The sequence below is a fragment of the Scyliorhinus torazame genome, chromosome 23, assembly GCF_047496885.1.
Source record: "Scyliorhinus torazame isolate Kashiwa2021f chromosome 23, sScyTor2.1, whole genome shotgun sequence".
In the NCBI taxonomy this organism is placed as follows: domain Eukaryota; kingdom Metazoa; phylum Chordata; class Chondrichthyes; order Carcharhiniformes; family Scyliorhinidae; genus Scyliorhinus; species Scyliorhinus torazame.
In genome coordinates this window covers 31,220,222-31,288,975 of record NC_092729.1, presented here as the reverse complement: position 1 = coordinate 31,288,975, position 68,754 = coordinate 31,220,222, and the positions used below count along the sequence as shown (strand labels likewise).

General features: G+C 55.2%; 1 long non-coding RNA gene across 3 annotated transcripts; it reads left to right on the top strand.

Moving 5' to 3' along the window:
- The first annotated feature begins 21,183 nt into the window (after positions 1 to 21,183).
- Positions 21,184 to 55,726, top strand: LOC140399727 (uncharacterized). Of its 3 annotated transcripts, none has more exons than XR_011937822.1 (5): positions 21,184 to 21,280; positions 21,824 to 21,957; positions 22,293 to 22,399; positions 24,401 to 24,506; positions 55,662 to 55,726. It is a non-coding gene; the product is annotated as an uncharacterized lncRNA (long non-coding RNA). The 3 variants fall into 3 exon arrangements; XR_011937821.1 differs by lacking the exon at positions 21,184 to 21,280 and adding an exon at positions 21,576 to 21,659; XR_011937820.1 differs by lacking the exon at positions 21,184 to 21,280 and having other exon boundaries at positions 21,746 to 21,957; positions 55,662 to 55,722.
- The last annotated feature ends 13,028 nt before the right edge of the window (positions 55,727 to 68,754 follow it).

The window sequence follows — 68,754 nt, the reverse complement described above, 5'->3', positions numbered from 1 at the left end:
CAGAGAGCGAGGTACACACACAGAGAGCGAGGGACACACAGAGAGCGAGGGACACACAGAGAGCTGGGACACACAGAGAGCGAGGGTCACACATAGAGAGCGAGGGACACACACAGAGCGAGGGACACACACAGAGTGAGGGACACACACAGAGAGCGAGGGACACAGAGAGCGAGGGACACACAGAGAGCGAGGAACACACACAGAGAGCGAGGGACACACAGAGAGTGAGGGACACACAGAGAGCGAGGGGCACACAGAGAGCGAGGGACACACAGAGAGCTGGGACACACAGAGAGCGAGGGACACACAGAGAGTGAGGGACACACAGAGAGCGAGGTACACACAGAGAGCGAGGGACACACAGAGAGCGAGGGACACACAGAGAGCGAGGGACACAAAGAGAGCGAGGAACACACAGAGAGCGAGGGACACACAGAGAGCGAGGGCCACGCAAAGAGAGCGAGGGACACACAGAGAGCAAGGGCACAGAAAACGAGGGGTGCACAGAGAGCGAGGGACACACAGAGAGCGAGGGACACACAGAGGGCGAGGGACACACAGAGAGCGAGGGACACACAGAGCGAGGGGCACCCAGAGAGCGAGGGACACAGAGAGCGAGGGACACACAGAGAGCGAGGGACACACAGAGAGCGAGGAACACACACAGAGAGCGAGGGACACACAGAGAGCGAGGGACACACAGAGAGCTGGGACACACAGAGAGCGAGGGACACACAGAGAGCGAGGGACACACAGAGAGCGAGGGACACACAGAGAGCGAGGGACACACACAGAAAGCGAGGGACACACACAGAGAACGAGGAACACACAGAGAGCGAGGGACACACACACAGAGCGAGGGACACACACACAGAGCGAGGGACACACACAGAGAGCAAGGAACACACACAGAGAGCGAGGGACACACACAGAGAGCGAGGGACACACACAGAGAGCGAGAGACACACACAGAGAGCGAGAGACACACACAGAGAGCGAGGGACACACAGAGAGCGAGGGACACACAGAGATCGAGGGACACACAGAGAGCGAGGGACACAGACAGCGAGGGACACAGACAGTGAGGGACACAGAGAGCGAGGAACACAGAGAGCGAGGGACACACAGAGAGCGAGGGACGCACAGAGAGCGAGGGACGCACAGAGAGCGAGGGACACACAGAGCGAGGGACACACAGAGAGCGAGGGACACACAGAGATCGAGGGACACACAGACAGCGGCGGACGCACAGAGAGCGATCACAGTTTACCATAGCATTTAAAGTGCAGAAGGAGGCGATTCGGCCCGTCGAGTCTGCACCTGCTCTTGGAAAGAGCACCCTATCCAAGCCTGGGACGCAGCGAGAGCGAGGGACGCAGCGAGAGCGAGGGGCGCAGCGAGAGCGAGGGGCGCAGCGAGAGCGAGGGACGCAGCGAGAGAGAGGGATGCAGCGAGAGCGAGGGGCGCAGCGAGAGCGAGGGGCGCAGCGAGAGCGAGGGACGCCCAGAGCGAGGGACACACACAGAGAGCGAGGGGCGCAGCGAGAGCGAGGGGCGCAGCGAGAGCGAGGGATGCAGCGAGAGCGAGGGACGCAGCGAGAGCGAGGGACGCAGCGAGAGAGAGAGATGCAGCGAGAGCGAGGGGCGCAGCGAGAGCGAGGGGCGCAGCGAGAGCGAGGGACGCCCAGAGCGAGGGACACACACAGAGAGCGAGGGGCGCAGCGAGAGCGAGGGGCGCAGCGAGAGCGAGAGATGCAGCGAGAGCAAGGGACGCAGCGAGAGCGAGGGACGCAGCGAGAGAGAGAGATGCAGCGAGAGCGAGGGGCGCAGCGAGAGCGAGGGGCGCAGCGAGAGCGAGGGACGCCCAGAGCGAGGGACACACACAGAGAGCGAGGGGCGCAGCGAGAGCGAGGGGCGCAGCGAGAGCGAGGGATGCAGCGAGGGAGAGGGACGCAGCGAGAGCGAGGGACGCAGCGAGAGAGAGGGACGCAGCGAGGGAGAGGGACGCAGCGAGGGACGCAGCGAGAGAGAGGGACGCAGCGAGAGAGGGGCACAGCGAGGGAGAGGGACGCAGCGAGAGCGAGGGACATAGCGAGAGAGAGGGATGCAGCGAGGGCGAGGGGCGCAGCGAGGGCGAGGGGCGCAGCGAGAGCGAAGGGCGCAGCGAGAGCGAGGGATGCAGCGAGGGAGAGGGACGCAGCGAGGGACGCAGCGAGAGAGAGGGACGCAGCGAGAGCGAGGGATGCAGCGAGAGCGAGGGGCGCAGCGAGAGCGAGGGATGCAGCGAGGGAGAGGGACGCAGCGAGGGACGCAGCGAGAGAGAGGGACGCAGCGAGAGAGGGGCACAGCGAGGGAGAGGGACGCAGCGAGAGCGAGGGACATAGCGAGAGAGAGGGATGCAGCGAGGGCGAGGGGCGCAGCGAGGGCGAGGGGCGCAGCGAGAGCGAAGGGCGCAGCGAGAGCGAGGGGCGCAGCGAGAGAGAGGGACGCAGCGAGGGCGAGGGTCGCCGCGAGCGTGAGGGGCGCAGTGAGAGCGAGGGGCGCAGCGAGAGCGAGGGACGCAGCGAGGCAGAGGGACGCAGCGAGGGCGAGGTTCGCAGCGTGGGCGAGGGGCGCAGTGAGAGCGAGGGACGCAGCGAGGCAGAGGGACGCAGCGAGAGCGAGGGGCGCAGCGAGGGCGAGGGGCGCAGCGAGAGAGAGGGACGCAGCGAGAGCGAGGGGCGCAGCGAGAGCGAGGGGCGCAGCGAGGGAGAGGGGCGCAGCGAGGGAGAGGGACGCAGCGAGGGCGAGTGGCGCAGCGAGAGCGAGGGGCGCAGCGAGAGAGAGGGACGCAGCGAGAGCGAGGGACGCAGTGAGAGAGAGGGGCGCAGCGAGAGCGAGTGGCGCAGCGAGAGCGAGGGGCGCAGCGAGAGCGAGGGGCGCAGCGAGAGAGAGGGACGCAGCGAGGGCGAGGGTCGCAGCGTGGGCGAGGGGCGCAGCGAGAGCGAGGGACGCAGCGAGGCAGAGGGACGCAGCGAGGGCGAGGGTCGCAGCGTGGGCGAGGGGCGCAGTGAGAGCGAGGGACGCAGCGAGGCAGAGGGACGCAGCGAGGGCGAGGGGCGCAGCGAGGGCGAGGGGCGCAGCGAGAGCGAGGTGCGCAGCGAGGGCGAGGGTCGCCGCGAGGGCGAGGGGCGCAGTGAGAGCGTGGGGCGCAGCGAGGCAGAGGGACGCAGCGAGAGCGAGGGGCGCAGCGAGAGCGAGGGACACAGCGAGAGCGAGTGGCGCAGCGAGAGCGAGGGACGCAGCGAGAGCGAGGGGCGCAGCGAGAGCGAGGGGCGCAGCGAGAGCGAGGGACACAGCGAGAGCGTGGGACGCAGCGAGAGAGAGGGACACAGCGAGGGCGAGGGTCGCCGCGAGCGTGAGGGGCGCAGCGAGGGCGAGGGACAGGGCGAGGGACGCAGCGAGGGACGCAGCGAGGGAGAGGGACGCAGCGAGGGCGAGGGACGCAGTGAGGGCGAGGAGTGCAGTGAGAGCGTGGGGCACAGCGAGGGAGAGGGACGCAGCGAGAGCGAGTGGCGCAGCGAGAGCGAGGGACACAGCGAGAGCGAGGGTCGCAGCGAGGGCGAGGTACGCAGCGAGGGCGAGGGTCGCAGCGAGGGCGAGGTACGCAGCGAGGGCGAGGGACAGGGCGAGGGACGCAGCGAGGGACGCAGCGAGAGCGAGGAGTGCAGTGAGAGCGAGGGGCGCAGCGAGGGAGAGGGACGCAGCGAGAGCGAGTGGCGCAGCGAGAGCGAGGGGCGCAGCGAGAGCGAGGGGCGCAGTGAGAGCGAGGGACGCTGTGAGAGAGAGGGACGCAGTGAGAGAGAGGGGCGCAGCGAGAGCGAGGGACGCAGCGAGGGAGAGGGACGCAGTGAGAGAGAGGGACGCAGTGAGAGAGAGGGACGCAGCGAGGGAGAGGGACGCAGTGAGAGAGAGGGACGCAGTGAGAGAGAGGGACACAGCGAGGGCGAGGGTCGCAGCGAGGGCGAGGTACGCAGCGAGGGCGAGGGACTGGGCGAGGGACGCAGCGAGGGACGCAGCAAGGGAGAGGGACGCAGCGAGAGCGAGGGACGCAGTGAGAGAGAGGGACGCAGTGAGAGAGAGGGACGCAGCGAGAGCGAGGGACACTGCGAGGGCGAGGGTCGCAGCGAGGGCGAGGTACGCAGCAAGGGCGAGGGACAGGGCGAGGGACGCAGCGAGGGACGCAGCAAGGGAGAGGGACGCAGCGAGAGCGAGGGACGCAGTGAGAGAGAGGGACGCAGCGAGAGAGAGGGACGCAGCGAGAGAGAGGGACGCAGCAAGAGAGAGGGACGCAGCGAGAGAGAGGGACGCAGCGAGAGCGAGTGGCGCAGCGAGAGCGAGGGACGCAGCGAGAGAGAGGGGCGCAGCGAGAGCGAGGGGCGCAGTGAGAGCGAGGGACGCAGTGAGAGAGAGGGACGCAGCGAGAGAGAGGGACGCAGTGAGAGAGAGGGGCGCAGCGAGAGCGAGGGACGCAGCGAGGGAGAGGGACGCAGTGAGAGTGAGGGACGCAGTGAGAGAGAGGGACGCAGCGAGGGAGAGGGACGCAGTGAGAGAGAGGGACGCAGCGAGAGCGAGGGACACAGCGAGGGCGAGGGTCGCAGCGAGGGCGAGGTACGCAGCGAGGGCGAGGGACTGGGCGAGGGACGCAGCGAGGGACGCAGCAAGGGAGAGGGACGCAGCGAGAGCGAGGGACGCAGTGAGAGAGAGGGACGCAGTGAGAGAGAGGGACGCAGCGAGAGCGAGGGACACAGCGAGGGCGAGGGTCGCAGCGAGGGCGAGGTACGCAGCGAGGGCGAGGGACTGGGCGAGGGACGCAGCGAGGGACGCAGCAAGGGAGAGGGACGCAGCGAGAGCGAGGGACGCAGTGAGAGAGAGGGACGCAGCGAGAGAGAGGGACGCAGCGAGAGAGAGGGACGCAGTGAGAGAGAGGGGCGCAGCGAGAGCGAGGGACGCAGCGAGGGAGAGGGACGCAGTGAGAGAGAGGGACGCAGCGAGAGCGAGGGACACAGCGAGGGCGAGGGTCGCAGCGAGGGCGAGGTACGCAGCGAGGGCGAGGGACAGGGCGAGGGACGCAGCGAGGGACGCAGCAAGGGAGAGGGACGCAGCGAGAGCGAGGGACGCAGTGAGAGAGAGGGACGCAGCGAGAGAGAGGGACGCAGCGAGAGAGAGGGACGCAGCGAGAGAGAGGGACGCAGCGAGAGAGAGGGACGCAGCGAGGGAGAGGGACGCAGCGAGGGCGAGGGACAGGGCGAGGGACGCAGCGAGGGACGCAGCAAGGGAGAGGGACGCAGCGAGAGAGAGGGACGCAGCGAGAGAGAGGGACGCAGCGAGAGAGAGGGACGCAGCGAGGGCGAGGGACGCAGCTAGGGCGAGGGTCGCAGTGAGAGAGAGGGACGCAGCGAGAGCGAGGGGCGCAGCGAGAGAGAGGGACGCAGCGAGAGAGAGGGACGCAGCGAGGGCGAGGGACGCAGCTAGGGCGAGGGTCGCAGCGAGGGAGAGGGACGCAGCGAGGGCGAGGGTCGCGTCCACATCTTCTGGTCACGTCCACGATTATTGGGCTTCTGGCTCTCGCTATTTAAAACAGGAACTAAAGTTGTGGAGGTGGAAATATTACTGGGACCACATGAGGCAATTTCTGGGGTGTCGGAAGTGCCGGGACTAATAGATGGGGACGGGGCCGATGTGGTGGCCTTTGCCACATTGATCGCCCGGAGGCTAATTGTATTGGAAGGGAAGTCAGAAGATCCGCCAAAAATATCGACATGGTTGAGGGATATTGCGGAATTCCTTAAACTTGAGAAACTAAAGTTAGCCCTTTGTGGCTCAGGTGGGGGGTTCTGGACGAGATGGAGGCTGTTCTTGTCTCTATTTACAGATCTGTTTGTTGCCAGTGGGTAAGGGGAGGGAAGAGGGGAAAGTTTAATGGAAATAAAGGAATAAATCTCAAATGAGGAGAATAGTATTTTGTTTGTGTTGTGACTGATTGTTTGTATTTTGTTATGTCCATCCTCATCGGAATGAAAATATTTAAAAAAAACACAGCAATAATGACCACATTTTAAAAAAATTAGCTCACGGACTGCAAAATGGGTTTGAAGGTCTTGAGTTAAAAGTCTTAAACTTAAAGGTGGGAATGAGGGAGTTAATTCATCCTTTCCACTGGGGACGTGGGGGAATTGTCCACCATGATCACATTTCTGATTGTGGAATCTTACTGTGCAATCAATATGCCTGCTGTCAGTTTGTACAGGTTCAAGTAGAAAGAGAGAAAGAAATCCATCTTCAGAGACTCTGAACTTAATTCTGAAAGTGCCACCACTTTTGGGGCTCTTCCTGTGCACAAGCTGTCTGCAGAATTCCCCAAATTAAAAACAAGGTGAGAGAGGAGCGTGAGGGGCGAGGTAACAGAAAGCAGTTGGGGTTATCAAACTGACCGTTTTCATTGAATATAAATTGTTTCATTATAAATTCGAATCTCAGGAATTGACATCAGAGGATTTCAGTGAAAGATCCCATTGAACCTCCTTGTCTGATAAAATGATGTTTTTGCCGATGACCCTGTATTTATTCAGGAATAAACTTTACATCTCACAGAGTGAAAAAATCAAATTGAATCCAAATTTCTCAAGCAGCTCATTAAGGAAATCTGTCCGTGAACAACAAGTAAAATATGAAGTGAAACTTTGCAATGAGCTTTGTTTGTCTGGCCAGGAATCTTCTCTCTAAATGGAAGCAGAAATGAAGTTGTGTTTAACTCACATTCTGTGATTTCTTGCTGGTTTTTACTCATTCTATGGAAAGCCTTCCTAAGGCGACAGACGAATGGTCATTCCCAACAGGTCAGAAATTCAGAGGGAACAAATGTTAAACAAAGACAGAAATAAGGACAGGACATTGCTGAATCTGTTGTTATCTGCTGAATTAACATAACCATAGACAGGAGAAGTGTTACCTTTGCAGACACAGGAAACACACCGAGGGGGACACTGAGGAGATCCCAGTCCAAACTTTTTTCAATCATTTCCCAAATGTTTCACAACATTTGTGGCACTTCCAAAATGTAAGATACTTTGCTGTCTGTATTCTGTGAATCCAGCTGTGAAATATCTTCACTTCAATGTCTTTTCCCCAACACTATCCCCATGTCCCTTTATGTCGTTGGGATTTAGAAATCTGTCAATTTCTGCTTTAAACTTGGTCAATAACTTTCCATCTTTGAGAGTGGAGACATCACCAGGAATGTGGGATTAGATCTCCAGGGTTAGGTTGGAGAAACAGGGCTCGTTCGGGTCCTATTGAACCAATCTCTCCTCCTAGGACAGTCCGGCAATCTCCCTATCAGCCGATTGATCCTCCGCTGCACTCCCTCTCTGGCAACTATATCCTTTCTATGTTAGGGAGACCAAAAACTGTACACAGTACTCCAGGTGTGGTCTCACCAAGGGCTTGTATAACTGCCGTAAGACATCTCCACTTCTGAATTCAAATCCCTCTTTCAATGAAGGCCAACATATCATTGGTCTTCTTAACTGCTTGCTGCACCCCCCTCTCCACTTTCAGTGACTGGTGTACAAGCTCCATTTGTACATCCACATTGCCCAACATATCACCATTTAAATTTGACTCTTTCCTTCAGTTTTTGTTTGACACTAACTTGGACAACTGTCCGAATTGTCTCAGTGTTGTGCTCACATAAAATAGCCACCCTTCAGTAACTTAAAATGGCTGACTGCTGATCGTGGATTTGTTTATACAGATTCCCAGAGAGAGATAGAGAGATGCAGAGACAGAGAAGGTGGGGAGAATAACAGAATACATTAATTCAAGATTCAGAATCTCCATCAAACACTGTTAGCAAAAGGACATCATGGGGTTAGATACAGATTACACATCCCTCTACACTGTCCCCATCAAACATTCCCAGGACAGCTACAGTACGAGGATGTATACAGAGTAAAGCTCCCTCTACACGTCCCCATCAGACACTCCCAGGACAGGTACAGCACGGGGTTAGATACAGCGTAAAGCTTCCTCCACACAGTCCCCATCAAACACTCCCAGGACAGGTACAGCACAGGGTTAGATACAGAGTAAAGCTCCGTCTACACTGTCCCCATCAAACACTCCCAGGACAGGTACGCACGGGGTTAGATACAGAGTAAAACTCCCTCAACACAGTCCCCATCAAACAATCCCAGGACAGGTACAGCATGGGGTTAGATACAGAGTAAAGCTCCCTTCACACTGTCCCCATCAAACACACCCAGGACAGGTACAGCACGGGGTTAGATACAGAGTAAATCTCCCTCCAAACTGTCCTCATCAAACACTCCCAGGACAGGTACAGTACGGGGTTAGATACAGAGAAAAGCTCCCTCTACACTGTCCCCATCAAACACTCCCAGAACAGGTACAGCACGAGGTTAGATACAGCGTAAAGCTTCCTGTACACTGTCCCCATCAAACACTCCCAGGACAGGCACAGCACGGGGTTAGACACAGGGTAAGATTTCCTCTACACTGTCTCCATCAAACACACCCAGGACAGGTACAGCACGGGGTTCGTGCAGATTAAAGCTCCCTCTACACTGTCCCCATCAAACACTCCCAGGACAGGTTCTGCACGGGGTTAGATACAGAGTAAAGCTCCCTCTACACTGTCCCCATCAAACACTCCCAGGACAGGTACAGCACGGGGTTCGATACAGATTAAAGCTCCCTCTAAACTGTCCCCATCAAACACTCCCAGGACAGGTACAGCACGGTGTTAGAGACAGAGTAAAGCTCCCTCAACACTGTCCCCATCAAACACTCTCAGGCCAGGTACAGCACAGGGTTAGATACAGAGTAAAGCTCCCTCTACTTTCTCCCCATCAAACACTCCGAGGACAGGTACAGCACAGGGCTTGATACAGAGTAAAGCTCCCTCTGCATTGTCCACATCAAACACTCCCAGGACAGGTACAGCACAGGGCTAGATACAGAGTAAAGCTCCCTCTACACTCTCCACATCAAACACTCCCAGGACAGGTACAGCACGGGGTTAGATACAGAGTAAAACTCCCTCTACACTCTCCCCATCAACACTCCCAGGACAGATACAGCACGAGGCTAGATACAGAGTCAAGCTCCCTCTACTTTCTCCCCATCAAACACTCCGAGGACAGGTACAGCACAGGGATTGATACAGAGTAAAGCTCCCTCTGCATTGTCCACACCAAACACTCCCAGGACAGCTACAGCACAGGGCTAGATACAGAGTAAAGCTCCCTCTGCACTGTCTCCAAGATCACTCCCAAGACATGGCAGAGGCAGGACAACGTGGAAATCACCATCTCTGTGTATAGTCTGCACAGCGCTGTTGGAATGTAATAATCAGAGCTCACAGAATCATAGAATATACATTGCAGGAGTAGCCCATTTGGCCCATCGAGTCTGCACTGGCCCTCGGAGAGAGCACCCTACCCAAGCCCACGCCTCCCCCCTATCCAAATAACCCCAGTAACACCACCTAACCTTTGGGGCACTAAGGGGCAATTTAGCACGGCCAACATCTCCTCACATCCTTCTAGGCCCGAGTGAATACAGGCACAATCATAGAATCCCTACAATGCAGAAGGAGGCCATTCTGCCCATCGAATCTACACCAACCCTCTGACACAGCATTCTATGTAAGCTCAGTCACCCGCCCTATCCCAATAACTCCTTAACCTAATCTAAACAATCTTTCTTGGACACTATGGGGTAATTTAGCAGGACCATTCCACCTAGCCTGCACGTCTTTGGACTGTGGAAGGAAACCGGAGCACCCGGAGGAAACCCACGCACACACGGGGAGAAACTGCCAACTCCACGTAATCAGTAACACAAGGCCGGAATTTATCCCGGGTCACTGGCACGGTGAGGCAGCAGTGCTAACCACTGTGCCACAGTCAAACCAATCTCTCCTTGTAGGACAGTCCGGTAACCTCCCTATCAGCCGATTGATCCTCCGCTGCACTCCCTCTCTGGCAACGATATCCTTTCTTAGTTAGGGAGACCGAAACTGTACGCAATACTCCAGGTGTGGTCTCACCAAGGCCTTGCGTAACTGCAGTAAGACATCTCCACTTCTGAACTCAAATCCCTCTTTCAATGAAGGCCAACATATCATTGGCCTTCTTAACTGCTTGCTGCACCCCCCTCTCCACTTTCAGTGACTGGTGTACAAGGACAGCCAGCTCCCTTTCTACATCCACATTCCCCAACAAATCACTGTTTAAATCAGACACGTTCCATCAGGATTTTGTTATACCAACGTGTACAAATGTCAGAAATGACTGCTGTGCTCACCTAAAATGGCCACCATTAAGTAACTTAAAATGGTTGACTGCTGATCGTGGATTTTGTTCTGACAATATTCCCAGACAGACAGAGAGAGAAGCAGAAACAGAGGGATGGAGAAACTAATAGAAGACATTTATTTGAGATTTTGAAACTCCGTCAAACACGACCAGCAAAGGTACATCATGGGGTTAGACACAGATTCCTCTACACTGTCCCTGGCAAACACTCCAGGACAGGTACATCACGGGGTTAGATATCGAGCAAGGCTCTCTCTACACTGTGCCCATTAAACACTCCCAGGACAGGTACAGCACGGGGTTAGATACAGAGTAAAGCTCCCTCTACAGTGTCCCCATCAAACACTCCCAGGACAGGTTTATATATAGAATAACAGAAACCCGGGAGTGAGTTACACACTGGAATCTAATCGAGGGGTTCAGGATGGTTTTTATATAGAATAACAGATACCCGGGAGTGAGTTACAGACTGGAATCTAATCGAGGGGTTCGGGGTGGTTTATATATTGAATAACAGATACCCGGGAGTGAGTTACAGACTGGAATCTAATCGAGGGGTTCGGGGTGGTTTATATATAGAATAACAGATACCCGGGAGTGAGTTACAGACTGGAATCTAATCGAGGGGTTCAGGGTGGTTTATATATAGAATAACAGATACCCGGGAGTGAGTTCCAGACTGGAATCTAATCGAGGGGTTCAGGGTGGTTTATATATAGAATAACAGATACCCGGGAGTGAGTTACAGACTGGAATCTAATCGAGGGGTTGGGGATGGTTTATCTAGAGAATAACAGATACCCGAGAGTGAGTTACAGACTGGAATCTAATCGAGGGGTTCGGGGTGGTTTATATATAGAATAACAGATACCCGGGAGTGAGTTACAGACTGGAATCTAATCGAGGGGTTTGGGTGGTTTATATATAGAATAACAGATACCCGGGAGTGAGTTACAGACTGGAATCTAATCGAGGTGTTCAGGATGGTTTATTTATAGAATAACAGATACCCGGGAGTGAGTTACAGACTGGAATCTAATCGAGGGGTTCAGGATGGTTTATATATAGAATAACAGATACCCGGAAGTGAGTTACAGACTGGAATCTAATCGAGGGGTTCGGGGTGGTTTATATATAGAATAACAGATATCCAGGAGTGAGTTACAGACTGGAATCTAATTCAGGGATTCAGGGTGATTCATATATAGAATAACAGATACTCGGGAGTGAGTTACAGACTGGAATCTAATCGAGGGGTTCAGGATGGTTTATATATAGAATAACAGATACCCGGGAGTGAGTTACACACTGGAATCTAATCGAGGGGTTCGGCATAGTTTATATATAGAATAACAGATACCCAGGAGTGAGTTACAGACTGGAATCTAATCGAGGGGTTCAGGGTGGTTTATATATAGAATAGCAGATACCCGGAAGTGAGTTACAGACTGGAATCTAATCGAGGGGTTCAGGATGGTTTATATATAGAATGACAGATACCCGGGAGTGAGTTACACACTGGAATCTAATCAAGCGGTTCGGCATAGTTTATATATAGAATAACAGATACCCGGGAGTGAGTTACAGACTGGAATCTAATCGAGGGGTTCAGGGTGGTTTATATATAGAATAACAGATACCCGGGAGTGAGTTACAGACTGGAATCTAATCGAGGGGTTCAGGGTGGTTTATATATAGAATAACAGATACCCGGGAGTGAGTTACAGACTGGAATCTAATCGAGGGGTTCAGGGTGGTTTATATATAGAATAACAGATACCCGGGAGTGAGTTACAGACTGGAATCTAATCGAGGGGTTGGGGATGGTTTATCTAGAGAATAACAGATACCCGAGAGTGAGTTACAGACTGGAATCTAATCGAGGGGTTCGGGATGGTTTATCTAGAGAATAACAGATACCCGAGAGTGAGTTACAGACTGGAATCTAATCGAGGGGTTCGGGATGGTTTATATATAGAATAACAGATATCCGAGAGTGAGTTACAGACTGGAATCTAATCGAGGGGTTCGGGATGGTTTATATATAGAATAACAGATACCTGGGAGTGAGTTACAGACTGGAATCTAATCGAGGGGTTCAGGGTGGCTTTGATATAGAATAACAGGTACCCGGGAGTGAGTTACAGACTGGAATCTAATCGAGGGGTTCAGGATGGTTTATATATGGAATAACAGATACCCGGGAGTGAGTTACAGACTGGAATCTAATCGAGGGATTCAGGATCGTTTATATATAGAATCACAGATACCCGGGAGTGAGTTACAGACTGGAATCTAATCAAGGGGTTCAGGGTGGTTTATATATAGAATAACAGACACCCGGGAGTGAGTTACAGACTGGAATCTAATCAAGGGGTTCAGGATCGTTTATATATAGAATAACAGATACCCGGGAGTGAGTTACAGACTGGAATCTAATCGAGGGGTTCGGGGTGGTGTATATATAGAATAACAGATACCCGGGAGTGAGTGACTGACTGGAATCTAATCGAGGGGATCAGGATCGTTTATATATAGAATAACAGATACCCGGGAGTGAGTTACAGACTGGAATCTAATCGAGGGGTTCGGGGTGGTTTATATATAGAATAACAGATACCCGGGAGGGAGTTACAGACTGGAATCTAATCGAGGGGTTCGGGGTGGTTTATATATAGAATAACAGATACTCGGGAGTGAGTTACAGACTGGAATCTAATCGAGGGGTTCGGAGTGGTTTATATATAGAATAACAGATACCCGGGAGTGAGTTACAGACTGGAATCTAATCGAGGGGTTCGGGGTGGTTTATATATAGAATAACAGACACCCGGGAGTGAGTTACAGACTGGAATCTAATCGAGGGGTTCGGGGTGGTTTATATATAGAATAACAGATACCCGGGAGTGAGTTACAGACTGGAATCTACTCGAGGGGTTCAGGGTGGTTTACATATAGAATAACAGATACCCGGGAGTGAGTTACAGACTGCAATCTAATCGAGGGGTTCAGGGTAGTTTATATATAGAATAACAGATACCCGGGAGGGAGTTACAGACTGGAATCTAATCGAGGGGTTCAGGGTGGTTTACATATAGAATAACAGATACCCGGGAGTGAGTTACAGACTGGAATCGATTCGAGGGGTTCAGGATGGTTTATATATAGAATAACAGATACCCAGGAGTGAGTTACAGACTGGAATCTAATCGAGGGGTTCAGGGTGGTTTACATATAGAATAACAGAGACCCGGGAGTGAGTTACAGACTGGAATCTAATCGAGGGGTTCAGGGTGGTTTATATATAGAATAACAGACACCCGGGAGTGAGTTACAGACTGGAATCTAATCGAGGGGTTCAGGGTGGTTTATATATAGAGTAACAGTTACCCGGGAGTGAGTTACAGACTGGAATCTAATCGAGGTTCGGGGATGTTTATTTAACGAATGAGTGCGTTACAGAGTGGAATCAAATCGAGGGGTTAGATTTAACTCACTCTTACACACTCACTCACTAACACACACTATTGTGCACATAATAACTAACTGACTCTTACACACCCTGACTTACACTCGCTCACTAGTATACTCACTTACTGACGCACACTCACTTACACACTGAAACTCACTTATTCCTACACACTCACTCATTATTACACACTCACTTACTCTCAAACTCTAACTTACAAATTCACACCACTCACTCAGTCTTAAACACACTCACATTCTCTCACACTTAAACACTCACTTGCACACTCACTCACACTCCCTCACTCACTCTTACACATTCCCTCTCACACACACATACTCACTCTTACACACTCACTCACTCATACACACTCACTCATTCATACACTCACTCACTCTTATGTGCTCACTCACACGCACTATTACACACACACATGCACACTCACTCACCTACTCACTCATTCTTACACACTAACTCGCTCACACACACAAACTCACTTACACAATCACTCACACTGACACACTCACACACTGACTCGCTCACTCTTACACACAGTCACACTAACACACACTCACTGTTAACAGATACACTGGAGTGTGACACAGTGTGCAATCTAATTGTGGGGTTAGATTTCACTCACTCACACACTTACACACATACTCTTACACACTAGCTCACACTCTTACTCAATCGTGCACTAACACACACGCTCACTCACTAACTCACTCTTACACACCCTGTCTCACACTCGCTCACTATTACACACTGACTCACTCACACTCACCTACACACTCACTCACTCCTACAGGCTCACTCATTAGTACACACTGATTCACACACCCTCACTTACTTTCACACACTCACTCAGTCTTACACACACACACTCTCACACTCACTGTCACACACAGTCACACACTCTTTCTGACACGCCTGTCACTCTGACACAATCACACCCAGATGCTAACACACATCACTCTTGCATACTAACTCACACTCAGTTCGACACACTCACTCACACTCTCACTGTTATACACAGACACACTCTTTCACACTCTATCACCTACTCACTCATTCTTACAGACTAACTCACACACACTCACTCACACACTGAAACTGACTTACACAATCACTCACACCGATATACGTACACACACTGATTCGCTCACTCTTACACACACCATTACACACTCAGTCACTCTTGACACAGTCACTCACTCAAATATTCACACACAACTAACTCGTTCACACTTGCACACTGACTCAGACACTCGCTTACACAATCACTCACACTCACTCTTATGCACACTCTCACACTCACTCACACACAGTCTGACACACAGTCTGACACACTCAATCACTCTTACTCAATCACTAACTAACACACACTTTCACACACTCACTAACTAACTGTTACACACCCTGACTCACATTCGCTCACGATTACGCTCACTCACACTCACCGAAACATTTAAACAGAGAGCGAAGGACGCACAGAGAGCGAAGGACGCACAGAGAGCCAGGGACGCACAGTGAGCGAAGGACGCACAGAGAGAGAGGGACGCACAGAGAGCGAGGGACGCATAGAGAGCGAGGGACACACAGAGCGAATGACACACAGAGCGAGGGACACACAGAGAGCGAGGGACAGACAGAGAGTGAGGGACACACAGAGAGCGAGGGACACACAGAGCGAGGGACACAAAGAGAGCGATGGACACACAGAGAGCGAGGGACGCACAGAGAGCGAGGGACGCACAGAGAGCGAGGGACACACAGACCGAGGGACACACAGAGAGCGAGGGACACACACAGAGAGCGAGGGACACACACAGAGCGAGGGACACACAGAGCGAGGGACACACAGAGCGAGGGACACACAGAGCGAGGGACACACACAGAGCGAGGGACTCACAGAGAGCGAGGGACACACACAGAGCGAGGGACACACACAGAGCGAGGGACAGACAGAGAGTGAGGGACACACAGAGAGCGAGGGACACACACAGAGCGAGGGACACACACAGAGCGAGGGACGCACAGAGAGCGAGGGACACACAGAGAGCGCAGAACGCACAGAGAGCGAGGGACACACAGAGAGCGAGGGACACACACAGAGAGCGAGGGACACACAGAGAGTGAGGGACACACAGAGAGTGAGGGACACACAGAGAGCGAGGGACACACAGAGAGCGAGGGACACACAGAGAGTGAGGGACACACAGAGCGAGGGACACACACAGAGCGAGGGACACACAGAGAGCGAGGGACACACAGAGAGTGAGGGACACACAGAGAGCGAGGGACACACAGAGAGCGAGGGATACACAGAGAGCGAGGGACACACAGAGAGCGAGGGACACACAGAAGCGAGGGACACACACAGAGCGAGGGACACACAGAGAGCGAGGGACACACAGAGAGTGAGGGACAAACAGAGAGCGAGGGACACACAGAGAGCGAGGGATACACAGAGAGCGAGGGACACACAGAGAGCGAGGGACACACAGAGAGCGAGGGACACACAGAGAGCGAGGGACACACAGAGAGCGAGGGATACACAGAGAGTGAGGGACACACAGAGCGAGGGACACAATGAGCGAGGGTCACAAAGAGCGAGGGACACAGAGCGAGGGACACACACAGAACGAGGGACACACACAGAGCGAAGGACAAACAGAGAGCGAGGGAAACACAGAGAGCGAGGGAAACACAGAGAGCGAGGGACAGACAGAGAGCGAGGGACGCACAGAGAGCGCAGAACGCACAGAGAGCGAGGGACACACAGAGAGCGAGGGACACACACAGAGAGCGAGGGACACACACAGAGAGTGAGGGACACACAGAGAGTGAGGGACACACAGAGAGCGAGGGACGCACAGAGAGCGAGGGATACACAGAGAGCGAGGGACACACAGAGAGCGAGGGACACACAGAGAGCGAGGGACACACAGAGAGCGAGGGACACACAGAGAGCGAGGGATACACAGAGAGTGAGGGACACACAGAGCGAGGGACACAATGAGCGAGGGTCACAAAGAGCGAGGGACACAGAGCGAGGGACACACACAGAACGAGGGACACACACAGAGCGAAGGACAAACAGAGAGCGAGGGAAACACAGAGAGCGAGGGAAACACAGAGAGCGAGGGACAGACAGAGAGCGAGGGACACGCAGAGCGAGGGACGCACACAGAGAGGGACACAAAGAGTGAGGGGTACAGAGAGCGAGGGACACAGACAGCGAGAGACACAAGACAGCGAGGGACACAAGACAGCGAGGGACACACAGAGAGCAAGGACCGCACAGTGAGCGAGGGACACACAGAGCAAGGGACACACACCGAGAGCGAGGGACACACAGAGAGCGACGGACACACAGTGAGCGAGGGAAACACAGAGCGAGGGGCACACAGAGAGCGAGGGGCACACAGAGAGCGAGGGACACACAGAGAGCGAGGGACACACAGAGAGCGAGAGACACACAGAGAGCGAGGGACACACAGAGAGCGAGGGACACACACAGTGCGAGGGACGCACAGAGAGCGAGGGACACACACAGAGCGAGGGACACACAGAGCGAGGGACACACAGAGAGCGAGGGACACACAGAGAGCGAGGGACGCACAGAGAGCGAGGGGCACACAGAGAGCGAGGGAGGCACAGAGAGCGAGGGACACACAGAGAGCGAGGGGCACACAGAGAGCGAGGGACGCACAGAGATCGAGGGACACACAGAGAGCGTGGAACACACAGAGATCGAGGGGCGCACAGAGAGCGAGGGAAACACAGAGAACGAGGGACACACAGAGATTGAGGGACACGCAGAGCGAGGGGCGCACAGATAGAGGGACACAAAGAGCGAGGGTACAGTGAGCGAGGGACACAGACATCGAGGAACATAGACAGCGAGGGACACAGAGAGCGTGGAACACACAGAGATCGAGGGGCGCACAGAGAGCGAGGGACGCACAGAGAGCGAGGGACACACAGAGATCGAGGGACACAAAGAGAGCGATGGACACACAGAGAGCGAGTGACACACAGAGAGCGAGGGACACACAGAGAGCAAGGGACACACAGAGAGCAAAGGACACGCACAGAGCGTGGGAAACACAGAGATCGAGGGACGCACAGAGAGAGGGACGCACAGAGCGAGGCACACAGAGAGCGAGGGACACAGAGAGCGAGGGACACACAGAGAGCGAGGGACACACAGAGAGCGAAGGACGCACAGAGAGCGAGGGACACACAAGAGGGCGAGGGACACAGAGAGCGAGGGGTGCACAGAGAGCGAGGGACACACACAGAGAGCGAGGGACGCACAGAGAGCTAGGGACACACAAGGAGCGAGGAACACACACAGAGAGTGCGGGACACACAGAGCGCGAGGGACACAGAGAGAGCGAGGGACGCAGAGAGAGCGAGTGGCACACAGAGAGCGAGGGACGCACAGAGAGCGAGGGACGCACAGAGAGCGAGGGACAACAGAGAGCGAGGGACGCACAGAGAGCGAGGGACGCAGAGAGAGCGAGGTACGCACAGAGAGCGAGGGACGCACAGAGAACGAGGGACAAACAGAGAGCGAGGGACACACAGAGAGCGAGGGACACACAGAGCGAGGGACACACAGAGCGAGGGACACACAGAGAGCGAGGGACACACAGAGAGCGAGGGACACACAGAGAGCGAGGGACACACAGAGAGCAAGGGACACACAGAGAGCAAAGGACACACACAGAGCGTGGGACACAAAGAGATCGAGGGACGCACAGAGAGAGGGACGCACAGAGCGAGGGACACAGACCGAGGGACACAGAGAGCGAGGGACACATAGAGCGAGGCACACAGAGAGCGAGGGACACAGAGTGCGAGGGGTGTACAGAGATCGAGGGACACACACAGAGAGCGAGGGACACACAGAGAGCGAGGGACACACAGAGAGCGAGGGACACACAGAGAGCGAGGGACACACAGAGAGCGAGGGACACAGAGAGCGAAGGACACACACAGAGAGCGAGGGACACACAGAGAGGGAGGGACACACAGAGAGCGAGGGACACACAGATAGGGAGGGAAACACAGAGAGGGAGGGACACATAGAGCGAGGGGTGCACAGAGAGCGAAGGACACACACAGAGAACGAGGGACACACAGAGAGCGAGGGACACACAGAGAGCGAAGGACGCACAGAGAGCGAGGGACACAGAGAGGGCGAGGGACACAGAGAGCGAGGGGTGCACAGAGAGCGAGGGACACACACAGAGAGCGAGGGACGCACAGAGAGCTAGGGACACACAAGGAGCGATGAACACACACAGAGAGTGAGGGACACACAGAGCGCGACGGACACAGAGAGTGAGGGGTGCACAGAGAGCGAGGGACACGCACAGATCGAGGAACACTCAGAGAGCGAGGGACGCAGAGAGAGCGAGTGGCGCACAGAGAGCGAGGGACGCACAGAGAGCGAGGGACGCACAGAGAGCGAGGGACGCACAGAGAGCGAGGGACGCACAGAACGAGGGACACACAGAGAGCGAGGGACACACAGAGAGCGAGGGACGCATAGAGAGCGAGTGGCGCACAGAGAGCGAGGGACGCACAGAGAGCGAGGGACGCACAGAGAGCGAGGGACAAACAGAGTGCGAGGGACAAACAGAGAGCGAGGGACACAAAGAGAGCGAGGGACGCACAGAGAGCGAGGGACGCACAGAGAGCGAGGGACACACAGAGAGCGAGGGACACATAGAGAGCGAGGGACACATAGAGAGCGAGGGACACACTGAGAGCGAGGGACACACAGAGAGCGAGGGACGCACAGAGAGTGAGGGACGCACAGAGAGCGAGGGACACATAGAGAGCGAGGGACACACCGAGAGCGAGGGACACACCGTGAGCGAGGGACACACAGAGAGCGAGGGACACACAGAGAGCGAGGGACACACAGAGATCGAGGGACGCAAAGAGAGCGAGGGACGCACAGAGAGCGAGGGACAAACAGAGTGCGAGGGACAAACAGAGAGCGAGGGACACACAGAGAGCGAGGGACACGCAGAGAGCGAGGGACACACAGAGAGCGAGGGACGCACAGAGAGCGACGGACACACAGAGAGCGACGGACACACAGAGAGCGAGGGACACATAGAGAGCGAGGGACACATAGAGAGCGAGGGACACACTGAGAGCGAGGGACACACCATGAGCGAGGGACACACAGTGAGCGAGGGATGCACAGAGAGCGAGGGATTCACAGAGAGCGAAGGACGCACAGAGAGCGAGGGACGCACAGAGATTGAGGGGTACACAGAGAGTGAGGGGTACACAGACAGTGAGGGGTACACAGAGAACGAGGGACACAGCTAGAGCGAGGGACACAGCGAGACCGAGGGACACAGCGAGAGCGACGACACAGCAAGAGCGTGGGACACAGCGAGAGCGAGAAGCACAGCGAGAGAAGGAGAGAGAGAGATAGAGTGATAGAAAGTGAGAGAGATGTACACAGTGAGCGAGAGTTGGACAAAGAGAGAGAGGGATAGAGATAGAGGGACAGAGAGAGAGGGGGACAGAGAGAGTGACACAGAGAGAAAGAGGTAGACAGTGAAAGAGAGGGATAGAGTGAGAGGACACTTTGAGAGCAACAGGGACACAGAGGGAGAGAGGGACAGAGAGAGGTGGGCACACGGAGAGAGTGAGGGACACACACAGAGAAAGAGGAACACAGCGGGTCAGGATCTGAGGTTTCGGGGACGGGAGTGGGTCAGGATGTGAGGGTTAGGGGACATGAGGGTGTGATGGTGTGAGGGTGCCAGGACGTGAGGCAGTCAGGACATTAGGGTTATCAAACTGACCGTTTTCATTCAATCCAAATTGTTTCTTTATAAATTCTAATCTCAGGAATTAACATCAGAAGATTTCAGTGAAAAATTTGCCTGTGAACAAGTAAAATATGAAGTGAAACTTTGCAATGAGCTTTGTTTGTCTGGCCAGGAATCTTCTCTCTAAATGGAAGCAGGAATGAAGTTGTGTTTAACTCACATTCTGTGATTTCTTGCTGGTTTTTACTCATTCTATGGAAAGCCTTCCTAAAGCGACAGATGAATGGTTATTCCCAACATGTCAGAAATTCAGAGGGAATAAATGTTAAACAAAGACAGAAATAAGGACAGGACATTGTGAATCTGTGGCTGTCTGCTGAATTAACATAACCATAGACAGGACAAGTGTTACCTTTGCAGACCCAGGAAACACACCGAGGGGGACATTCCTGACAGAAAGTCGGGGGTGGGGACTGCACACAGGTCACTGAAGAGATCTCTAGTCCAAACTGTTTCTAATCATTTCCCAATTCTATTTTAAATTATGATTCAATCCTATTGGGAGGGGAGTGAGTGAGAGAGAGATGTGGCAGATGCAGTATAACATGGATAAATGTGAGGTTATGCACTTGGGTAGAAAAAATAAGAACGTCCCTGTCTAATAATTACATTTAATCCAATTTTTTCCGGCCTGCTCAGTGAACAACACTGGTGTGGGGAAGGCCAAGGTTTAGCTGAAGTCACATTCTGTGTGTGTGGGGCTGAGCAGCAAGGAGATCTGCATCTCTTGTCACTCATTTACATGTCAATAGAGAGCTGTCCTCTGAGACAGACATTCCACACATGGCAGAGACTCGGGGTGGAGTCTGCTCACAGCTCACTGAGGATATATCTGTGTCTGAGGGACTTCAGTTCACAAACCAAAAACCCACGACACTGAAAACATTACCCCTCTCTTCAGTGTGTGTGTGTGTGTGTGTGTGTGTGTCGCTGGGTGTGTCAATCTCTCTGTTTTGAGCTGTGCATTTTGGGTGTTGACATGTTGCTGATTGGCTGGAGATTGGAAATGTTGGACTCCTGTTGTGCTGTTTTGTATTTTTTTTTTAAATGTCCCTGTTATTGTCTTTATAACCAATTTTATCTCCTTTTTTTCTCCAGAGGCATCTTTATTTGGAAAACTGGAAGGAGGTCGGGAATCCTGTGAGGAGGACGAGGGAGTGTGAATTCTTCCCGAGGGAGCGCTGGCTGAGGCCTGTTCCGCAGGCTTCACCCGGGTTATTACCCTGACTGAGGTTTAATTTTAATATTGGAGGGATCAAAGAGAGTGAGGGAGGGAGACATAAATATGTATAAGAGGTACAGAGAGACAGCAAGAAACACAAGAGAAGGGGATTTTCACAGTAACTTCATTGCAGTATTAATGTAAGCCTAATTGTGATAATAAAAAGATTTTGAGTATTAATTGTCTCTCAATCTTTTTTAACCTCTGGTTGAAAGCTGTGACTTATTTGTATTCGGATGTTGCTGAGGAGTTGTAAAACTGAAAAGGGGACCCTGGGCTCTCGCTGTATTAAATAGTTTCAATCTTTTCCAGTGGTTTAGTTAATTTTCTCCCTCTTTTTCCCAGGAATTTGAATTTTGAAAGACTGTAATGTGAGCAGGAATCTTTGGACAAAGGCTATTCTCCAAAGGACAAGTGGATGGACTGAGGCCTACTCCACAGGCCGCACTCACGTGAGTTGTCTCTTTATTGCCTCCCCGGGCTTGCACTAAGACACAAACACATTAAACCTTTGGTGGGCGGCAAAGAGTAAAATACAAATCTGGAATATGAAGCTGTCTAATTTTGTTCCAAAATGACAGGGGATATATTAATTCTGAGCATCCCAGGGGTGGGGGGGGGGTTGCCAGGGGTGGGGGGGGGGGGGGGGGGGGGGGCATTTCACTGTTTCAGCCAATCTCTGAAATCTGGTAGAGAGAGCGAGAGAAATCTCAGATCAGAAACTCTGAACTCAATTTTGAAAGTGGTCATCATTTGTTGGGCTCTCCCTGTGCACAGGTTGCCTGCAGAATTCACAAAATTAACGATAGTGGGGTCACTTTTAAAATGAATCCATTGACTGTAAAGTAATCTCGATTGCCCGGAATTAAAGTCCCTTAACTTGAAGCGGGTATAATTCTGGAATGAAGCCTGTGTTTTAGGCCGAGACACAAGTTTTTTTTTTAGAAAATACAGCACAGAACAGGCCCTTCGGCCCACGATGTTGTGCCGAACCTTTGTCCTAGATTAATCATAGATTATCATTGAATTTACAGTGCAGAAGGAGGCCATTCGGCCCTTTGAGTCTGCACCGGCTCTTGGAAAGAGCACCCTACCCAAGGTCAACACCTCCACCCAACACAAAGGGCAATTTTGGACACTAAGGGCAATTTTTCATGGCCAATCCACCTAACCTGCACATCTTTGGACTGTGGGAGGAAACCGGAGCACCCGGAGGAAACCCACGCAGACAAGGGGAGGATGTGCAGACACCGCACAGACAGTGATCCAAGCCGGAATCGAACCTGGGACCCTGGAGCTGTGAAGCAATTGTGCTATCCACAATGCTACCGTGCTGCCCTTAAGAACAAATAAATCTACACTATATCATTTAACCGTAATCCATGTAACTATCCAATAGCTGCTTGAAGGTCCCGAATGTTTCCGATTCAACTACTTCCACAGGCAGTGCATTCCATGCCCCCACTACTCTCTGGGTAAAGAACCTACCTCTGACATCCCTCCTATATCTTCCACCTTTCACCTTAAATTTATGTCCCCTTGTAATGGTTTGTTCCACCCGGGGGAAAAGTCTCTGACTGTCTACTCTTATCTATTCCCCTGATCATCTTATAAACCTCTACCAAGTCGCCCCTCATCCTTCTCCGTTCTAATGAGAAAAGGCCTAGCACCCTCAACCTTTCCTCGTAAGACCTACTCTCCATTCCAGGCAACATCCTGGTAAAGTATGAGGGTGAAATTAAATTTGCAGGAGGTCATTTGAATTCAGTTTGCTGTGGTTATGAATGTTGGATTCCTGTGTGTGACCCTGTCTCTCTTTCTTTCTCCTTCCCAACTATTAGAATGAGAGTGAGAAAGAGAGAGAGAGTACAGAAAGAGTGTGGGGCTGGGGGGTAATGGAGATTAGAGAGAGGGAGAGGAGAAAGAAAGAGAGGGTGGAGGGAGAGGGAGGTCGTGAAAAAGAGAGGCTTTCTCTCCCTTTCTGTCTTCTTTCCATTCTTGCCTCTCTCTCTCTCTCTGTCTCCCCTGCTTTCTGCCTCTATCTGTCCATTTCTCTCCAGCTTTTTAGTGTCTCTTTAAACCTTTAATCGAAGAAAACCACCCCACAAACTGCAATGGGGAGTCTCATCACATCTTTCTGGGGATACCCTGATTAGGGAAATAAATAGAAATAAATGCTGGGAGGGTGATGAGGGATAACGAGGGAGACAGAAATATGAATGAGAGGGATAGAGAGACCGAATGAGATAGCGAGAGAGAGAGAGAAAGAGAAACACAAGGGAAGCGGGAACTATCTCTCAATCATTTTTATTCTGTGGTTTATAACTGAGATTATTGCAGGTGGATGTTGCTGAGAGTGTGTGTAACTGAGAGGGGGAATCTTGGCCTCTTGCTGTGCTACAAGTTTAAACATTTTCCTGCGTTTTAGTTAATTTTCTCCCTCTTTTTCCCAGGAATTTGAACTTTGAAGACTGCAATGCGACCAGGAATGTTTGGACAAAGGCTATTCTCCAGAGGACAAGTGGATGGACTGAGGCCTACTCCACAGGCCGCACTCACGTGAGTTGTCTCTTTATTGCTGCCCCGGCCTTGCACTCAGACACAAACACATTAACCCTTTGGTGGGCGGCAAAGAGTAAAATACAAATCTGGAATATGAAGCTGTCTAATTTTGTTCCAAAATAACAGGGGTTATATTAATTCTGAGCGTCCCGGGTATTTGTGGTGGGGGAGGGGGTAGGGGGCGGGGGGGGGATTTCACGGTTTCAGCCACTCTCTGCAACCTGGTAGCAAATGTAAACGACACTCAACACTGCCGACTGCACCTTCTGGAATCTTTCTGTGTGCCAATGGATTTCGTTTTAGAAAGGTTTTTCTTCATTTTAAGAGGCAGTTTAATTCTTTCAGAAACTGAAGGGACTTCTCCAGGGATGTTCCAATCCACACATGACACAGCGGTGGGGGTGGGGTTGTTAGGTGCAGTGGGGAATGGGGCACCCAGCAGGAGTGAGGGGGGGAGGGAGGAAGGACAGTGTCCCATCGGTTAGGTCCAGATAGCTGCCGCTGTGGGATCTTGCTGTTCACTCAGCAACAGTGACCACAACTCTTACAATAAAATAGCTCTCCCAGTGTTTGCGTGGGTTTCGCCCCCACAACTCAAAGATGTGCAGGCTCGGGGGACTGGCCACGCGGAATTGTCCCTGAATTGGAAAAAATGAATTGGGCACTCTAAATTTATAAAAATAAATAAATAAATCTACAGTCCCTACTTCTTTAAAAAAAACAATGAAATAGCTCACAGACTGCAAAGTGGGTTTGAAGGTCTCGAATGTTAAAGTTTTAAACTTGAGTGGTTGCGAACGAGGGAGTTAATGAACCCTTCCTGCTGCACTGACGGGATATTCAGCCAGATCTCATAGCCGCTGAGAGAGAAATCCACCATCAGAAACTCGGAACTCAATTTGGAAAGTGTCACCATTTTGGGGATCTCCCCGTGCACAAGTTGCCTGCAGAATTCCGGAAATGAACCAACAGTGGGGTCACTTTAATAATGAATCCATCGACTGTAAAGTAATCTCGAATTATAGTCCCTTAACTTGAAGCGGGGATAATTCTGGAATAAAGCCTGTGTTTTAGGCCGAGATTTAAATGTGAGGGTGAAATGAAATTGACAGGGGGCCATTTGAATTCAGTTTGCTGTGGTAGTGATTGTTCGATTCCTGTGTGTGACCATCTCAGTCTCTCCATCCCTCTCAGTCTCTCACCCTCTCAGTCTCTCTCACCCTCTCAGCCTCTCTCTCCCTCTCAGTCTCTCTCACCCTCTCAGTCTCTCTCCCTCTCAGCCTCTCTCTCCCTCTCAGTCTCTCTCTCCCTCTCAGTCTCTCACCCTCTCAGTCTCTCTCCCTCTCAGTCTCTCTCTCCCTCTCAGTCTCTCACCCTCTCAGTCTCTCTCCCTCTCAGTCTCTCTCCCTCTCAGTCTCTCACCCTCTCAGTCTTTCCCTCCCTCAGTCTCTCCCTCTCTCTCTCCCTCTCAGTCTCTCCCCCTCTCAGCCTCTCCCTCCCTCTCAATCTCTCACGCTCTCAGTCTCTCTCCCTCTCAGTCTCTCTCTCTCCCTCAGTCTCTCCCCCTCTAAGCCTCTCCCTCCCTCTCAATCTTTCACCCTCTCAATCTCTCCCTCCCTCTCAGTCTCTCCCTCTCTCTCTCTCTCCCTCTCAGTCTCTCACCCTCTCAGTCTCTCTCTCCCTCTCAGTCTCTCACCCTCTCAGTCTCTCTCTCCCTCTCAGTCTCTCTCCCTCTCAGCCTCTCTCACCCTCTCAGTCTCTCTCTCCCTCTCAGCCTCTCCCTCTCAGCCTCTCCCTCTCAGTCTCTCTATCCCTCTCAGCCTCTCAGTCCCTCTCAGCCTCTCTTTCCCTCTCAGTCTCTCTCCCTCTCAGCTTCTCTCTCCCTCTCAGTCTCTCTATCCCTCTCAGCCTCTCTTTCCCTCTCAGCTTCTCTATCCCTCTCAGTCGCTCTCCCTCTCAGTCTCTCACCCTCTCAGTCTTTCCCTCCCTCTCAGTCTCTCCCTCTCTCTCTCCCACTCAGTCTCTCCCCCTCTCAGCGTCTCTCTCCCTCTCAATCTCTCACGCTCTCAGTCTCTCTCCCTCTCAGTCTCTCTCTCTCCCTCTCAGTCTCTCCCCCTCTCAGCCTCTCCCTCCCTCTCAATCTCTCACCCTCTCAATCTCTCCCTCCCTCTCAGTCTCTCCCTCTCTCTCTCTCTCCCTCTCAGTCTCTCACCCTCTCAGTCTCTCCCTGTCAGTCTCTCTCTCCCTCTCAGTCTCTCTCTCCCTCTCAGTCTCACCCTCTCAGTCTCTCGCCCTCTCAGCCTCTCTCACCCTCTCAGTCTCTCTCCCTCTCAGCCTCTCTCTCCCTCTCAGCCTCTCTCCCTCTCAGCCTCTCTCTCCCTCTATGTCTCTCTCTCCCTCTCAGCCTCTCTCCCTCTCAGCCTCTCTCCCTCTCAGTCGCTCTCTCCCTCTCAGCCTCTCTCTCCCTCTCAGCCTCTCTCCCTCTCAACCTCTCTCTTCCTCTCAAACTCTCTCCCTCTCAGTCTCTCTCCCTCTCAGTCCCTCTCCCTCTCAGCCTCTCTCACCCTCTCAGTCTCTCTCCCTCTCAGTCTCTCTCTCTCTCTCAGTCTCTCTCTCCCTCTCAGCACCTCCCTCTCAGCCTCTCCCTCTCAGTCTCTCTTTCCCTCTCAGTCTCTCTCCCTCAGCTTCTCTCTCCCTCTCAGTCTCTCTCTCCCTCTCAGTCTCTCTCCCTCTCAGTCTCTCTCGCCCTCTCAGCCTCTCTCACCCTCTCAGTCTCTCTCTCCCTCTCAGCCTCTCTCTCCCTCTCAGCCTCTCTCCCTCTCAACCTCTCTCTTCCTCTCAATCTCTCTCCCTCTCAGTCTCTCTCTCCCTCTCATGCCCTCTCCCTCTCAGCCTCTCTCACCCTCTCAGTGTCTGTCTCCCTCTCAGCCTCTCCCTCTCAGCCTCTCCCTCTCAGTCTCTCTATCCCTCTCAGCCTCAGTCCCTCAGCCTCTCTTTCCCTCTCAGTCTCTCTCCCTCTCAGCTTCTCTCTCCCTCTCAGTCTCTCTCCCTCTCAGTCTCTCACCCTCTCAGTCTTTCCCTCCCTCTCAGTCTCTCCCTCTCTCTCCCTCTCAGTCTCTCCCCCTCTCAGCCTCTCCCTCCCTCTCAATCTCTCACGCTCTCAGTCTCTCTCCCTCTCAGTCTCTCTCTCTCCCTCTCAGTCTCTCCCCCTCTCAGCCTCTCCCTCCCTCTCAATCTCTCACCCTCTCAATCTCTCCCTCCCTCTCAGTCTCTCCCTCTCTCTGTCTCTGCCTCTCAGTCTCTCACCCTCTCAGTCTCTCCCTCTCAGTCTCTCTCTCCCTCTCAGTCTCTCTCTCCCTCTCAGTCTCACCCTCTCAGTCCCTCGCCCTCTCAGCCTCTCTCTCCCTCTCAGCCTCTCTCTCCCTCTCAGTCTCCCTCACCCTCTCAGCCTCTCTCTCCCTCTCAGCCTCTCTCACCCTCTCAGCCTCTCTCTCCCTCTCAGCCTCTCTCTCCCTCTCAGCCTCTCTCCCTCTCAACCTCTCTCTTTATCTCAATCTCTCTCCCTCTCAGTCTCTCTCTCCCTCTCAGTCCCTCTCCCTCTCAGCCTCTCTCACCCTCTCAGTCTCTCTCTCTCTCTCAGTCTCTCTCTCCCTCTCAGCCTCTCCCTCTCAGCCTCTCCCTCTCAGTCTCTCTATCCCTCTCAGCCTCTCAGTCCCTCTCAGCCTCTCTTTCCCTCTCAGCTTCTCTCTCCCTCTCAGTCTCTCTCCCTCTCAGTCTCTCACCCTCTCAGTCTCTCTCTCCCTCTCAGTCTCTCACCCTCTCAGTCTCTCTCTCCCTCTCAGTCCCTCTCCCTCTCAGCCTCTCTCACCCTCTCAGTCTCTCTCTCCCTCTCAGCCTCTCCCTCTCAGCCTCTCCCTCTCAGTCTCTCTATCCCTCTCAGCCTCTCAGTCCCTCTCAGCCTCTCTTTCCCTCTCAGTCTCTCTCCCTCTCAGCTTCTCTCTCCCTCTCAGTCTCTCTATCCCTCTCAGCCTCTCAGTCCCTCTCAGCCTCTCTTTCCCTCTCAGCTTCTCTCTCCCTCTCAGTCTCTCTCCCTCTCAGTCTCTCACCCTCTCAGTCTCTCTCTCCCTCTCAGTCTCTCCCCCTCTCAGCGTCTCCCTCCCTCTCAATCTCTCACGCTCTCAGTCTCTCTCCCTCTCAGTCTCTCTCTCTCCCTCTCAGTCTCTCCCCCTCTCAGCCTCTCCCTCCCTCTCAATCTCTCACTCTCTCAATCTCTCCCTCCCTCTCAGTCTCTCCCTCTCTCTCTCTCTCCCTCTCAGTCTCTCACCCTCTCAGTCTCTCCCTCTCAGTCTCACTCTCCCTCTCAGTCTCTCTCTCCCTCTCAGTCTCACCCTCTCAGTCTCTCGCCCTCTCAGCCTCTCTCACCCTCTCAGTCTCTCTCCCTCTCAGCCTCTCTCTCCCTCTCAGTCTCTCTCTCCCTCTCAGCCTCTCTCCCTCTCAGCCTCTCTCTCCCTCTATGTCTCTCTCTCCCTCTCAGCCTCTCTCCCTCTCAGCCTCTCTCCCTCTCAGTCGCTCTCTCCCTCTCAGCCTCTCTCTCCCTCTCAGCCTCTCTCCCTCTCAACCTCTCTCTTCCTCTCAAACTCTCTCCCTCTCAGTCTCTCTCCCTCTCAGTCCCTCTCCCTCTCAGCCTCTCTCCCTCTCAGCCTCTCTCCCTCTCAGTCGCTCTCTCCCTCTCAGCCTCTCTCTCCCTCTCAGCCTCTCTCCCTCTCAACCTCTCTCTTCCTCTCAAACTCTCTCCCTCTCAGTCTCTCTCCCTCTCAGTCTCTCTCCCTCTCAGTCTCTCTCTCTCTCTCAGTCTCTCTCTCCCTCTCAGCCTCTCCCTCTCAGCCTCTCCCTCTCAGTCTCTCTTTCCCTCTCAGTCTCTCTCCCTCTCAGCTTCTCTCTCCCTCTCAGTCTCTCTCTCCCTCTCAGTCTCTCTCTCCCTCTCAGTCTCTCTCCCTCTCAGTCTCTCTCTCCCAGTCTCTCACCCTCTCAGTCTCGCTCCCTCTCAGTCTCTCTCTCCCTCTCAGTCTCTTTCTCCCTCTCAGTCTCTCTCAGCCTCTCTTTCCCTTTCAGTCTCTCTCCCTCTCAGCTTCTCTCTCCCTCTCAGTCTCTCTCCCTCTCAGTCTCTCAGCCTCTCAGTCTTTCCCTCCCTCTCAGTCTCTCCCTCTCTCTCTCCCTCTCAGTCTCTCACACTCTCAGCCTCTCAATCTCTCACGCTCTCAGTCTCTCTCCCTCTCAGTCTCTCTCTCTCCCTCTCAGTCTCTCCCCCTCTCAGCCTCTCCCTCCCTCTCAATCTCTCACCCTCTCAATCTCTCCCTCCCTCTGTCTCTCCCTCTCTCTCTCTCTCCCTCTCAGTCTCTCACCCTCTCAGTCTCTCTCTCTCAGTCTCTCTCTCCCTCTCAGCCTCTCTCTCCCTCTCAGTCTCTCTCTCCCTCTCTGTCTCTCTCCCTCTCAGTCTCTCTCCCTCTCAGTCTCTCTCTCCCTCTCAGTCCCTCTCCCTCTCAGCCTCTCTCACCCTCTCAGTCTCTCTCTCCCTCTCAGCCTCTCCCTCTCAGCCTCTCCCTCTCAGTCTCTCTATCCCTCTCAGCCTCTCAGTCCCTCTCAGCCTCTCTTTCCCTCTCAGCTTCTCTCTCCCTCTCAGTCTCTCTCCCTCTCAGTCTCTCACCCTCTCAATCTCTCTCTCCCTCTCAGTCTCTCACCCTCTCAGTCTCTCTCTCCCTCTCAGTCCCTCTCCCTCTCAGCCTCTCTCACCCTCTCAGTCTCTCTCTCCCTCTCAGCCTCTCCCTCTCAGCCTCTCCCTCTCAGTCTCTCTATCCCTCTCAGCCTCTCAGTCCCTCTCAGCCTCTCTTTCCCTCTCAGTCTCTCTCCCTCTCAGCTTCTCTCTCCCTCTCAGTCTCTCTATCCCTCTCAGCCTCTCAGTCCCTCTCAGCCTCTCTTTGCCTCTCAGCTTCTCTCTCCCTCTCAGTCTCTCTCCCTCTCAGTCTCTCACCCTCTCAGTCTCTCTCTCCCTCTCAGTCTCTCCCCCTCTCAGCGTCTCCCTCCCTCTCAATCTCTCACGCTCTCAGTCTCTCTCCCTCTCAGTCTCTCTCTCTCCCTCTCAGTCTCTCCCCCTCTCAGCCTCTCCCTCCCTCTCAATCTCTCACTCTCTCAATCTCTCCCTCCCTCTCAGTCTCTCCCTCTCTCTCTCTCTCCCTCTCAGTCTCTCACCCTCTCAGTCTCTCCCTCTCAGTCTCTCTCTCCCTCTCAGTCTCTCTCTCCCTCTCAGTCTCACCCTCTCAGTCTCTCGCCCTCTCAGCCTCTCTCACCCTCTCAGTCTCTCTCCCTCTCAGCCTCTCTCTCCCTCTCAGTCTCTCTCTCCCTCTCAGCCTCTCTCCCTCTCAGCCTCTCTCTCCCTCTATGTCTCTCTCTCCCTCTCAGCCTCTCTCCCTCTCAGCCTCTCTCCCTCTCAGTCGCTCTCTCCCTCTCAGCCTCTCTCTCCCTCTCAGCCTCTCTCCCTCTCAACCTCTCTCTTCCTCTCAAACTCTCTCCCTCTCAGTCTCTCTCCCTCTCAGTCCCTCTCCCTCTCAGCCTCTCTCCCTCTCAGCCTCTCTCCCTCTCAGTCGCTCTCTCCCTCTCAGCCTCTCTCTCCCTCTCAGCCTCTCTCCCTCTCAACCTCTCTCTTCCTCTCAAACTCTCTCCCTCTCAGTCTCTCTCCCTCTCAGTCTCTCTCCCTCTCAGCTTCTCTCTCCCTCTCAGTCTCTCTATCCCTCTCAGCCTCTCTTTCCCTCTCAGCTTCTCTATCCCTCTCAGTCGCTCTCCCTCTCAGTCTCTCACCCTCTCAGTCTTTCCCTCCCTCTCAGTCTCTCCCTCTCTCTCTCCCACTCAGTCTCTCCCCCTCTCAGCGTCTCTCTCCCTCTCAATCTCTCACGCTCTCAGTCTCTCTCCCTCTCAGTCTCTCTCTCTCCCTCTCAGTCTCTCCCCCTCTCAGCCTCTCCCTCCCTCTCAATCTCTCACCCTCTCAATCTCTCCCTCCCTCTCAGTCTCTCCCTCTCTCTCTCTCTCCCTCTCAGTCTCTCACCCTCTCAGTCTCTCCCTCTCAGTCTCTCTCTCCCTCTCAGTCTCTCTCTCCCTCTCAGTCTCACCCTCTCAGTCTCTCGCCCTCTCAGCCTCTCTCACCCTCTCAGTCTCTCTCCCTCTCAGCCTCTCTCTCCCTCTCAGCCTCTCTCCCTCTCAGCCTCTCTCTCCCTCTATGTCTCTCTCTCCCTCTCAGCCTCTCTCCCTCTCAGCCTCTCTCCCTCTCAGTCGCTCTCTCCCTCTCAGCCTCTCTCTCCCTCTCAGCCTCTCTCCCTCTCAACCTCTCTCTTCCTCTCAAACTCTCTCCCTCTCAGTCTCTCTCCCTCTCAGTCCCTCTCCCTCTCAGCCTCTCTCACCCTCTCAGTCTCTCTCCCTCTCAGTCTCTCTCTCTCTCTCAGTCTCTCTCTCCCTCTCTGCACCTCCCTCTCAGCCTCTCCCTCTCAGTCTCTCTTTCCCTCTCAGTCTCTCTCCCTCAGCTTCTCTCTCCCTCTCAGTCTCTCTCTCCCTCTCAGTCTCTCTCCCTCTCAGTCTCTCTCGCCCTCTCAGCCTCTCTCACCCTCTCAGTCTCTCTCTCCCTCTCAGCCTCTCTCTCCCTCTCAGCCTCTCTCCCTCTCAACCTCTCTCTTCCTCTCAATCTCTCTCCCTCTCAGTCTCTCTCTCCCTCTCATGCCCTCTCCCTCTCAGCCTCTCTCACCCTCTCAGTGTCTGTCTCCCTCTCAGCCTCTCCCTCTCAGCCTCTCCCTCTCAGTCTCTCTATCCCTCTCAGCCTCAGTCCCTCAGCCTCTCTTTCCCTCTCAGTCTCTCTCCCTCTCAGCTTCTCTCTCCCTCTCAGTCTCTCTCCCTCTCAGTCTCTCACCCTCTCAGTCTTTCCCTCCCTCTCAGTCTCTCCCTCTCTCTCCCTCTCAGTCTCTCCCCCTCTCAGCCTCTCCCTCCCTCTCAATCTCTCACGCTCTCAGTCTCTCTCCCTCTCAGTCTCTCTCTCTCCCTCTCAGTCTCTCCCCCTCTCAGCCTCTCCCTCCCTCTCAATCTCTCACCCTCTCAATCTCTCCCTCCCTCTCAGTCTCTCCCTCTCTCTGTCTCTGCCTCTCAGTCTCTCACCCTCTCAGTCTCTCCCTCTCAGTCTCTCTCTCCCTCTCAGTCTCTCTCTCCCTCTCAGTCTCACCCTCTCAGTCTCTCGCCCTCTCAGCCTCTCTCTCCCTCTCAGCCTCTCTCTCCCTCTCAGTCTCCCTCACCCTCTCAGCCTCTCTCTCCCTCTCAGCCTCTCTCACCCTCTCAGCCTCTCTCTCCCTCTCAGCCTCTCTCTCCCTCTCAGCCTCTCTCCCTCTCAACCTCTCTCTTTATCTCAATCTCTCTCCCTCTCAGTCTCTCTCTCCCTCTCAGTCCCTCTCCCTCTCAGCCTCTCTCACCCTCTCAGTCTCTCTCTCTCTCTCAGTCTCTCTCTCCCTCTCAGCCTCTCCCTCTCAGCCTCTCCCTCTCAGTCTCTCTATCCCTCTCAGCCTCTCAGTCCCTCTCAGCCTCTCTTTCCCTCTCAGCTTCTCTCTCCCTCTCAGTCTCTCTCCCTCTCAGTCTCTCACCCTCTCAGTCTCTCTCTCCCTCTCAGTCTCTCACCCTCTCAGTCTCTCTCTCCCTCTCAGTCCCTCTCCCTCTCAGCCTCTCTCACCCTCTCAGTCTCTCTCTCCCTCTCAGCCTCTCCCTCTCAGCCTCTCCCTCTCAGTCTCTCTATCCCTCTCAGCCTCTCAGTCCCTCTCAGCCTCTCTTTCCCTCTCAGTCTCTCTCCCTCTCAGCTTCTCTCTCCCTCTCAGTCTCTCTATCCCTCTCAGCCTCTCAGTCCCTCTCAGCCTCTCTTTCCCTCTCAGCTTCTCTCTCCCTCTCAGTCTCTCTCCCTCTCAGTCTCTCACCCTCTCAGTCTCTCTCTCCCTCTCAGTCTCTCCCCCTCTCAGCGTCTCCCTCCCTCTCAATCTCTCACGCTCTCAGTCTCTCTCCCTCTCAGTCTCTCTCTCTCCCTCTCAGTCTCTCCCCCTCTCAGCCTCTCCCTCCCTCTCAATCTCTCACTCTCTCAATCTCTCCCTCCCTCTCAGTCTCTCCCTCTCTCTCTCTCTCCCTCTCAGTCTCTCACCCTCTCAGTCTCTCCCTCTCAGTCTCTCTCTCCCTCTCAGTCTCTCTCTCCCTCTCAGTCTCACCCTCTCAGTCTCTCGCCCTGTCAGCCTCTCTCACCCTCTCAGTCTCTCTCCCTCTCAGCCTCTCTCTCCCTCTCAGTCTCTCTCTCCCTCTCAGCCTCTCTCCCTCTCAGCCTCTCTCTCCCTCTATGTCTCTCTCTCCCTCTCAGCCTCTCTCCCTCTCAGCCTCTCTCCCTCTCAGTCGCTCTCTCCCTCTCAGCCTCTCTCTCCCTCTCAGCCTCTCTCCCTCTCAACCTCTCTCTTCCTCTCAAACTCTCTCCCTCTCAGTCTCTCTCCCTCTCAGTCCCTCTCCCTCTCAGCCTCTCTCCCTCTCAGCCTCTCTCCCTCTCAGTCGCTCTCTCCCTCTCAGCCTCTCTCTCCCTCTCAGCCTCTCTCCCTCTCAACCTCTCTCTTCCTCTCAAACTCTCTCCCTCTCAGTCTCTCTCCCTCTCAGTCTCTCTCCCTCTCAGTCTCTCTCTCTCTCTCAGTCTCTCTCTCCCTCTCAGCCTCTCCCTCTCAGCCTCTCCCTCTCAGTCTCTCTTTCCCTCTCAGTCTCTCTCCCTCTCAGCTTCTCTCTCCCTCTCAGTCTCTCTCTCCCTCTCAGTCTCTCTCTCCCTCTCAGTCTCTCTCCCTCTCAGTCTCTCTCTCCCAGTCTCTCACCCTCTCAGTCTCGCTCCCTCTCAGTCTCTCTCTCCCTCTCAGTCTCTTTCTCCCTCTCAGTCTCTCTCAGCCTCTCTTTCCCTTTCAGTCTCTCTCCCTCTCAGCTTCTCTCTCCCTCTCAGTCTCTCTCCCTCTCAGTCTCTCAGCCTCTCAGTCTTTCCCTCCCTCTCAGTCTCTCCCTCTCTCTCTCCCTCTCAGTCTCTCACACTCTCAGCCTCTCAATCTCTCACGCTCTCAGTCTCTCTCCCTCTCAGTTTCTCTCTCTCCCTCTCAGTCTCTCCCCCTCTCAGCCTCTCCCTCCCTCTCAATCTCTCACCCTCTCAATCTCTCCCTCCCTCTGTCTCTCCCTCTCTCTCTCTCTCCCTCTCAGTCTCTCACCCTCTCAGTCTCTCTCTCTCAGTCTCTCTCTCCCTCTCAGCCTCTCTCTCCCTCTCAGTCTCTCTCTCCCTCTCTGTCTCTCTCCCTCTCAGTCTCTCTCCCTCTCAGTCTCTCTCTCCCTCTCAGTCCCTCTCCCTCTCAGCCTCTCTCACCCTCTCAGTCTCTCTCTCCCTCTCAGCCTCTCCCTCTCAGCCTCTCCCTCTCAGTCTCTCTATCCCTCTCAGCCTCTCAGTCCCTCTCAGCCTCTCTTTCCCTCTCAGCTTCTCTCTCCCTCTCAGTCTCTCTCCCTCTCAGTCTCTCTCCCTCTCAGTCTCTCACCCTCTCAGTCTCTCGCCCTCTCAGCCTCTCTCACCCTCTCAGTCTCTCTCCCTCTCAGCCTCTCTCTCCCTCTCAGTCTCTCTCTCCCTCTCAGCCTCTCTCCCTCTCAGCCTCTCTCTCCCTCTATGTCTCTCTCTCCCTCTCAGCCTCTCTCCCTCTCAGCCTCTCTCCCTCTCAGTCGCTCTCTCCCTCTCAGCCTCTCTCTCCCTCTCAGCCTCTCTCCCTCTCAACCTCTCTCTTCCTCTCAAACTCTCTCCCTCTCAGTCTCTCTCCCTCTCAGTCCCTCTCCCTCTCAGCCTCTCTCCCTCTCAGCCTCTCTCCCTCTCAGTCGCTCTCTCCCTCTCAGCCTCTCTCTCCCTCTCAGCCTCTCTCCCTCTCAACCTCTCTCTTCCTCTCAAACTCTCTCCCTCTCAGTCTCTCTCCCTCTCAGTCTCTCTCCCTCTCAGCTTCTCTCTCCCTCTCAGTCTCTCTATCCCTCTCAGCCTCTCTTTCCCTCTCAGCTTCTCTATCCCTCTCAGTCGCTCTCCCTCTCAGTCTCTCACCCTCTCAGTCTTTCCCTCCCTCTCAGTCTCTCCCTCTCTCTCTCCCACTCAGTCTCTCCCCCTCTCAGCGTCTCTCTCCCTCTCAATCTCTCACGCTCTCAGTCTCTCTCCCTCTCAGTCTCTCTCTCTCCCTCTCAGTCTCTCCCCCTCTCAGCCTCTCCCTCCCTCTCAATCTCTCACCCTCTCAATCTCTCCCTCCCTCTCAGTCTCTCCCTCTCTCTCTCTCTCCCTCTCAGTCTCTCACCCTCTCAGTCTCTCCCTCTCAGTCTCTCTCTCCCTCTCAGTCTCTCTCTCCCTCTCAGTCTCACCCTCTCAGTCTCTCGCCCTCTCAGCCTCTCTCACCCTCTCAGTCTCTCTCCCTCTCAGCCTCTCTCTCCCTCTCAGCCTCTCTCCCTCTCAGCCTCTCTCTCCCTCTATGTCTCTCTCTCCCTCTCAGTCCCTCTCCCTCTCAGCCTCTCTCCCTCTCAGCCTCTCTCCCTCTCAGTCGCTCTCTCCCTCTCAGCCTCTCTCTCCCTCTCAGCCTCTCTCCCTCTCAACCTCTCTCTTCCTCTCAAACTCTCTCCCTCTCAGTCTCTCTCCCTCTCAGTCTCTCTCCCTCTCAGTCTCTCTCTCTCTCTCAGTCTCTCTCTCCCTCTCAGCCTCTCCCTCTCAGCCTCTCCCTCTCAGTCTCTCTTTCCCTCTCAGTCTCTCTCCCTCTCAGCTTCTCTCTCCCTCTCAGTCTCTCTCTCCCTCTCAGTCTCTCTCTCCCTCTCAGTCTCTCTCCCTCTCAGTCTCTCTCTCCCAGTCTCTCACCCTCTCAGTCTCGCTCCCTCTCAGTCTCTCTCTCCCTCTCAGTCTCTTTCTCCCTCTCAGTCTCTCTCAGCCTCTCTTTCCCTTTCAGTCTCTCTCCCTCTCAGCTTCTCTCTCCCTCTCAGTCTCTCTCCCTCTCAGTCTCTCAGCCTCTCAGTCTTTCCCTCCCTCTCAGTCTCTCCCTCTCTCTCTCCCTCTCAGTCTCTCACACTCTCAGCCTCTCAATCTCTCACGCTCTCAGTCTCTCTCCCTCTCAGTTTCTCTCTCTCCCTCTCAGTCTCTCCCCCTCTCAGCCTCTCCCTCCCTCTCAATCTCTCACCCTCTCAATCTCTCCCTCCCTCTGTCTCTCCCTCTCTCTCTCTCTCCCTCTCAGTCTCTCACCCTCTCAGTCTCTCTCTCTCAGTCTCTCTCTCCCTCTCAGCCTCTCTCTCCCTCTCAGTCTCTCTCTCCCTCTCTGTCTCTCTCCCTCTCAGTCTCTCTCCCTCTCAGTCTCTCTCTCCCTCTCAGTCCCTCTCCCTCTCAGCCTCTCTCACCCTCTCAGTCTCTCTCTCCCTCTCAGCCTCTCCCTCTCAGCCTCTCCCTCTCAGTCTCTCTATCCCTCTCAGCCTCTCAGTCCCTCTCAGCCTCTCTTTCCCTCTCAGCTTCTCTCTCCCTCTCAGTCTCTCTCCCTCTCAGTCTCTCACCCTCTCAATCTCTCTCTCCCTCTCAGTCTCTCACCCTCTCAGTCTCTCTCTCCCTCTCAGTCCCTCTCCCTCTCAGCCTCTCTCACCCTCTCAGTCTCTCTCTCCCTCTCAGCCTCTCCCTCTCAGCCTCTCCCTCTCAGTCTCTCTATCCCTCTCAGCCTCTCAGTCCCTCTCAGCCTCTCTTTCCCTCTCAGTCTCTCTCCCTCTCAGCTTCTCTCTCCCTCTCAGTCTCTCTATCCCTCTCAGCCTCTCAGTCCCTCTCAGCCTCTCTTTGCCTCTCAGCTTCTCTCTCCCTCTCAGTCTCTCTCCCTCTCAGTCTCTCACCCTCTCAGTCTCTCTCTCCCTCTCAGTCTCTCCCCCTCTCAGCGTCTCCCTCCCTCTCAATCTCTCACGCTCTCAGTCTCTCTCCCTCTCAGTCTCTCTCTCTCCCTCTCAGTCTCTCCCCCTCTCAGCCTCTCCCTCCCTCTCAATCTCTCACTCTCTCAATCTCTCCCTCCCTCTCAGTCTCTCCCTCTCTCTCTCTCTCCCTCTCAGTCTCTCACCCTCTCAGTCTCTCCCTCTCAGTCTCTCTCTCCCTCTCAGTCTCTCTCTCCCTCTCAGTCTCACCCTCTCAGTCTCTCGCCCTCTCAGCCTCTCTCACCCTCTCAGTCTCTCTCCCTCTCAGCCTCTCTCTCCCTCTCAGTCTCTCTCTCCCTCTCAGCCTCTCTCCCTCTCAGCCTCTCTCTCCCTCTATGTCTCTCTCTCCCTCTCAGCCTCTCTCCCTCTCAGCCTCTCTCCCTCTCAGTCGCTCTCTCCCTCTCAGCCTCTCTCTCCCTCTCAGCCTCTCTCCCTCTCAACCTCTCTCTTCCTCTCAAACTCTCTCCCTCTCAGTCTCTCTCCCTCTCAGTCCCTCTCCCTCTCAGCCTCTCTCCCTCTCAGCCTCTCTCCCTCTCAGTCGCTCTCTCCCTCTCAGCCTCTCTCTCCCTCTCAGCCTCTCTCCCTCTCAACCTCTCTCTTCCTCTCAAACTCTCTCCCTCTCAGTCTCTCTCCCTCTCAGTCTCTCTCCCTCTCAGCTTCTCTCTCCCTCTCAGTCTCTCTCTCCCTCTCAGTCTCTCTCTCCCTCTCAGTCTCTCTCCCTCTCAGTCTCTCTCTCCCAGTCTCTCACCCTCTCAGTCTCGCTCCCTCTCAGTCTCTCTCTCCCTCTCAGTCTCTTTCTCCCTCTCAGTCTCTCAGCCTCTCTTTCCCTCTCAGTCTCTCTCCCTCTCAGCTTCTCTCTCCCTCTCAGTCTCTCTCCCTCTCAGTCTCTCAGCCTCTCAGTCTTTCCCTCCCTCTCAGTCTCTCCCTCTCTCTCTCCCTCTCAGTCTCTCACACTCTCAGCCTCTCAATCTCTCACGCTCTCAGTCTCTCTCCCTCTCAGTCTCTCTCTCTCCCTCTCAGTCTCTCCCCCTCTCAGCCTCTCCCTCCCTCTCAATCTCTCACCCTCTCAATCTCTCCCTCCCTCTGTCTCTCCCTCTCTCTCTCTCTCCCTCTCAGTCTCTCACCCTCTCAGTCTCTCTCTCTCAGTCTCTCTCTCCCTCTCAGTCTCTCTCTCCCTCTCAGTCTCACCCACTCAGTCTCTCGCCCTCTCAGCCTCTCTCACCCTCTCAGTCTCTCTCCCTCTCAGTCTCCCTCACCCTCTCAGCCTCTCTCTCCCTCTCAGCCTCTCTCACCCTCTCAATCTCTCGCCCTCTCAGTCTTTCTCCGTCTCTCACCCTCTCAGTCTCTCTCTCCCTCTATGTCTCTCTCTCCCTCTCAGCCTCTCTCCCTCTCAGCCTCTCTCACCCTCTCAGCCTCTCTCTCCCTCTCAGCCTCTCTCTCCCTCTCAGCCTCTCTCCCTCTCAACCTCTCTCTTTCTCTCAATCTCTCTCCCTCTCAATCTCTCTCCCTCTCAGTCTCTCTCTCCCTCTCAGTCCCTCTCCCTCTCAGCCTCTCTCACCCTCTCAGTCTCTGTCTCCCTCTCAGCCTCTCCCTCTCAGCCTCTCCCTCTCAGTCTCTCTATCCCTCTCAGCCTCTCAGTCCCTCTCAGCCTCTCTTTCCCTCTCCCTCTCAGCTTCTCTCTCCCTCTCAGTCTCTCTCCCTCTCAGTCTCTCCCCCTCTCAGCCTCTCCCTCCCTCTCAATCTCTCACGCTCTCAGTCTCTCTCCCTCTCAGTCTCTCTCTCTCCCTCTCAGTCTCTCCCCCTCTGAGCCTCTCCCTCCCTCTCAATCTCTCACCCTCTCAATCTCTCTCTCCCTCTCAGTCTCTCTCTCCCTCTCAGTCTCACCCTCTCAGTCTCTCGCCCTCTCAGCCTCTCTCCCCCTCTCAGCCTCTCTCTTTCTCTCAGCCTCTCTAACCCTCTCAATCTCTCACCCTCTCAGCCTCTCCCTCTCAGCCTCTCCCTCTCAGTCTCTCTATCCCTCTCAGCCTCTCAGTCCCTCTCAGCCTCTCTTTCCCTCTCAGTCTCTCTCCCTCTCAGCTTCTCTCTCCCTCTCAGTCTCTCTCCTTCTCAGTCTCTCACCCTCTCAGTCTTTCCCTCCCTCTCAGTCTCTCCCTCTCTCTCTCCCTCTCAGTCTCTCCCCCTCTCAGCCTCTCCCTCCCTCTCAATCTCTCACGCTCTCAGTCTCTCTCCCTCTCAGTCTCTCTCTCTCCCTCTCAGTCTCTCCCCCTCTCCGCCTCTCCCTCCCTCTCAATCTCTCACCCTCTCAATCTCTCCCTCCCTCTCAGTCTCTCCCTCTCTCTGCCTCTCAGTCTCTCACCCTCTCAGTCTCTCCCTCTCAGTCTCTCTCTCCCTCTCAGTCTCTCTCTCCCTCTCAGTCTCACCCTCTCAGTCTCTCGCCCTCTCAGCCTCTCTCACCCTCTCAGTCTCTCTCCCTCTCAGCCTCTCTCTCCCTCTCAGTCTCCCTCACCCTCTCAGCCTCTCTCTCCCTCTCAGCCTCTCTCACCCTCTCAGCTTCTCTCTCCCTCTCAGCCTCTCTCTCCCTCTCAGCCTCTCTCCCTCTCAACCTCTCTCTTTCTCTCAATCTCTCTCCCTCTCAGTCTCTCTCTCCCTCTCAGTCCCTCTCCCTCTCAGCCTCTCTCACCCTCTCAGTCTCTCTCTCCCTCTCAGCCTCTCCCTCTCAGCCTCTCCCTCTCAGTCTCTCTATCCCTCTCAGCCTCTCAGTCCCTCTTTCCCTCTCAGTCTCTCTCCCTCTCAGCTTCTCTCTCCCTCTCAGTCTCTCTCCCTCTCAGTCTCTCACCCTCTCAGTCTCTCTCTCCCTCTCAGTCTCTCACCCTCTCAGTCTCTCTCTCCCTCTCAGTCCCTCTCCCTCTCAGCCTCTCTCCCCCTCTCAGCCTCTCCCTCCCTCTCAATCTCTCACCCTCTCAATCTCTCCCTCCCTCTCAGTCTCTCCCTCTCTCTGTCTCTGCCTCTCAGTCTCTCACCCTCTCAGTCTCTCCCTCTCAGTCTCTCTCTCCCTCTCAGTCTCTCTCTCCCTCTCAGTCTCACCCTCTCAGTCTCTCGCCCTCTCAGCCTCTCTCTCCCTCTCAGCCTCTCTCTCCCTCTCAGTCTCCCTCACCCTCTCAGCCTCTCTCTCCCTCTCAGCCTCTCTCACCCTCTCAGCCTCTCTCTCCCTCTCAGCCTCTCTCTCCCTCTCAGCCTCTCTCCCTCTCAACCTCTCTCTTTATCTCAATCTCTCTCCCTCTCAGTCTCTCTCTCCCTCTCAGTCCCTCTCCCTCTCAGCCTCTCTCACCCTCTCAGTCTCTCTCTCTCTCTCAGTCTCTCTCTCCCTCTCAGCCTCTCCCTCTCAGCCTCTCCCTCTCAGTCTCTCTATCCCTCTCAGCCTCTCAGTCCCTCTCAGCCTCTCTTTCCCTCTCAGCTTCTCTCTCCCTCTCAGTCTCTCTCCCTCTCAGTCTCTCACCCTCTCAGTCTCTCTCTCCCTCTCAGTCTCTCACCCTCTCAGTCTCTCTCTCCCTCTCAGTCCCTCTCCCTCTCAGCCTCTCTCACCCTCTCAGTCTCTCTCTCCCTCTCAGCCTCTCCCTCTCAGCCTCTCCCTCTCAGTCTCTCTATCCCTCTCAGCCTCTCAGTCCCTCTCAGCCTCTCTTTCCCTCTCAGTCTCTCTCCCTCTCAGCTTCTCTCTCCCTCTCAGTCTCTCTATCCCTCTCAGCCTCTCAGTCCCTCTCAGCCTCTCTTTCCCTCTCAGCTTCTCTCTCCCTCTCAGTCTCTCTCCCTCTCAGTCTCTCACCCTCTCAGTCTCTCTCTCCCTCTCAGTCTCTCCCCCTCTCAGCGTCTCCCTCCCTCTCAATCTCTCACGCTCTCAGTCTCTCTCCCTCTCAGTCTCTCTCTCTCCCTCTCAGTCTCTCCCCCTCTCAGCCTCTCCCTCCCTCTCAATCTCTCACTCTCTCAATCTCTCCCTCCCTCTCAGTCTCTCCCTCTCTCTCTCTCTCCCTCTCAGTCTCTCACCCTCTCAGTCTCTCCCTCTCAGTCTCTCTCTCCCTCTCAGTCTCTCTCTCCCTCTCAGTCTCACCCTCTCAGTCTCTCGCCCTCTCAGCCTCTCTCACCCTCTCAGTCTCTCTCCCTCTCAGCCTCTCTCTCCCTCTCAGTCTCTCTCTCCCTCTCAGCCTCTCTCCCTCTCAGCCTCTCTCTCCCTCTATGTCTCTCTCTCCCTCTCAGCCTCTCTCCCTCTCAGCCTCTCTCCCTCTCAGTCGCTCTCTCCCTCTCAGCCTCTCTCTCCCTCTCAGCCTCTCTCCCTCTCAACCTCTCTCTTCCTCTCAAACTCTCTCCCTCTCAGTCTCTCTCCCTCTCAGTCCCTCTCCCTCTCAGCCTCTCTCCCTCTCAGCCTCTCTCCCTCTCAGTCGCTCTCTCCCTCTCAGCCTCTCTCTCCCTCTCAGCCTCTCTCCCTCTCAACCTCTCTCTTCCTCTCAAACTCTCTCCCTCTCAGTCTCTCTCCCTCTCAGTCTCTCTCCCTCTCAGTCTCTCTCTCTCTCTCAGTCTCTCTCTCCCTCTCAGCCTCTCCCTCTCAGCCTCTCCCTCTCAGTCTCTCTTTCCCTCTCAGTCTCTCTCCCTCTCAGCTTCTCTCTCCCTCTCAGTCTCTCTCTCCCTCTCAGTCTCTCTCTCCCTCTCAGTCTCTCTCCCTCTCAGTCTCTCTCTCCCAGTCTCTCACCCTCTCAGTCTCGCTCCCTCTCAGTCTCTCTCTCCCTCTCAGTCTCTTTCTCCCTCTCAGTCTCTCTCAGCCTCTCTTTCCCTTTCAGTCTCTCTCCCTCTCAGCTTCTCTCTCCCTCTCAGTCTCTCTCCCTCTCAGTCTCTCAGCCTCTCAGTCTTTCCCTCCCTCTCAGTCTCTCCCTCTCTCTCTCCCTCTCAGTCTCTCACACTCTCAGCCTCTCAATCTCTCACGCTCTCAGTCTCTCTCCCTCTCAGTCTCTCTCTCTCCCTCTCAGTCTCTCCCCCTCTCAGCCTCTCCCTCCCTCTCAATCTCTCACCCTCTCAATCTCTCCCTCCCTCTGTCTCTCCCTCTCTCTCTCTCTCCCTCTCAGTCTCTCACCCTCTCAGTCTCTCTCTCTCAGTCTCTCTCTCCCTCTCAGCCTCTCTCTCCCTCTCAGTCTCTCTCTCCCTCTCTGTCTCTCTCCCTCTCAGTCTCTCTCCCTCTCAGTCTCTCTCTCCCTCTCAGTCCCTCTCCCTCTCAGCCTCTCTCACCCTCTCAGTCCCTCTCTCCCTCTCAGCCTCTCCCTCTCAGCCTCTCCCTCTCAGTCTCTCTATCCCTCTCAGCCTCTCAGTCCCTCTCAGCCTCTCTTTCCCTCTCAGCTTCTCTCTCCCTCTCAGTCTCTCTCCCTCTCAGTCTCTCACCCTCTCAGTCTCTCTCTCCCTCTCAGTCTCTCACCCTCTCAGTCTCTCTCTCCCTCTCAGTCCCTCTCCCTCTCAGCCTCTCTCACCCTCTCAGTCTCTCTCTCCCTCTCAGCCTCTCCCTCTCAGCCTCTCCCTCTGTCTCTCTATCCCTCTCAGCCTCTCAGTCCCTCTCAGCCTCTCTTTCTGTCTCAGTCTCTCTCCCTCTCAGCTTCTCTCTCCCTCTCAGTCTCTCTATCCCTCTCAGCCTCTCAGTCCCTCTCAGCCTCTCTTTCCCTCTCAGCTTCTCTCTCCCTCTCAGTCTCTCTCCCTCTCAGTCTCTCACCCTCTCAGTCTCTCTCTCCCTCTCAGTCTCTCCCCCTCTCAGCGTCTCCCTCCCTCTCAATCTCTCACGCTCTCAGTCTCTCTCCCTCTCAGTCTCTCTCTCTCCCTCTCAGTCTCTCCCCCTCTCAGCCTCTCCCTCCCTCTCAATCTCTCACTCTCTCAATCTCTCCCTCCCTCTCAGTCTCTCCCTCTCTCTCTCTCTCCCTCTCAGTCTCTCACCCTCTCAGTCTCTCCCTCTCAGTCTCTCTCTCCCTCTCAGTCTCTCTCTCCCTCTCAGTCTCACCCTCTCAGTCTCTCGCCCTCTCAGCCTCTCTCACCCTCTCAGTCTCTCTCCCTCTCAGCCTCTCTCTCCCTCTCAGTCTCTCTCTCCCTCTCAGCCTCTCTCCCTCTCAGCCTCTCTCTCCCTCTATGTCTCTCTCTCCCTCTCAGCCTCTCTCCCTCTCAGCCTCTCTCCCTCTCAGTCGCTCTCTCCCTCTCAGCCTCTCTCTCCCTCTCAGCCTCTCTCCCTCTCAACCTCTCTCTTCCTCTCAAACTCTCTCCCTCTCAGTCTCTCTCCCTCTCAGTCCCTCTCCCTCTCAGCCTCTCTCCCTCTCAGCCTCTCTCCCTCTCAGTCGCTCGCTCCCTCTCAGCCTCTCTCTCCCTCTCAGCCTCTCTCCCTCTCAACCTCTCTCTTCCTCTCAAACTCTCTCCCTCTCAGTCTCTCTCCCTCTCAGTCTCTCTCCCTCTCAGCTTCTCTCTCCCTCTCAGTCTCTCTCTCCCTCTCAGTCTCTCTCTCCCTCTCAGTCTCTCTCCCTCTCAGTCTCTCTCTCCCAGTCTCTCACCCTCTCAGTCTCGCTCCCTCTCAGTCTCTCTCTCCCTCTCAGTCTCTTTCTCCCTCTCAGTCTCTCTCAGCCTCTCTTTCCCTCTCAGTCTCTCTCCCTCTCAGCTTCTCTCTCCCTCTCAGTCTCTCTCCCTCTCAGTCTCTCAGCCTCTCAGTCTTTCCCTCCCTCTCAGTCTCTCCCTCTCTCTCTCCCTCTCAGTCTCTCACACTCTCAGCCTCTCAATCTCTCACGCTCTCAGTCTCTCTCCCTCTCAGTCTCTCTCTCTCCCTCTCAGTCTCTCCCCCTCTCAGCCTCTCCCTCCCTCTCAATCTCTCACCCTCTCAATCTCTCCCTCCCTCTGTCTCTCCCTCTCTCTCTCTCTCCCTCTCAGTCTCTCACCCTCTCAGTCTCTCTCTCTCAGTCTCTCTCTCCCTCTCAGTCTCTCTCTCCCTCTCAGTCTCACCCTCTCAGTCTCTCGCCCTCTCAGCCTCTCTCACCCTCTCAGTCTCTCTCCCTCTCAGTCTCCCTCACCCTCTCAGCCTCTCTCTCCCTCTCAGCCTCTCTCACCCTCTCAATCTCTCGCCCTCTCAGTCTTTCTCCGTCTCTCACCCTCTCAGTCTCTCTCCCTCTCAGTCTCTCTCTCCCTCTCAGCCTCTCTCCCTCTCAGCCTCTCTCTCCCTCTATGTCTCTCTCTCCCTCTCAGCCTCTCTCCCTCTCAGCCTCTCTCACCCTCTCAGCCTCTCTCTCCCTCTCAGCCTCTCTCTCCCTCTCAGCCTCTCTCCCTCTCAACCTCTCTCTTTCTCTCAATCTCTCTCCCTCTCAATCTCTCTCCCTCTCAGTCTCTCTCTCCCTCTCAGTCCCTCTCCCTCTCAGCCTCTCTCACCCTCTCAGTCTCTGTCTCCCTCTCAGCCTCTCCCTCTCAGCCTCTCCCTCTCAGTCACTCTATCCCTCTCAGCCTCTCAGTCCCTCTCAGCCTCTCTTTCCCTCTCCCTCTCAGCTTCTCTCTCCCTCTCAGTCTCTCTCCCTCTCAGTCTCTCCCCCTCTCAGCCTCTCCCTCCCTCTCAATCTCTCACGCTCTCAGTCTCTCTCCCTCTCAGTCTCTCTCTCTCCCTCTCAGTCTCTCCCCCTCTGAGCCTCTCCCTCCCTCTCAATCTCTCACCCTCTCAATCTCTCTCTCCCTCTCAGTCTCTCTCTCCCTCTCAGTCTCACCCTCTCAGTCTCTCGCCCTCTCAGCCTCTCTCCCCCTCTCAGCCTCTCTCTTTCTCTCAGCCTCTCTAACCCTCTCAATCTCTCACCCTCTCAGCCTCTCCCTCTCAGCCTCTCCCTCTCAGTCTCTCTATCCCTCTCAGCCTCTCAGTCCCTCTCAGCCTCTCTTTCCCTCTCAGTCTCTCTCCCTCTCAGCTTCTCTCTCCCTCTCAGTCTCTCTCCTTCTCAGTCTCTCACCCTCTCAGTCTTTCCCTCCCTCTCAGTCTCTCCCTCTCTCTCTCCCTCTCAGTCTCTCCCCCTCTCAGCCTCTCCCTCCCTCTCAATCTCTCACGCTCTCAGTCTCTCTCCCTCTCAGTCTCTCTCTCTCCCTCTCAGTCTCTCCCCCTCTCCGCCTCTCCCTCCCTCTCAATCTCTCACCCTCTCAATCTCTCCCTCCCTCTCAGTCTCTCCCTCTCTCTGCCTCTCAGTCTCTCACCCTCTCAGTCTCTCCCTCTCAGTCTCTCTCTCCCTCTCAGTCTCTCTCTCCCTCTCAGTCTCACCCTCTCAGTCTCTCGCCCTCTCAGCCTCTCTCACCCTCTCAGTCTCTCTCCCTCTCAGCCTCTCTCTCCCTCTCAGTCTCCCTCACCCTCTCAGCCTCTCTCTCCCTCTCAGCCTCTCTCACCCTCTCAGCTTCTCTCTCCCTCTCAGCCTCTCTCTCCCTCTCAGCCTCTCTCCCTCTCAACCTCTCTCTTTCTCTCAATCTCTCTCCCTCTCAGTCTCTCTCTCCCTCTCAGTCCCTCTCCCTCTCAGCCTCTCTCACCCTCTCAGTCTCTCTCTCCCTCTCAGCCTCTCCCTCTCAGCCTCTCCCTCTCAGTCTCTCTATCCCTCTCAGCCTCTCAGTCCCTCTTTCCCTCTCAGTCTCTCTCCCTCTCAGCTTCTCTCTCCCTCTCAGTCTCTCTCCCTCTCAGTCTCTCACCCTCTCAGTCTCTCTCTCCCTCTCAGTCTCTCACCCTCTCAGTCTCTCTCTCCCTCTCAGTCCCTCTCCCTCTCAGCCTCTCTCACCCTCTCAGTCTCTCTCTCCCTCTCAGCCTCTCCCTCTCAGCCTCTCCCTCTCAGTCTCTCTATCCCTCTCAGCCTCTTAGTCCCTCTCAGCCTCTCTTTCCCTCTCAGTCTCTCTCCCTCTCAGCTTCTCTCTCCCTCTCAGTCTCTCTATCCCTCTCAGCCTCTCAGTCCCTCTCAGTCTCTCTCTCCCTCTCAGTCTCTCTCCCTCTCAGCTTCTCTCTCCCTCTCAGTCTCTCTCCCTCTCAGTCTCTCACCCTCTCAGTCTCTCTCTCCCTCTCAGTCTCTCCCCCTCTCAGCGTCTCCCTCCCTCTCAATCTCTCACGCTCTCAGTCTCTCTCCCTCTCAGTCTCTCTCTCCCTCTCAGTCTCTCCCCCTCTCAGCCTCTCCCTCCCTCTCAATCTCTCACCCTCTCAAACTCTCCCTCCCTCTCAGTCTCTCCCTCTCTCTCTCTCTCCCTCTCAGTCTCTCACCCTCTCAGTCTCTCCCTCTCAGTCTCTCTCTCCCTCTCAGTCTCTCTCTCCCTCTCAGTCTCACCCTCTCAGTCTCTCGCCCTCTCAGCCTCTCTCACCCTCTCAGTCTCTCTCCCTCTCAGCCTCTCTCTCCCTCTCAGTCTCTCTCTCCCTCTCAGCCTCTCTCCCTCTCAGCCTCTCTCTCCCTCTATGTCTCTCTCTCCCTCTCAGCCTCTCTCCCTCTCAGTCGCTCTCTCCCTCTCAGCCTCTCTCTCCCTCTCAGCCTCTCTCCCTCTCAACCTCTCTCTTCCTCTCAAACTCTCTCCCTCTCAGTCTCTCTCCCTCTCAGTCCCTCTCCCTCTCAGCCTCTCTCACCCTCTCACCCTCTCAGTCTCTCTCTCTCTCTCAGTCTCTCTCTCCCTCTCAGCCTCTCCCTCTCAGCCTCTCCCTCTCAGTCTCTCTTTCCCTCTCAGTCTCTCTCCCTCTCAGCTTCTCTCTCCCTCTCAGTCTCTCTCTCCCTCTCAGTCTCTCTCCCTCTCAGTCTCTCTCTCCCTCTCAGTCTCTCTCCCTCTCAGTCTCTCTCTCCCAGTCTCTCACCCTCTCAGTCTCTCTCCCTCTCAGTCTCTCTCTCCCTCTCAGTCTCTTTCTCCCTCTCAGTCTCTCTCAGCCTCTCTTTCCCTCTCAGTCTCTCTCCCTCTCAGCTTCTCTCTCCCTCTCAGTCTCTCTCCCTCTCAGTCTCTCACTCTCTCAGTCTTTCCCTCCCTCTCAGTCTCTCCCTCTCTCTCTCCCTCTCAGTCTCTCCCCCTCTCAGCCTCTCCGTCCCTCTCAATCTCTCACGCTCTCAGTCTCTCTCCCTCTCAGTCTCTCTCTCTCCCTCTCAGTCTCTCCCCCTCTCAGCCTCTCCCTCCTTCTCAATCTCTCACCCTCTCAATCTCTCCCTCCCTCTCAGTCTCTCCCTCTCTCTCTCTCTCCCTCTCAGTCTCTCACCCTCTCAGTCTCTCCCTCTCAGTCTCTCTCTCCCTCTCAGTCTCTCTCTCCCTCTCAGTCTCACCCTCTCAGTCTCTCGCCCTCTCAGCCTCTCTCACCCTCTCAGCCTCTCTCTCCCTCTCAATCTCTCGCCCTCTCAGTCTCTCTCCGTCTCTCACCCTCTCAGTCTCTCTCCCTCTCAGTCTCTCTCCCTCTCAGCCTCTCTCCCTCTCAGCCTCTCTCTCCCTCTATGTCTGTCTCTCCCTCTCAGCCTCTCTCCCTCTCAGCCTCTCTCACCCTCTCAGCCTCTCTCTCCCTCTCAGCCTCTCTCTCCCTCTCAGCCTCTCTCCCTCTCAACCTCTCTCTTTCTCTCAATCTCTCTCCCTCTCAGTCTCTCTCTCCCTCTCAGTCCCTCTCCCTCTCAGCCTCTCTCACCCTCTCAGTCTCTGTCTCCCTCTCAGCCTCTCCCTCTCAGCCTCTCCCTCTCAGTGTCTCTATCCCTCTCAGCCTCTCAGTCCCTCTCAGCCTCTCTTTCCCTCTCCCTCTCAGCTTCTCTCTCCCTCTCAGTCTCTCTCCCTCTCAGTCTCTCCCCCTCTCAGCCTCTCCCTCCCTCTCAATCTCTCACGCTCTCAGTCTCTCTCCCTCTCAGTCTCTCTCTCTCCCTCTCAGTCTCTCCCCCTCTCAGCCTCTCCCTCCCTCTCAATCTCTCACCCTCTCAATCTCTCCCTCCCTCTCAGTCTCTCCCTCTCTCTCTCTCTGCCTCTCAGTCTCTCACCCTCTCAGTCTCTCTCTCCCTCAGTCTCTCTCTCCCTCTCAGTCTCACCCTCTCAGTCTCTCGCCCTCTCAGCCTGTCTCTCCCTCTCAGTCTCCCTCACCCTCTCAGCCTCTCTCTCCCTCTCAGCCTCTCTCACCCTCTCAATCTCTCGCCCTCTCAGCCTCTCTCTCCCTCTCAGCCTCTCTCCCTCTCAGCCTCTCTCTCCCTCTATGTCTCTCTCTCCCTCTCAGTCTCACCCTCTCAGTCTCTCCCTATCTCTCTCTCTCCCTCTCAGTCTCTCACCCTCTCAGTCTCTCCCTCTCAGTCTCTCTCTCCCTCTCAGTCTCTCTCTCCCTCTCAGTCTCACCCTCTCAGTCTCTCGCCCTCTCAGCCTCTCTCACCCTCTCAGTCTCTCTCCCTCTCAGCCTCTCTCTCCCTCTCAGTCTCTCTCTCCCTCTCAGCCTCTCTCCCTCTCAGCCACTCTCTCCCTCTATGTCTCTCTCTCCCTCTCAGCCTCTCTCCCTCTCAGCCTCTCTCCCTCTCAGTCGCTCTCTCCCTCTCAGCCTCTCTCTCCCTCTCAGCCTCTCTCCCTCTCAACCTCTCTCTTCCTCTCAAACTCTCTCCCTCTCAGTCTCTCTCCCTCTCAGTCCCTCTCCCTCTCAGCCTCTCTCACCCTCTCAGTCTCTCTCCCTCTCAGTCTCTCTCTCTCTCTCAGTCTCTCTCTCCCTCTCAGCCTCTCCCTCTCAGCCTCTCCCTCTCAGTCTCTCTTTCCCTCTCAGTCTCTCTCCCTCTCAGCTTCTCTCTCCCTCTCAGTCTCTCTCTCCCTCTCAGTCTCTCTCCCTCTCAGTCTCTCTCGCCCTCTCAGCCTCTCTCACCCTCTCAGTCTCTCTCTCTCTCAGCCTCTCTCTCCCTCTCAGCCTCTCTCCCTCTCAACCTCTCTCTTCCTCTCAATCTCTCTCCCTCTCAGTCTCTCTCTCCCTCTCAGTCCCTCTCCCTCTCAGCCTCTCTCACCCTCTCAGTCTCTCTCTCCCTCTCAGCCTCTCCCTCTCAGCCTCTCCCTCTCAGTCTCTCTATCCCTCTCAGCCTCTCAGTCCCTCTCAGCCTCTCTTTCCCTCTCAGTCTCTCTCCCTCTCAGCTTCTCTCTCCCTCTCAGTCTCTCTCCCTCTCAGTCTCTCACCCTCTCAGTCTTTCCCTCCCTCTCAGTCTCTCCCTCTCTCTCTCCCTCTCAGTCTCTCCCCCTCTCAGCCTCTCCCTCCCTCTCAATCTCTCACGCTCTCAGTCTCTCTCCCTCTCAGTCTCTCTCTCTCCCTCTCAGTCTCTCCCCCTCTCAGCCTCTCCCTCCCTCTCAATCTCTCACCCTCTCAATCTCTCCCTCCCTCTCAGTCTCTCCCTCTCTCTGTCTCTGCCTCTCAGTCTCTCACCCTCTCAGTCTCTCCCTCTCAGTCTCTCTCTCCCTCTCAGTCTCTCTCTCCCTCTCAGTCTCACCCTCTCAGTCTCTCGCCCTCTCAGCCTCTCTCACCCTCTCAGTCTCTCTCCCTCTCAGCCTCTCTCTCCCTCTCAGTCTCCCTCACCCTCTCAGCCTCTCTCTCCCTCTCAGCCTCTCTCACCCTCTCTCTCCCTCTCAGCCTCTCTCTCCCTCTCAGCCTCTCTCCCTCTCAACCTCTCTCTTTCTCTCAATCTCTCTCCCTCTCAGTCTCTCTCTCCCTCTGTCCCTCTCCCTCTCAGCCTCTCTCACCCTCTCAGTCTCTCTCTCCCTCTCAGCCTCTCCCTCTCAGCCTCTCCCTCTCAGACTCTCTATCCCTCTCAGCCTCTCAGTCCCTCTTTCCCTCTCAGTCTCTCTCCCTCTCAGCTTCTCTCTCCCTCTCAGTCTCTCTCCCTCTCAGTCTCTCACCCTCTCAGTCTCTCTCTCCCTCTCAGTCTCTCACCCTCTCAGTCTCTCTCTCCCTCTCAGTCCCTCTCCCTCTCAGCCTCTCTCACCCTCTCAGTCTCTCTCTCCCTCTCAGCCTCTCCCTCTCAGCCTCTCCCTCTCAGTCTCTCTATCCCTCTCAGCCTCTCAGTCTCTCTCTCCCTCTCACCCTCTCAGTCTCTCTCTCCCTCTCAGTCTCTCCCCCTCTCAGCGTCTCCCTCCCTCTCAATCTCTCTCCCTCTCAGCCTCTCTCTCCCTCTCAGTCTCTCTCTCTCTCTCAGCCTCTCTCCCTCTCAGCCTCTCTCTCCCTCTATGTCTCTCTCTCCCTCTCAGCCTCTCTCCCTCTCAGCCTCTCTCCCTCTCAGTCGCTCTCTCCCTCTCAGCCTCTCTCTCCCTCTCAGCCTCTCTCCCTCTCAACCTCTCTCTTCCTCTCAAACTCTCTCCCTCTCAGTCTCTCTCCCTCTCAGTCCCTCTCCCTCTCAGCCTCTCTCACCCTCTCAGTCTCTCTCCCTCTCAGTCTCTCTCTCTCTCTCAGTCTCTCACCCTCTCAGCCTCTCCCTCTCAGCCTCTCCCTCTCAGTCTCTCTTTCCCTCTCAGTCTCTCACCCTCTCAGCGGCTCTCTCCCTCTCAGTCTCTCTCTCCCTCTCAGTCTCTCTCCCTCTCAGTCTCTCTCTCCCTCTCAGTCTCTTTCTCCCTCTCAGTCTCTCTCAGCCTCTCTTTCCCTCTCAGTCTCTCTCCCTCTCAGCTTCTCTCTCCCTCTCAGTCTCTCTCCCTCTCAGTCTCTCACCCTCTCAGTCTTTCCCTCCCTCTCAGTCTCTCCCTCTCTCTCTCCCTCTCAGTCTCTCCCCCTCTCAGCCTCTCCCTCCCTCTCAATCTCTCACGCTCTCAGTCTCTCTCCCTCTCAGTCTCTCTCTCCCTCTCAGTCTCTCCCCCTCTCAGCCTCTCCCTCCCTCTCAATCTCTCACCCTCTCAATCTCTCCCTCCCTCTCAGTCTCTCCCTCTCTCTCTCTCTCCCTCTCAGTCTCTCACCCTCTCAGTCTCTCCCTCTCAGTCTCTCTCTCCCTCTCAGTCTCTCTCTCCCTCTCAGTCTCACCCTCTCAGTCTCTCGCCCTCTCAGCCTCTCTCACCCTCTCAGTCTCTCTCCCTCTCTCTCCCTCTCAGTCTCCCTCACCCTCTCAGCCTCTCTCTCCCTCTCAGCCTCTCTCACCCTCTCAATCTCTCGCCCTCTCAGTCTCTCTTCGTCTCTCACCCTCTCAGTCTCTCTCCCTCTCAGTCTCTCTCTCCCTCTCAGCCTCTCTCCCTCTCAGCCTCTCTCTCCCTCTATGTCTCTCTCTCCCTCTCAGCCTCTCTCCCTCTCAGCCTCTCTCACCCTCTCAACCTCTCTCTTTCTCTCAATCTCTCTCCCTCTCAGTCTCTCTCTCCCTCTCAGTCCCTCTCCCTCTCAGTCTCTCTCACCCTCTCAGTCTCTGTCTCCCTCTCAGCCTCTCCCTCTCAGCCTCTCCCTCTCAGTCTCTATCCCTCTCAGCCTCTCAGTCCCTCTCAGCCTCTCTTTCCCTCTCAGCTTCTCTCTCCCTCTCAGTCTCTCTCCCTCTCAGTCTCTCTCCCTCTCAGCCTCTCCCTCTCAGCCTCTCCCTCTCAGTCTCTCTATCCCTCTCAGCCTCTCAGTCCCTCTCAGCCTCTCTTTCCCTCTCAGCTTCTCTCTCCCTCTCAGTCTCTCTCCCTCTCAGTCTCTCTCCCTCTCAGCTTCTCTCTCCCTCTCAGTCTCTCTCCCTCTCAGTCTCTCACCCTCTCAGTCTCTCTCTCCCTCTCAATCTCTCTCCCTCTCAGTCTCTCTCCCTCTCAGCCTCTCTCACCCTCTCAGTCGCTCTCTCCCTCTCAGCCTCTCTCTCCCTCTCAGCCTCTCTCCCTCTCAACCTCTCTCTTCCTCTCAAACTCTCTCCCTCTCAGTCTCTCCCTCCCTCTCAGTCTCTCCCTCTCTCTCTCTCTCCCTCTCAGTCTCTCACCCTCTCAGTCTCTCCCACTCAGTCTCTCTCTCCCTCTCAGTCTCTCTCTCCCTCTCAGTCTCACCCTCTCAGTCTCTCGCCCTCTCAGCCTCTCTCACCCTCTCAGTTTCTCTCCCTCTCAGCCTCTCTCTCCCTCTCAGTCTCTCTCTCCCTCTCAGCCTCTCTCCCTCTCAGCCTCTCTCTCCCTCTATGTCTCTCTCTCCCTCTCAGCCTCTCTCCCTCTCAGCCTCTCTCCCTCTCAGTCGCTCTCTCCCTCTCAGCCTCTCTCTCCCTCTCAGCCTCTCTCCCTCTCAACCTCTCTCTTCCTCTCAAACTCTCTCCCTCTCAGTCTCTCTCCCTCTCAGTCCCTCTCCCTCTCAGCCTCTCTCACCCTCTCAGTCTCTCTCCCTCTCAGTCTCTCTCTCTCTCTCAGTCTCTCTCCCTCTTAGCCTCTCCCTCTCAGCCTCTCCCTCTCAGTCTCTCTTTCCCTCTCAGTCTCTCACCCTCTCAGCTTCTCTCTCCCTCTCAGTCTCTCTCTCCCTCTCAGTCTCTCTCCCTCTCAGTCTCTCTTTCCCTCTCAGTCTCTCACCCTCTCAGCTTCTCTCTCCCTCTCAGTCTCTCTCTCCCTCTCAGTCTCTCTCCCTCTCAGCCTCTCTCACCCTCTCAGTCTCTCTCCCTCTCAGTCTCTCTCTCTCTCTCAGTCTCTCTCCCTCTCAGCCTCTCCCTCTCAGCCTCTCCCTCTCAGTCTCTCTTTCCCTCTCAGTCTCTCACCCTCTCAGCTTCTCTCTCCCTCTCAGCCTCTCTCTCCCTCTCAGCCTCTCTCCCTCTCAACCTCTCTCTTCCTCTCAAACTCTCTCCCTCTCAGTCTCTCTCCCTCTCAGTCCCTCTCCCTCTCAGCCTCTCTCACCCTCTCAGTCTCTCTCCCTCTCAGTCTCTCTCTCTCTCTCAGTCTCTCTCCCTCTCAGCCTCTCCCTCTCAGCCTCTCCCTCTCAGTCTCTCACCCTCTCAGCCTCTCAGTCTCTCTCAGCCTCTCTTTCCCTCTCAGTCTCTCTCCCTCTCAGCTTCTCTCTCCCTCTCAGTCTCTCTCCCTCTCAGTCTCTCACCCTCTCAGTCTTTCCCTCCCTCTCAGTCTCTCCCTCTCTCTCTCCCTCTCAGTCTCTCCCCCTCTCAGCCTCTCCCTCCCTCTCAATCTCTCACGCTCTCAGTCTCTCTCCCTCTCAGTCTCTCTCTCTCCCTCTCAGTCTCTCCCCCTCTCAGCCTCTCCCTCCCTCTCAATCTCTCACCCTCTCAATCTCTCCCTCCCTCTCAGTCTCTCCCTTTCTCTCTCTCTCCCTCTCAGTCTCTCACCCTCTCAGTCTCTCCCTCTCAGTCTCTCTCTCCCTCTCAGTCTCACCCTCTCAGTCTCTCGCCCTCTCAGCCTCTCTCACCCTCTCAGTCTCTCTCCCTCTCTCTCCCTCTCAGTCTCCCTCACCCTCTCAGCCTCTCTCTCCCTCTCAGCCTCTCTCACCCTCTCAATCTCTCGCCCTCTCAGTCTCTCTCCGTCTCTCACCCTCTCAGTCTCTCTCCCTCTCAGTCTCTCTCTCCCTCTCAGCCTCTCTCCCTCTCAGCCTCTCTCTCCCTCTATGTCTCTCTCTCCCTCTCAGCCTCTCTCCCTCTCAGCCTCTCTCACCCTCTCAACCTCTCTCTTTCTCTCAATCTCTCTCCCTCTCAGTCTCTCTCTCCCTCTCAGTCCCTCTCCCTCTCAGCCTCTCTCACCCTCTCAGTCTCTCTCTCTCCCTCTCAGCCTCTCCCTCTCAGCTTCTCCCTCTCAGTCTCTCTATCCCTCTCAGCCTCTCAGTCCCTCTCAGCCTCTCTTTCCCTCTCAGCTTCTCTCTCCCTCTCAGTCTCTCTCCCTCTCAGTCTCTCTCCCTCTCAGCCTCTCCCTCTCAGCCTCTCCCTCTCAGTCTCTCTATCCCTCTCAGCCTCTCAGTCCCTCTCAGCCTCTCTTTCCCTCTCAGCTTCTCTCCCTCTCAGTCTCTCTCCCTCTCAGTCTCTCTCCCTCTCAGCTTCTCTCTCCCTCTCAGTCTCTCTCCCTCTCAGTCTCTCACCCTCTCAGTCTCTCTCTCCCTCTCAATCTCTCTCCCTCTCAGTCTCTCTCCCTCTCAGCCTCTCCCTCTCAGTCTCTCTATCCCTCTCAGCCTCTCAGTCCCTCTCAGCCTCTCTTTCCCTCTCAGCCTCTCTCCCTCTCAGTCTCTCTCCCTCTCAGCCTCTCTCACCCTCTCAGTCTCTCTCTGAGGGAGAGAGAGGCTGAGAGGGAGAGAGAGACTGAGAGGGAGAGAGACTGAGAGGGAGAGAGAGGCTGAGAGGGAGAGAGGCTGAGAGGGTGAGGGAGGCTGAGAGGGAGAGAGACTGAGAGGGTGAGAGAGGCTGGGAGGGCGAGAGAGACTGAGAGGGAGAGAGAGGCTGAGAGGGAGAGACAGTCTGAGAGGGAGAGAGAGACTGAGAGGGAGAGAGAGACTGAGAGGGAGAGAGACTGAGAGGGAGAGACAGACTGAGAGGGAGAGAGAGACTGAGAGGGAGAGAGAGACTGAGAGGGAGAGAGGCTGAGAGGGAGAGAGACTGAGAGGGTGAGAGAGGCTGGGAGGGCGAGAGAGACTGAGAGGGAGAGAGAGACTGAGAGGGAGAGACAGACTGAGAGGGAGAGAGAGACTGAGAGGGAGAGAGAGACTGAGAGGGAGAGAGACTGAGAGGGAGAGACAGACTGAGAGGGAGAGAGAGACTGAGAGGGAGAGAGAGACTGAGAGGGAGAGAGGCTGAGAGGGAGAGAGAGACTGAGAGGGAGCGAGGCTGAGAGGGAGAGAGAGACTGAGAGGGAGAGAGACTGAGAGGGAGAGAGAGACTGAGAGGGAGAGAGATTGAGAGGGAGAGTGACTGAGAGGGAGAGAGAGACTGAGAGGGAGAGAGAGACTGAGGGGGAGAGAGAGACTGAGAGAGGCTGAGAGGGTGAGAGAGACTGAGAGGGAGAGAGGCTGAGAGGGAGAGAGAGACTGCGAGGGAGAGAGAGGCTGAGAGGGAGAGAGGGTGAGCGACTGAGGGGGAGAGAGAGGCTGAGAGGGACTGAGAGTCTGAGAGGGTGAGAGAGACTGAGAGGGGAGGTGGGGATTCTTTTTGTGACTCATTGGGGGTATTTAAAGAGTAGGGATCCATTTTCTCTCTCTTTACCATGTGGACTTGGTAAGTATAGGTGTCTTAGCTCTGTGTGTGAATGTGTGTGTGTGAGCATGGAGTCCCAGCTCTGATACTTTACACCCCACAGTACACTCCTGACCGATCTCTCTCCCCACTACCGAGGCTAAGCTGAGGGTGAATCAAGCCATGGAAATCATGTGGAACGGTGAGTATGAAACTCCAATATCTCTCTCTTTGATTCCTGCCTCATTCTGCTAGTGACTGTCTCTTTCCAATCCACTCTCTCTCTCTTACTGCATTCCACCCAATCTCTCTCTCTCCCTGTCTTGTTCCTATTTCAATCTGTCTTTAATTCCATTACCATGTATGATCCAGCTTTTCTCCACATTGACTTTCTCACCGTCTCCATCTCTCTATCTCTGTCTCTCTCTCTGTCTCTCTCTCTCTGTCTGACTCTCTTTCTCTCCCACTTTTCTCATTCTGTGTCTTTTCTTTATTTCTCTGTCTTTTCTCTCTGTGCCTTTCTCTCTCTGTCTTTTCTCTCTGTCTTTCTCTCTCTCTGTCTTTCTCTCTCTCTGTCTTTCTCTCTCTCTGTCTTTCTCTCTCTCTGTCTTTCTCTCTCTCTGTCTTTCTCTCTCTGTCTTTCTCTCTCTCTGTCTTTTCTCTCTCTGTCCTTCTTTCTCTCTCTGTCCTTCTTTCTCTCTCTGTCTGTCCTCCTTTCTCTCTCTGTCTGTCCTCCTTTCTCTCTCTCTGTCTGTCCTTCTTTCTCTCTCTCTCTGTCCTTCTTTCTCTCTCTCTGTCCTTCTCTCTCTCTCTCTGTCTTTCTCTGTCTTTCTCTCTCTCTGTCTTTCTCTCTCTCTCTCTCTGTCCTTCTTTCTCTCTCTCTCTCTGCCTTTCTCTCTCTCTCTGCCTTTCTCTCTCTCTCTCTGCCTTTCTCTCTCTCTCTCTCTCTCTCTGCCTTTCTCTCTCTCTCTGCCTTTCTCTCTCTCTGCCTTTCTCTCTCTGCCTTTCTCTCTCTCTCTCTCTCTGCCTTTCTCTCTCTCTGTCTTTCTCTCTCTCTCTCTGCCTTTCTCTCTCTGCCTTTCTCTCTGTCTTTCTCTCTCTCTGTCTTTCTCTCTCTCTCTCTCTGTCTTTCTCTCTCTCTCTCTCTGCCTTTCTCTCTCTCTCTCTCTCTCTGCCTTTCTCTCTCTCTCTCTGCCTTTCTCTCTCTCTCTCTCTCTCTGCCTTTCTCTCTCTCTCTCTCTCTGTCTGTCCTGAGACAGTCGATTTGAAAATGTCCTGAGACAGCCCTGTCCTGTTCTGAGACAGTCGATTTGAAAACGTCCTGAGACAGCCCTGTCCTGTCCTGAGACAGTCGATTTGAAAACGTCCTGAGACAGCCCTGTCCTGTCCTGAGACAGTCGATTTGAAAACGTCCTGAGACAGCCCTGTCCTGTCCGGAGACAGTCGATTTGAAAAAGTCCTGAGACAGCCCTGTCCTGTCCTGAGACAGTCGATTTGAAAAAGTCCTGAGACAGCCCTGTCCTGTTCTGAGACAGTCGATTTGAAAACGTCCTGAGACAGCCCTGTCCTGTCCTGAGACAGTCGATTTGAAAAAGTCCTGAGACAGCCCTGTCCTGTCCTGAGACGGTCGATTTGAAAACGTCCTGAGACAGCCCTGTCCTGTCCGGAGACAGTCGATTTGAAAAAGTCCTGAGACAGCCCTGTCCTGTCCTGAGACAGTCGATTTGAAAATGTCCTGAGACAGCCCTGTCCTGTCCTGAGACAGTCGATTTGAAAAAGTCCTGAGACAGCCCTGTCCTGTCCTGAGACAGTCGATTTGAAAAAGTCCTGAGACAGCCCTGTCCTGTCCTGAGACAGTCGATTTGAAAATGTCCTGAGACAGCCCTGTCCTGTCCTGAGACAGTCGATTTGAAAAAGTCCTGAGACAGCCCTGTCCTGTCCTGAGACAGTCGATTTGAAAAAGTCCTGAGACAGCCCTGTCCTGTCCTGAGACAGTCGATTTGAAAATGTCCTGAGACAGCCCTGTCCTGTCCTGAGACAGTCGATTTGAAAAAGTCCTGAGACAGCCCTGTCCTGTCCTGAGACGAGTCGATTTGAAAATGCCTCCAGAGGGAAAGAGAGGGGGTGTGGGAGAAATTCCCTGTCTCACTCTTCCCACCGCATCCCCCTCCCCTCACCGAGCCTCCCTCTCCAGCTATTTCCCTCTATATTTCCTCTTCCAATAAAATGATAAAAACACCAATGTGATTTGTCGTTATTTGAATGGGGAGGCTGGTGGGGGTGGGGAATGTGTGTGTGTGTGGGGGTGGGGTGTGTGGGGGTGGGGTGTGTGTGTGTGTGGGGGGGTGGGGAATGTGTGTGTGTGTGGGGGTGGGGTGTGTGGGGGTGGGGGGGGGGGTGTGTGTGTGGGGGTGGGATGTGTTTGTGTGGGGGTGGGGGTGGTGTGTGTGTGTGTGGGGGGGGTGGGAAATGTGTGTGTGTGTGGGGGTGGGGTGTGGGGTGTATGTGTGTGTGTGGGTGGGGAATGTGTGTGTGTGGGGGTGGGGTGTGTGTGTGTGTGTGGGGGTGGGGTGTGTGTGGGTGTGGGGGTGGGGTGTGTGTGGGTGTGGGGGTGGGGGTGGGGTGTGTGTGTGTGGGGGTGGGGGTGGGGTGTGTGGGGGTGGGGTGTGTGGGGGTGGGGTGTGTGGGGGTGGGGTGTGTGGGGGTGGGGTGTGTGTGTGGGGGTGGGGGTGGGGGGAGGGGTTGTTCAGAGAGCCGCAGGATCTGGGCTGGGCTCCTGTCTCCATCATGTTTATTTTCTGTGGGATCCTGCTGTGCGCACTGCAACATGTAACCATGAACGTGTCAACGTCCATCATGTTGCCGAGGAGCTGGAATTGAAGTTGTAAATGTGAGGCTGTGTCAGGGACTGTTTCTAATCCCGGAATATCTCCTGCGCTGAAGACGGACTGATTAGTGAAGTGATGGTGATGGGTGTGGTGTTGGGTGCTCTGGTGCACAGATGAGCCAACACAGTTGTATGTGGTACAACTCTATTTTATTATAACTCTTATAATACAGTTCGTTCTGGATACTCTGCACGTGCTGTCTCCCTGAGTGTCCCCGGCTATGGCTGTGTCCTGGTTCTCCCCTGCCGCTCTTTCTGACCACCAGGGGTTGTGTCTGTGCTTTTATATCTTTCTGTCATTGGTTGTGGTGTTGTGTGTTCTGATTTGTCTGTTGGTGTGTCTATCATGATGTGTGTGTTTGAATATCATGACATCCCCCTTTTTTACAAAGACAAGTGCCTACGTGGTTATAAATACAATTGTGTCGTGAGTGCATCTAAGAGTGTGCATTTGTGTTGTGTACAGCGTGTGTTTATGACGTAACTATTTTCATGGGGCGATGTCGGGTGCGTCACACTAACAAGGTTGTACCATAACAAAACTTGGATGCGTGAGAAAAAAAAAACTTGAACATTGGTCCGGTCAGACGATATCTGGAACAATAAACAACAACAGGTTATAATACAGAAGTGTTTGACTTTTTGAACGTATGAACAGCGTTATAAGTCCAGTCTAATGGGTGACCGCCTCAAGAATGGGCTGGTCCTCAAGCCGGTTCAGCTGTGGAGATTTGGGGTCACACTGGTTCACCTTGGACTGTTGGAGGTGATGCTGTTGCCGAAGTCTCTACTTTACCATTTATTGTACTTCCTGCAGTGCTTGGTCTTTTTCATTCTTGCAAATATGACATTCAACATCTTTGTTAGTGGTGCCCTGGCTGTGGTTTGGTTCTCGTGGCGATGGAAGGGGCATGATCCGTGGCATCTCCACGAAGTCATCCTTGGGAACCAGTGGAGGATCCGGCGTGTGCGTACGGTGCAGTTGCGAGCGTGGAAGGCGGCACAGAGCCCGCTGATTGCGCCTACGCACCAATCCATCCGCCCTGCATGCCAGGAACAAGGTGGAGTCTGTTTTCTTTTTATGTTTGTGGTGGACGGCATCTTGTAGCCGATGGGTCGTTGCCATTGAAGTAGCACCATCACTAATATCATGCAAGGCGATGACTGTGCCAGATGTGGAAGTTGGCCAAGACCGTGTACGCTGGTTCCGGCCACCTGCTGTGCCGGAAGGGCGACTCCGCAGAGAAACGTCGAAGCATGTCGCCTTGGATAGAGAATTGTTGCTCGCATCAACGTCTGGCGATGGCGCGAGTTGGTGTGTCCATCTTGGACCGCCGGTGCTGGTTGCCACTGCCGACCCAGTGGGACTGCCACGCGATCCATTCCCTGTCGCCGTGGCATCTGCCGTCACCCTGAGCGTGCCATCACCGAGGCCGCGACACCGCCCGTCCGGAGCAAGGTCTGGCGTGCGCAGATCAGAGTCGGCGCTTGGCTGCTCCCCATCTGGAGTCCGGTCTGCCTTCCGTCGATGCCCCCCATCCGGAGTCCCAACAGGTTCACTGGAGGCAGCCGAGATTCCATGAAGCTGCACTTCTGGAGTCGGAACATGCAGGAATGCACCAACCAGTGGAGAGGCTCGAGCCATCGAGGGTGGAAGCGGTGCGCCGCCACCGCAGTCGTCAGTGGTCCCACCGTGATCGTTGAGTGCCTTGGTACGCACTAGGCGAGGTCTGTCACCTTGCACCTTTTGCATGGGAAGTGGGATGCTGTCGTCACTCGTCTCACATCCCGTGGATAGATCGTCATTAGCAGCTTGCTGTTCACTAGGGTTGGGTAAATTGTCAGAGTTTTCATCTGGTGGTGCACACCATGTCGGTGGACTGTCATTGTCTTGCCATTGTCCTTCATTTGGGCTTTTCTTCTTTGGAACTTTAAATCTTCCCCCAGACATTGCAGAACCTTGTTTATTACCCCCAAATTCTCCCATATGTATGGTCTCGAATATAGTATCCACTGTTTCTATCGACATTGTACCATTTTCCAAAGAACATTCCGTTTCACTTTTCTTCTCAGGTACCTCATATGTAACTTTGTTTGATGTACATGCCTTCATGGTCTCTGGGTCTGATTTTGCTGGGACTGGCATGGTCACAGTCTCTTTTTTACTGTTCTCAATTGCCCACATCATACTCCCCATACATAACTGCTTGAGCACTGGGGTTAGTGTGGTACAATGGATAATCGGTTCGACCTTATCTGCATCTTCATCATTAGTGGAAAGCACACTTGGTTCACTTGAAACTGCTGTGGGTGTTAAATTCGTTATCTGGCTACTCGATGTCGGTGTCCTCAGGATTCTTGCTCCAATGTTCTGCTCAATAATCAGTGGAGTGTGTATAGGTTCAATGCAATTAATGTTCCCTTCCAGGTTTGAAGAGTCATTACTGACTAACTGCTGGTCTCCGAAGTTGGGATTTTGCGGCATTGTGTTGAAGGGAGACATTTGTCCCTGCCGTGGATATGAGTCAGGTTGTGTTATTTCCATCACCTGAGGATCAATGTCTTGTCCATTTTTTCGATCCGTACTAAAACACTGGCAATTCTCAGTCTGCTCCTTGCAAGTTAAACATACAATTAATTTCGTTAGGAAATCCTCAGCATCCTTCTGTGGCCGTGCAGCATTATTAATCTCTGTTCGGCTATAATGATCCTGAAGGTCAGCGCATAAACCTTTTTTCTTCGGGCTTGGACGAGGCGATTCCTTTGGCTTGTCTTCAGTTGGGCTTGAACAGTCTTCAGCGCTGTGCCCTTTATTGTAGCATGAGAGACCGTCATGGTCATGCTGCTGTGTAGTGGAGCATGGTAGGCTGTCATAGCCTTCCTGCTGTTCACGGGAGCATGGCAGACCTGCATCGTCTGCCGCTGGTTGGTCAGGAGAGGTTGCTAGACCCTCATGGTCTTGTTCCTGCAAGGACTGCGCTCTGGAGTCCTGCGTTCCTTCCATCGTGGAGTCCGTCCACAAACTCTCTGTGGAGGCTTGTGACACTGGAGTCACTTCTTGTTCGTGCAAGGACTGCGCTCTGGAGTCTTGCGCCGCCTCCACCGTGGAGGCTGTCCACGAGCTTGCCGTGGAAGCTTGTGACACTGGAGTCACTTCTGGTTCATGCGAGGACTGCACTCTGGAGTCTTGCATGTCTTCTTTCATAGAGTCGGGAACGTTGAGCGGGACGTGGACCACGCTCTGTGTGGCAGCAGGGCACCCTCCGTGTGCTTGCACCGCTCCCCGTCTGGTAATGTCAGGCCGCAGCATCATCCGGTACTGATAAGTTGGAACGTCATATCTGCTGGGTTGAAGATCCTCAAATCCGAAAAATGAATCCGCATCTGCGTCGGATTCAGTATGGGGGCCGCCAATGTGCACCACGAAAGGTTCGTCCGAGTCATAGTCATATAGGACCACGGAGCTATCATTGGGCTCGCGAGGTCCGGAAACACTGTAAAAATCGTCATCGAAGTATTCAAGGTCGGAATCATCGGCTTGTGCGTAGGTAACTGCTTGTCGGAGGGTTCTTCGGAGGTAAAATTCATCTCCTGGGTCAATTTGCGGCACTGCGCTGTCATTCCAGGTGAGGGAAGGTTGTTTTACAGCTTTAACAGATTTTTGTTTTTTTGATTTGGGATGTTTCCCTTTTAAATTGGATTTGGGACATTTCCCTTTTAAATTGGTGCAGTCTGGGGCCTCTGACATCCTGACGCTCGGTATGTAGCACGTAGGAAGCGACTGCGCATGCTCAGATCGCTGTTCCTTTACCGATGGCCGTTTTCTTGACTGAGCATGCGCAGCATCTCGCGCATGCGCAAACGAAACTTCCGGTTCTGCGCACTGCTCGCGCAACTGTGCTAGCGTGATACCTTTAGCAAGATGGCCGCCGACCTCGACCCAGCCCTCTCTCAGGCCCGGGATTTCGGCCTCTGGGAATTCGGGCTCCGGGATCCCAGCCACGAGGTGAGTACTGCAGCTTTTCTTACCTTTACTTGCCGATTGGATTGCGTTTTCTTCACAGTACTTGGAGAATTTGTCCAGGACTGCCTGGTAATCGTACCTTTGCTGCCTCCTGAAGAACCTGAACCTTGTGAATATTTCTCTTGCCCTTGCACCGGCGATGGTGAGGAGAAATTCAATTTTTTCGCTATCATCCAGGTCTTGGAGTTCAGCTGCCACCAGGAACAATTCGAACACTTGCCGGAATCGTCGCCAGTTACCGCGGAGATCGCCGTGGCAGTGGAGCGGCTGCGGAACCGGGAGCTCGTACATCATGCCTGGGCACTGCTGGTTGTCTCTGTACACTGAGTTATGCCGGCAGGTATCGATCCACTCCTGTACCATGTGGTGTTGGGTGCTCTGGTGCACAGATGAGCCAACACAGTTGTATGTGGTACAACTCTATTTTATTTTCACTCTTATAATACAGTTCGTTCTGGATACTCTGCACGTGCTGTCTCCCTGAGTGTGTTGGGTAGCAGATGTGTCCTGGTCCTCCTCTGCAGCTAATACTGACCACCGGGGGTCGTGTCTGTGCTTTTATATCTTTCTGTCATTGGTTGTGGTGTTGTGTGTTCTGATTTGTCTGTTGGTGTGTCTATCATGATGTGTGTGTTTGAATATCATGACACCTCGCTCTCTGTGTGTCCGTCGCTCTCTATGTCACTCGGTCTCTGTGTGTCCCTCGCTCTCTGTGTGTCCCTCACTCTCTGTGTGTGTCCCTTGCTCTGTGTGTGTCCCTCGCTCTCTGTGTGTGTCCCTCGCTCTGTGTGTGTTCCTCGCTCTCTATGTGTGTCCCTCGCTCTCTGCGTATCCCTCGCTCTCTGTGTTGCCCTCGCTCTCTGTGTGTCCCTCGCTCTCTGTGTGTCCCTCGCTTGCTGTGTGTTCCTCGCTCTCTGTGTGTCCCTCGCTCTCTGTGTGTCCCTCGCTCTCTGTGTGTTCCTCGCTCTCTGTGTGTCCCTCGCTCTCTGTGTGTCCCTCGCTCTCTGTGTGTGTCCCTCGCTCTCTGTGTGTGTCAATCGTTCTCTGTGTGTCCCTCGCTCTCTGTGTGTGTCCCTCGCTCTCTGTGCGTCCCTCGCTCTCTGTGCGCCACTCGCTCTCTTTTTGAGTTCCTCGCTCTCTGTGTGTGTCCCTCGCTCTCTGTGTGTGTCCCTCGCTCTCTGTGTGTCCGTCACTCTCTGTGTGTGTCCCTCGCTCTCTGTGCACACCTCGCTCTCTGTCTACCACGCTCTCTGTGTCTCCCTCGCTCTCTGTGCGTCCCTCGCTCTCTGTGTGTCCATCGCTCTCTGTGTGTCCCTCGCTCTATGTGCGCCCCTCGCTCTCTGTGTCCCACGCTCTCTGTGTGTGTCCCTTGCTCTCTGTGTGTTCCTCGCTCTCTGTGTGTCACTCGCTCCCTGTGTGTGCCCCTTGGTCTCTGTGCACCCCGCTCACTGTGTGTCCCTCGCTCTCTGTGTGACCCTCGCTCTCTGTGTGTTCCTCGCTCTCTGTGTGTTCCTCGCTCTCTATGTGTGCCCCTCGCTCTCTGTGCGTCCCTCGCTCTCTGTGTGTCCCTCGCTCTCTGTGCATCCCTCGCTCTCTGTGTGTCCCTCGCTCTCTGTGTGTCCCTCGCTCTCTGTGCATCCCTCGCTCTCTGTGTATCCCTCGCTCTCTGTGTTTCCCTGGCTCTCTTTGTCCCTCGCTCTCTGTGCGTCCCTCGCTCTCTGTGTGTCCCTCGCTCTCTGTGCGTCCCTCGCTCTCTGTGCGTCCCTCGCTCTCTGTGCGTCCCTCGCTCTCTGTGTGTCCCTCGCTCTCTGTGTGTCCCTCGCTCTCTATGTGTCCCTCGCTCTCTGTGTGTCCCTCGCTCTCTGTTTGTCCCTCGCACTCTGTTTGTCCCTCGCTCTCTGTGCGTCGCTCGCTCTCTGTGCGTCCCTCGCTCTCTGTGCGCCACTCGCTCTCTCTACGTCCCTCGCTCTCTGTGTGTCCCTCGTTCTGTGCGTCCCTCGCTCTCTGTGCGTCCCTCGCTCTCTGTGTGTCCCTCGCTCTGTGCGTGTCCCTCGCTCTCTGTGCACCCTCACTCTCTGTGTCCCTCGCTCTCTCTGTGTCCCACGCTCTCTGTGTGTGTCCCTTGCTCTCTGTGTGTTCCTCGCTCTCTGTGTGTCACTCGATCCCTGTGTGTGTCCCTTGGTCTCTGTGCACCCCGCTCACTGTGTGTCCCTCGCTCTCTGTGTGACCCTCGCCCTCTGTGTGTTCCTCGCTCTCTATGTGTGCCCCTCGCTCTCTGTGCGTCCCTCGCTCTCTGTGTGTCCCTCGCTCTCTGTGCATCCCTCGCTCTCTGTGTGTCCCTCGCTCTCTGTGTGTCCCTCGCTCTCTGTGTGTCCCTCGCTCTCTGTGCATCCCTCGCTCTCTGTGTATCCCTCGCTCTCTGTGTTTCCCAGGCTCTCTGTGTCCCTCGCTCTCTGTGCGTCCCTCGCTCTCTGTGTGTCCCTCGCTCTCTGTGTGCGTCCCTCGCTCTCTGTGTGTCCCTCGCTCTCTGTGTGTCCCTCGCTCTCTGTGCGTCCCTCGCTCTCTGTGTGTCCCTCGCTCTCTGTGCATCCCTCGCTCTCTGTGTGTCCTTCTCTGTGTGTCCCTCGCTCTCTGTGTGTCCCTCGATCTCTGTGTGTCCCTCGCTCTCTGTGTGTCCCTCGCTCTCTGTGTGTCCCTCGTTCTCTGTGTGTCCCTCGCTTTCTGTGTGTCCCAAGCACTCTGTGTCACTCGCTCTCTGTGCATCCCTCGCTCTCTGTGTGTCCCTCGTTCTCTGTGTGTCCCTCGTTCTCTGTATGTGTCCCTCGTTCTCTGTGTGTGTCCCTCGTTCTCTGTGTGTGTCCCTCGTTCTCTCTGTGTGTCCCTCGCTCTGTGTGTGTCCCTCGCTCTCTGTGTGTCCCTCGCTCTCTGTGTGTGTCCCTCGTTCTCTGTGTGTGTCCCTTGTTCTGTGTGTGTCCCTCGCTCTCTGTGTGTCCCTCGCTCTCGGTGTGTCCCTCGCTCTCTGTGTGTCCCTCGCTCTCTATGTATCCCTCGATCTCTGTGTGTCCCTCGCTCTCTGTGCGTCCCTCGCTCTCTGTGTGTCCGTCGCTCTCTGTGTGTCCCTCGCTCTCTATGTCTCCCTCGCTCTCTGTGTGTCCCTCGCTCTCTGTTTGTCCCTCGCACTCTGTTTGTCCCTCGCTCTCTGTGGGTCCCTCGCTCTCTGTGGGACCCTCGCTCTCTGTGCGTCCCTCGCTCTCTGTGCGCCACTCGCTCTCTCTGCGTCCCTCGCTCTCTGTGTGTCCCTCGTTCTGTGCGTCCCTCGCTCTCAGTGCGTCCCTCGCTCTCTGTGTGTCCCTCGCTCTGTGCGTGTCCCTCGCTCTCTGTGCACCCTCACTCTCTGTGTCCCTCGCTCTCTGTGTGTCCTTCACTCTCTGTGTGTGTTCCTCGCTCCTTGTGTGTCCCATGCTCTCTGTGCGTCCCTCGCTCTCTGTGTGTGTCCCTCGCTCTCTGTGTGTCCGTCGCTCTCTATGTCACTCGGTCTCTGTGTGTCCCTCGCACTCTGTGTGTCCCTCACTCTCTGTGTGTGTCCCTTGCTCTGTGTGTGTCCCTCGCTCTCTGTGTGTGTCCCTCGCTCTGTGTGTGTTCCTCGCTCTCTATGAGTGTCCCGCGCTCTCTGCGTGTCCCTCGCTCTCTGTGTTGCCCTCGCTCTCTGTGTGTCCCTCGCTCTCTGTGTGTCCCTCGCTTGCTGTGTGTTCCTCGCTCTCTGTGTGTCCCTCGCTCTCTGTGTGTCCCTCGCTCTCTGTGTGTGTCCCTCGCTCTCTGTGTGTGTCAATCGTTCTCTGTGTGTCCCTCGCTCTCTGTGTGTGTCCCTCGTTCTCTGTGTGTGTCCCTCGTTCTGTGTGTGTCCCTCGCTCTCTGTGTGTCCCTCGCTCTCTGTGTGTCCCTCGCTCTCGGTGTGTCCCTCGCTCTCTGTGTGTCCCTCGCTCTCTATGTATCCCTCGATCTCTGTGTGTCCGTCGCTCTCTGTGCGTCCCTCGCTCTCTGTGTGTCCCTCGCTCTCTGTGTGTCCCTCGCTCTCTGTGTGTGCCTCGCTCTCTGTGTGTGCCTCGCTCTCTGTTTGTCCCTCGCACTCTGTTTGTCCCTCGCTCTCTGTGCGTCCCTCGCTCTCTGTGCATCCCTCGCTCTCTGTGCGCCACCCGCTCTCTGTGTGTCCCTCGCTCTCGGTGTGTCCCTCGCTCTCTGTGTGTCCCTCGCTCTCTATGTATCCCTCGATCTCTGTGTGTCCGTCGCTCTCTGTGCGTCCCTCGCTCTCTGTGTGTCCCTCGCTCTCTGTGTGTCCCTCGCTCTCTGTGTGTGCCTCGCTCTCTGTGTGTCCCTCGCTCTCTGTGTGTCCCTCGCTCTCGGTGTGTCCCTCGCTCTCTGTGTGTCCCTCGCTCTCTATGTATCCCTCGATCTCTGTGTGTCCGTCGCTCTCTATGCGTCCCTCGCTCTCTGTGTGTCCCTCGCTCTCTGTGTGTCCCTCGCTCTCTGTGTGTGCCTCGCTCTCTGTGTGTGCCTCGCTCTCTGTTTGTCCCTCGCACTCTGTTTGTCCCTCGCTCTCTGTGCGTCCCTCGCTCTCTCTGCATCCCTCGCTCTCTGTGCGCCACTCGCTCTCTGTGTGTCCCTCGCTCTCGGTGTGTCCCTCGCTCTCTGTGTGTCCCTCGCTCTCTATGTATCCCTCGATCTCTATGTGTCCGTCGCTCTCTGTGCGTCCCTCGCTCTCTGTGTGTCCCTCGCTCTCTGTGTGTCCCTCGCTCTCTGTGTGTGCCTCGCTCTCTGTGTGTCCCTCGCTCTCTGTGTGTCCCTCGCTCTCGGTGTGTCCCTCGCTCTCTGTGTGTCCCTCGCTCTCTATGTATCCCTCGATCTCTGTGTGTCCGTCGCTCTCTATGCGTCCCTCGCTCTCTGTGTGTCCCTCGCTCTCTGTGTGTCCCTCGCTCTCTGTGTGTGCCTCGCTCTCTGTGTGTGCCTCGCTCTCTGTTTGTCCCTCGCACTCTGTTTGTCCCTCGCTCTCTGTGCATCCCTCGCTCTCTGTGCATCCCTCGCTCTCTGTGCGCCACTCGCTCTCTCTGCATCCCTCGCTCTCTGTGTGTCCCTCGTTCTGTGCGTCCCTCGCTCTCTGTGCGTCCCTCGCTCTCTGTGTGTCCCTCGCTCTGTGCGTGTCCCTCGCTCTCTGTGCACCTTCACTCTCTGTGTCCCTCGCTCTCTGTGTGTCCTTCACTCTCTGTGTGTGTTCCTCGCTCCTTGTGTGTCCCTTGCTCTCTGTGTGTCCCTCGCTCTCTGTGTGTCCCTCGTTCTCTGTGTGTCCCTCGCTCTCTGTTTGTCCCTCGCAATCTGTTTGTCCCTCGCTCTCTGTGGGTCCCACGCTCTCTGTGCGTCCCTCGCTCTCTGTGCGCCACTCGCTCTCTGCGTCCCTCGCTCTCTGTGTGTCCCTCGTTCTGTGCGTCCCTCGCTCTCGGTGCGTCCCTCGCTCTCTGTGTGTCCCTCACGCTCTGTGCGTCCCTCGCTCTCTGTGTGTCCCTCGCTCTGTGCGTCTCCCTCGCTCTCTGTGCACCCTCACTCTCTGTGTCCCTCGCTCTCTGTGTGTCCTTCACTCTCTGTGTGTGTTCCTCGCTCCTTGTGTGTCCCATGATCTCTGTGTGTCCCTCGCTCTCGGTGTGTCCCTCGCTCTCTGTGTGTCCCTCGATCTCTGTGTGTCCGTCGCTCTCTGTGCGTCCCTCGCTCTCTGTGTGTCCCTCGCTCTCTGTGTGTCCCTCGCTCTCTGTGTGTGCCTCGCTCTCTGTGTGTGCCTCGCTCTCTGTTTGTCCCTCGCACTCTGTTTGTCCCTCGCTCTCTGTGCGTCCCTCGCTCTCTGTGCATCCCTCGCTCTCTGTGCGCCACTCGCTCTCTCTGCATCCCTCGCTCTCTGTGTGTCCCTCGTTCTGTGCGTCCCTCGCTCTCTGTGCGTCCCTCGCTCTCTGTGTGTCCCTCGCTCTGTGCGTGTCCCTCGCTCTCTGTGCACCTTCACTCTCTGTGTCCCTCGCTCTCTGTGTGTCCTTCACTCTCTGTGTGTGTTCCTCGCTCCTTGTGTGTCCCTTGCTCTCTGTGTCCCTCGCTCTCTGTGTGTCCCTCGCTCTCTGTGCACCTTCACTCTCTGTGTCCCTCGCTCTCTGTGTGTCCTTCACTCTCTGTGTGTGTTCCTCGCTCCTTGTGTGTCCCTTGCTCTCTGTGTCCCTCGCTCTCTGTGTGTCCCTCGCTCTCTGTATGTGTCCCTCGCTCTCTGTGTGTCCCTCG